We start from the raw sequence: 72089 nt of genomic DNA on the forward strand, positions 1-72089 counted from the left end.
TTATATATTTTACCGACCGACCTTATTTCATGGATATTTCCCAGTAATTTATTTAAACATTTTTTTTCTTTTTTTAATTAAAATAATTTTATATTATCAATCATTTATTAAATAATACTAATTAAAAAACTATATTTTAAAACCCCTGACTTTTTTTTATCTCAGAATGTTACAGGACAAAGTGGTTTAATTTATTTTGCTTGCCTGGTATTGTAGTTTTAAAGCAGTGATATGTGTGGCGTACCCCTAAGACGAAAATGATAAGTTGTATCCCATATAACATAATGTGTGTGTGTGTGTGTGTGTGTGTGCGCGCGTGTCCATGCGTGCGTGATAGAGATAGATAGAGAGAAAGAGAGTACGTGTGTGTGTGAGTGAGTTTGTGTGTGTGTGTGTGTGTGTGTGTGTGGGTGTGTATGTGCGCGCGCGCGTCCACTTGTGTATATAGTCAAAAATCAAATTATTTACACTACTTATTTGTCCCCAAGTATTACTTTGCATACCCCCCGGAACTGAGTACGCGTACTCCACTTTCGAGACCACTGCTTTAAAGCTGTGCTGAAGAAGGAAATTATGGTAATAAGTCAAAAAATGTGGTATGGGTTATTTCACATTTCTTTACGTTTCATCACCCAGGAACCCCAGAAAACCTAATTAACTGTTGTGGGGAGGGGGGTAATGTTCATACGTATATAAGTGCGTCTGTTGGCGTGTCGGAAGCTTAATAATTTTTGAATGGATAAATAGAGTTTGATGAAATTTTGTATAGAGATTCGTATGTTAGAGAATTTATTGGTAGAAGTTTTGGATCAACACCTCCGATGTGGTGTGGGTGGGCGGGGGCGGGGTTGAGGGTTCATTTTTAAAATTTTGTAAACATAATGACACCGCTTTATAATAATTTCAGTACTTACGTGAGCGCAAGTATTTGTAAAATATATGCCATATTTTAAAAATTTTGCCGCAAAAATCGAAAAAAAAAAAATTTTATTTATCGCATATTTTTACTTTCCCGTCTAGATAGCTTTAGAATGGAAAGTATTGTAATCGTTTTAATTTCGGCATATGCGGTTTTCACCGGATCTTAACGTTTTGACACCAAACGAACCCGAAAAACCGAATAGAAATTTTTACGGATGTTGATGTACATGTGTTAGGTGTCGGCCGCTAAATAACCTTATATTTACAGAACTACTGGACCGATTTTGACCAAACTTGGTCAGATTAATTCTATACATGGGGGATTTATGCCGTTGAATTTTCAACTTAAAACGTCAAAGAGGTGGGGCTATAGAGAAAAATCACCCTCAGTACTTCGATATCGCCTAATTACAGTCATATTTTTCTTAGGAGCGTTTGTTTACGATTAAAAAATTAAAACGATTTGGGAAATCGCATCTTACCTCAAAAAATGTTATTGTAGTCGTACGCTATGTTCTGACGCCATATGTGAGCGGCAGAATGAAATAAACGAATAATATTTAAAGTTTTGTAATTAAATATATTTAAAAATTTACTTGTTCTGGCCGGGAGAACTCGATCACCCGGTTGATACGGTGTCTGGTGCGTAAAGCCTCACGGCTACGCCGACCGTACAAGCTAAATTTGTTGTAAGTCGTGAAATTATATTAGTTGGTACCGCCATATCCGCGCGAATTAAATACGCTATGGGCACGCGGTTTCGTTAGAACAATTAAATTAAATAAACGAAGAAATATTATATTTTAATAAAACGATAAATATATTTTAATTAAATATAATTAACAAGCTATATATCCACCTTACCGGCAAATAAGTGTTAAATCTTCGAGATCTTTCGGTCTTTTTTGTAACCATCATCAGGAGTTAAAAAAAATTTATCTCCGGTCCCGGAGATAAAAAAAATTGGAATAACCAATTTTTATTTAAATTTATACTACTGAATGATACAATTTAATTTTGATAGATACGATCATCACGAGTTCTATTTCACAGTACGAGTAGAATGATTTATTTATAAAATTCTTTACTACTTAATGCTTTAATGTTTCACTTAAATTTCCACGTAACCGGTAGACTATCAAGATACGAGTATTATTTATTAAGATTTATCAAAGCCTTCGTTGTATTAATCTTTTATTTTTAAGATACTTTTTACGGTTATATGTAGAACTTTTTTCAAAAATTTGATTTACAATACGGTAAATTCGTATTACGTGTTTGTTTTACGTATAAATATGCCCGGTTACGCGTATATTCACACGCACGCACACAACGCGCGCGCACATTTAACACAAAATATATATAAATCTTTGATACCGTATTCAAACTTTTTTATGCATAGCTTAGTTGTTATATAAAATCAAATAAATTATTTTTTTAAATTTATATTTTAAAAAATATAATGGAAGTATTTCATCACGTACATATACGATTCAGGATAAAATATTAATCCGGTGATTAAAAAAAAAAATGAATAAATATTAATAAAAAAATTCATCTGTAAATCTCATTTATCTATTATTATTTTTTTGTGTGATTTATTGACTGTACTCTGCATACAAATGGCTTATAATTTAATCTACATATGAAAACTTATTTTTTTTAAAGCTATTTTGATCGCGTAATCGAAAAATTGTGTGTGTAATTGATATTTCATGCAAAGGAATTGTATTAAAAAAAAAAAAAAACATGAAATAAAAAAAAACAACAAAAAATTGCATATTTTTCCTGGGGTTTATTTTTAATTTTATTTTACTAATGTGTACGTTTCAACCTATTTAACTAGTGAACAATAAGCAATCCCCCCACGGTAAAATGAGATGAGGATATCTATGATATGTAAATGAAGTATAGTCTGGTACAGACTCAGGCCGACCGTTACTAAGACGAGCGGGTAATTGAATCTTACCACCGAAGTACGGTTGACACAATTCCTGACCGGCCGTTTGGTCTTTCGTTCGTACCTGTCTGGACGAAGAAGAGCTGAAGACCCCTTCTGCCCCTACTGTCGGGAGTTAGACACGCCGGAGCACGTGATATTCCAGTGCCCGCGGTATGACGAGGAACGCCGCGACTGTACTGCCGTAACTGGGCATCTCGAGATGGGGGACCATCGTTGGAACGATGTTACGAAGTTCGACACTGTGACGGGTTTTATAATATCGTGAAGCGAGAAAGGGTTAGCGACGGCTACGTACAAAGCTGCCCTTTGCCCGTTCTTACACGGGTAGGCGGTAGTGATGAAGGGCAGGTACTCTCGTCCGCTGAGCTAAAAGACTGAATCCCGGCGGGGCGGTCCCTTTGAGGGTGTCCCTGTTAGAGGCAAAGCGCAAAGGTCCAAGTCCTGGTTGCTGGATGATGGTGGCCGGGAACGGCATAGCCGGGCCTGGCGTTTCCCTCATCTGGCGGATAGAGGCAAAGGCATCTCCCGGAACCGTGTTGATCCTTAATTGGGGGTCTGGTTTCGGGAGGCAGGGTTAAAAAAACTACCAAAGTACACCGGTATCCAATTTTTAGTATAAAATCCGTATTAAAGTAATAAACGTTTATAGGATTCATACGTCAGGGTCTTCGACTTCAAAAAACAACTGATTTACGACAACTAGTTAACCTCTAGGTCAGTCCGGCGGGCAGGGTTTATTTGAATTTTATTTATTTATGAGGAGATAAATCATATATATTTTGAATAAATATTTTTCATTCGAGAATAACTGAAAAAGCAGACAACAAAGTTGTTATACTTTGCTGGCAATGATTATTTATTCTTAATAATGGAAAAATAATTATATATAAAGAAAAAAATTATTAAAAAATCGATATTTTTCTAATTTTTTTCTCCCGAACCCCAAAATGATCTCCAAGAATTTTTTTTTAATTTTTCCTACATATTTTGTTAAATGGAAGGAACTAAAAACCATCCTACTGAAAAATATACAAGCGATAAAAATTACCAAATTTTTTTTGTGGGTGGGGTTGAATTATCAAGAAATTTTATTTCATCAAAACATAACAAATTTTGTTTAAAATTATAAATTAATTTAAAAAGAAAACGTAATTCATATTTTATTAATTTGTAACCTGACGATACTTAAATAATTTGTAAATTTTATAAAAGAAAATATTTTCAAAATCTTTTACCTGCTGAAATATTTTAGGCAGATTTCATAAGAAAGCTATATACTGTAATGGGTACCATGATTCGACTTCCGAAAAATTTCGACATATATTCGCGTTTCACATCCCCCAGACCCCAAAACTACCGTCAGTTCAAAGGTTTATATATATATATATTTCACTTTCTTGTGTCAAATCACTTTGACAATTTCAATTTTGCGCCAATCACTTTGGCGCAAAAAATTCGGCCATCATTCATTCTTCTCTTCTACTCGAATCATTGCCTACTATAAATGTAGCTTTTATCATTTAATAATATAATTTTATTCATATCAAGATTTGTCTTTGTCTAATCTTCTGATCTTCATCTAATTTAGATCCTGTAACAGGCCTTAAGAATCTCATAAAGTTCGAAGTATTTGGCTATTTGCAGACATTAGTATCCGTGTTTTACTTTTAGATAGTTCGTCGTAACTTTAAAAAACTTTAAGAACTTATCTCAAATTATTTTAATTTAAATTTTAGGTTTTGTTTAACGGTTACATTCGTTTTCTTGAACCGCTCAATTTTAAGTCTTTTCTAACGTGTAATATTTACAGCTTATCTACTAATAAACGGTACTGAAACTAGAGCCACGATGTGGATGATTCAACCATCGTTATAACTTACAATCTCCCGTATGTTTTTAAATAAATTCAAGGAAAAACATTTTAATAATAAAGCAGAAAGGGAAGAATTCATGTAAAAGATCATAAATTAGAAATAGATTAAATTTATTATGAAAAGAGAGAAGTAGACTAGTGTATGCAAAATGGCAATGTAATACTACAAGCTTACACGGTAATATACATAAGGATACACATAAATATGAGATGAATTTTCATAAAACACTTTGTTCTAGTTCCATTGTATTGTAATAATTAATTAATAATGTGCTATTTAATTAAAGTCAAATAATGAAACTAGTCGACATTGCCTTCTTTAAATCGGTGCTATCACAGTAAATAAATCAATATATAAATAATGTATGTATCAAAAATTCACTGCTATCTCCGGTGAGGATTCTATAGCTAAAAATAAAACACGTACGAGGTCTGTAAATAAAGCAATGAGACCGGTTCAGAAAAACGTTTTATTTACAATCCTATTATAAATGGACTCGAAACCTTTGAAATAGTTCTCTTGGGAAGTCACGCAACGCTTCAAACGGTTTTCCCACTTTTCACAGCGGTGTTGGAACTCAGAAACTTGAATATCCTTCAAATGGTCGGTTGCATTTTTTTTTAAATGTTTTCTACTGTTCTAAAATGGTGACCCCTTCGATGTATTTTTTTAAAGTAGCAGGGACTCAAGTCAGGTGAATATGGTAGTTGGGAAACTACAGAAATGTTTTTCTTTGCCAAAAACTCATCAATGGAGAGTGCAGTGTGACAAGGTGCATTGCCATGATGCAGCATGGCGATGCACAGTTGTCTTTGATGGCTGATCTAACGCGGGCAACTCTTTTCCAGTCTTTCAAGAATTTCTCGGTAAAAATACTGATTTACAGTCTGTCCTGTAGGCAAAAAGTCCTTATGGACAATGCCATTACTATCGAAGAAACAAATAAGCATGGTTTTGATTTTTTGTTTGCTCATTTTTGCTTTTTTGGGACGTGGTGAGTTCAAACTCACCACGCCAGAGCAAGGAGTGAACTCCTTGCTCTGGCGTACATTAAGCAAATGTACTCGTAATATGACTGGCGGTATTGGGAACAAGCAAGTCTAGTACAGTATTAGTTCGGGTATTTCCGCGTGTTTTCGTTGACATTCGTCCGTCGTCTAACTCTAGCACTGTTACAAGAATTAACGTGTTTATTCCAGTAGCTGTTTGAAATTTACGTTCGACTGGTATAAATATATGTTATGAAGGTAAGATTAATTTATATGACATGCTAACTAACCGCTAGACAAAAAATTTGTTTCATGTAATTAAAAAAAGCCGATAATTAATTTTAATTAACCGATTAAGTTATGTAATTCATTTTTAGTTGATTATTTTAAGCGCTATTTGTATCTTTATGATAAAATATTCTCTTATATTTTAAAACATTAACCAAAGTTACCGTTCAAAAGTATATATATATATTAGACACATTAACTGCCGTAATTCTGCGCCATTTTTTTTTTCAAACTGATACATAAAATATAACGAACCAAAATCTCGGTCGAGTTCGTTAATGGACAAAATCAGACCAAGGGGAGCTTTTTCGAAAAAAAACAAAATATCGCTGTAACTTTCTTATTATGTAAAATATCGAATTCGTTTAAATACCTATTCTATGGATAAAGCCCTAAAACTTATCTAAATAAAGTTTTTTGATATCACCAACCATCGGCCCACGTAGTGGAAAAAAATGGGGTTTCAAAGACAAAAAAAATCATACATCCCATTAATAGGCACAGTATCGAATCGGTCTAAAAGTCGGCGTTAGTCTTCTAAATATTACCTAAAACTTTTATCTGAAAAAATTTTTGATATGACCAACCCTTATGATAAGGGATGACCAAAATATTGCTGGAATTGTAAGAAGCTGGGGCTTGTCGTACGCTAAACATGTGAAATTTTTTTAACATGCAACCATTGTCGTAATGAGTATTTTTGAAGTTTTTCTAACTTTAAGGTGGAAATCGTTTTTATCTTTTTTTTTTTGTATTTTCTAAATAAAGAAAAATGTAATCCTATACCTTTTTTACTTTCCCGTCTAGATAGTTCTATAACTGTACAAGGAAAAGTATTTTAATCGGTCCAATTTGGGTATATCCGGTTTTTATCGAATCTTGACGTTTTGACACCTAAGGAACCAAAAAATAAAAGGTGCGCGCGCGCCGTTTACCTTTACCCCGTTTACCTTTTTCCCCGTTTTGCCCGCGCGTAAATCGGTCCATTAGTTTTTTGGTCATTGGCGGACACACATACGAACATGCCTTTTATGTATATATATATATATATATATATATATATATATATATATAGAATAAAAAAGTCTCTTTGTATATTTATTTGTTTCGTAAATAACTCGGCACCGGCCTCACCTAGCGCGTATAGTTTTTGCAAAAATATTTCTTTTCACGTAACTAATTTTCATATTCTGAATATGAACCAAATCGGACCATAAATACAATTTTTCGAAATATCTCGACGCCAGTGCCATCTAACCGGGGTCCAAACTAATTCAGATACCTTCCCTGGCATGCGTCCAACCATTCCCCAAAGTTTTATCGCTATCGGATGAACTAGTTAGGAAGGCATAAGAGATATACAGCCAGACATTCATATATATATCAACTTTTGAACTGACGGTGGTTTTAGTGTCTGGGGAATGTGAAACGCGATGATATGTCTATATTTTCCTAAATTCGTATCGTGGTACCCGTTACAACAGAACGATACTTGACAAAAAACAATACTGTATTATAATTTTAAATTAAAACAAGTATTTAAATGTTGTGAAAGTATCTAAAAACAAAATTATCAATTATTAAAAATAAATTAATATATAGATAATTAAATATATCTGTTTCCTAAATTTTATATTTGATTAATATAAAGAGTGTTTTAAAAATACAAAAGTATAGCGTAAAAACTCGATGATTCAACCAGAAATCTAGAACGCCGGTAGAATAAATAAATCGAATGTTCTGATCGATACGTAATAATACGCTATATAGATTACGCCATTATAAGAACATACTGGATGATTCAAAAAGGATTTCTCAAATTTAAAAGCATATAAAAATTTAGTTAGATAACTTCCAGATTCGGTTGAGGTCTCATTTCATACAAAAACATATGGTTCAACATGACTTCCATTTGATTTACGCCTGGACAATCTGTTCTTGACTTGGTAGTGTCAAATTGCACAGTAAAGGAAGACTTTGACGTTTAATTCATTCTGATCATTGCCTTCCATTTTTTAGGTAAATTTCATAACAAAGCTACTATTGTAATGGGTACCGTGATTTGACTTCCGAAAAATTTGCAATATCTTCGTGTTTCACATCCTCCAGACCCCAAAACCACCGTCAGTTCAAATGTTTATAAGAATATATATATTTCACTTTCTTGTGGACATAATAACTGTCGTAATTTTGCGCCAATCACTTTCAAATCGATACATAGAATATAACTACCCAAAATCTTGGTCGAGTTCGTTAACGGGCAAAATCGGAACATGGGAATGGAAATGGGGGGACGTTTTCGAAAAAACAAAATATCGCTATAACTTTCTTATTACGTAAAATATCGAATTCGCTTAAAGTTTCTACTGTTCTTTGGATAAGGATTACATTCTCGAGAAAAAAACAAAAATATGTACGCCAGGTAAAGTTATGTAAACAACAAAAAAGTCCTAAATAAAATAATTCTGACTACTCTAATTGTACAAAAATCTACCTAGAATAATTATGAAAAACTACAAAAAATATTTGTTTTTTTTTTCTTTTCTTACAAGCACATTTTCATGATACAGTAAGTTAGCGATGTGAAATTTAATATTATTTCTATATTTGATGTAGTCGGGTGCCTGTGTAGGCTATATGAGGTGGTAACTCCGGAGTACAAGATAACGCATAAAAGTAATATTAAATTTCATATCGCTGACTATACTAATTTTTTTTTTTGTCTTCAGTCATTTGACTGGTTTGATGCAGCTCTCCAAGATTCCCTATCTACTGCTAGTCGTTTCATTTCAGTATACCCTCTACATCCTACATCCCTAACAATTTCTTTTACATATTCCAAACGTGGCCTGCCTACACAATTTTTCCCTTCTACCTGTCCTTTCAATATTAAAGCGACTATTCCAGGATGCCTTAGTATGTGGCCTATAAGTCTGTCTCTTCTTTTAACTATATTTTTCCAAACGCTTCTTTCTTCATCTATTTGCCGCAATACCTCTTCATTTGTCACTTTATCCACCCGTCTGATTTTTAACATTCTCCTATAGCACCGCATTTCAAAAGCTTCTAATCTTTTCTTCTCGGATACTCCGATCGTCCAAGTTTCACTTCCATTTAAAGCGACACTCCAAACGTACACTTTCAAAAATCTTTTCCTGACATTTAAATTAATTTTTGATGTAAACAAATTATATTTCTTACTGAAGACTCGTTTAGCTTGTGCTATTCGGCATTTTATATCGCTCCTGCTTCGTCCATCTTTAGTAATTCTACTTCCCAAATAACAAAATTCTTCTACCTCCATAATCTTTTCTCCTCCTATTTTCACATTCAGCGGTCCATCTTTGTTATTTCTACTACATTTCATTACTTTTGTTTTGTTCTTGTTTATTTTCATGCGATAGTTCTTGCGTAGGACTTCATCTATGCCGTTCATTGTTTCTTCTAAATTCTTTTTACTCTCGGCTAGAATTACTATATCATCGGCAAATCGTAGAATCTTTATCTTTTCACCTTGTACTGTTACTCCGAATCTAAATTGTTCTTTAACATCATTAACTGGTAGTTCCATGTAAAGATTAAAAAGTAACGGAGATAGGGAACACCCTTGTCGGACTCCCTTTCTTATTACGGCTTCTTTCTTATGTTCTTCGATTATTACTGTTGCTGTTTGGTTCTTGTACATGTTAGCAATTGTTCTTCTATCTCTGTATTTGAACCCTAATTTTTTTATACTAATGAATTGAAAAAAATGCCGTTAAAATAAAGAAAAACTCGCTCGACTATTTTTTGTTATTCTAGGTAGATGTGTACAATCAGGAGTAGTCTGTTTTTTTTTTAATAATTTTTATCTTGCAGTATAAAAACCAATTACATATTTTAGGGTAATATTGTTTTAGGTATAACTATGTATGGATTATGATTTTAAATACTCATCAAGAAAGCACTGATAAAACTATAGTAAAAGTAACGGAGAAAGTGATTATGATGGATAATGAAAAATGTTATTAAAAAGATATTTGCACAAACTTAAACTTTATAACTAACAAACTGTTAAAATATATCATCAAATAAAAATATCAATATTATGTCGAATATTTTGCAGGTTTAACTGTACATCTTTTCCTTTTTCCTGTTTAGCCTCCGGTAACTACCGTTTAGATAATTCTTCAGAGGATGAATGAGGATGATATGTATGAGTGTAAACGAAGTGTAGTCTTGTACATTCTCAGTTTGAACATTCCTGTGATGTGTGGTTAATTGAAACCCAACCACCAAAGAACACCGGTATCCACGATCTAGTATTCAAATCCGTGTAAAAATAACTGGCTTTACTAGGACTTGAACGCTGTAACTCTCGACTTCCAAATCCGCTGATTTGGGAAGACGCGTTAACCACTAGACCTTCTTCTTTTTCCTGTTTAGCCTCCGGTAACTACCGTTTAGATAATTCTTCAGAGGATGAATGAGGATGATATGTATGAGTGTAAACGAAGTGTAGTCTTGTACATTCTCAGTTCGACCATTCCTGAGATGTGTGGTTAATTGAAACCCAACCACCAAAGAACACCGGTATCCACGATCTAGTATTCAAATCCATGTAAAAATATGGACCACTAGACCTAGGTGGGTTTAACTGTACATCTAATTATCATGTAACACGCGCGCGCGCAGAGAGATAGAGACACACACATACACACAGTTATTTCTTAACGATAAATATTTTTTTTTTAAAAACAAACTTTTTATTTTATTATACGTATAAAAAAATTATTTCAATATAAATATTCTTCCAGAATTATATTATATTAGCCAATGTTAAGTGTAAATGCTAACAGTGATTTTTTAATTAAAACTGAATAAAATAACATACGTAACAAAGAGTTCAACCAGGAATACATACCACTAATAATGCTTACATATGCTACATACTGAATCCTAACATGCGTGTGTGTGTGTGCGCGTGCGTGTATGTAAAATTTTACATAAAAGGATATTGATAACATTTTAAAAATTACTTCTGCAGGAATATTGATAGTTATGCCCCAAAAGGGTTTGTATCTTATTTTTGATATATTTACGTACAAAAAATTTTTTAAATTGTTAAACAACGGGTTTCTTTTAAAACGAAATTGCTCTAAAAACTAGAAAATATTTGTAATTTGTAAAAATTTTCAACATTAGTAAAAATTTTGCGCTCACAAAATATTACTTAGTTTTATCATTTTAATTTACGTTCGTTCGCATTTTTACCTTTATTAATCCTCGCAGAACACCTTTTCCAATTCTTCAGTAAAATTTTATGAGCCACAATGGATTTCTTTTTACAAATATTGAAAATTACTTTGATTATATTACAGTTACTGAAAAATTATTTCCTACTTTTTAGAGAAATTTTTTTTAATTTATTTATTTTTACTTTTTGATCTCCCGCCTTCGCTTGTTCGTTCAAATGCTATCGATTCATTCACATCGGTTTATAATTTTTTCTCATTCTTTCTTACTCTAGTAGCGGGCGCGTAATAAATAAAATAAAAAATCAACTTTCGCCCGCTAAAAATCAACTCGTCAAATCTCGCCCGTTTTGCCTTTTCGCTTTCATTTGCTCGCTTTTTATGCTATTTCTCCAACCGTATTTTACGGTGTGTTGCAGTTTTTTTTTTGTTTTGTACTCTAGTTTCATCTTTTTGTTCCAATGAGAATCTACACTACACGAAGAAAAATGATTTTGTTATAGTAACAGAATTCATTTACTTACGACAACAAATCGGTTTGTCGTCGTAACAAAATCAGATAACTTACAGTAAAAAATCAGTAACGATAGTTAATAGTAACAAATCCATTTTCTAATCGTAACAAAATCGTTTCGCTGCCACAACACACCCTTAGTTACCGAAACATATGATTTGTTACCCGTAAGTAAACAAATAAATATGTTTTTACAAATGTTCGACGTGTTTGTTTTAGAACGATATTAAATACGGTATATTATATTATCATTCATGCCAAACGTGTATGATTTTTTTTAATAGTTTTCTTATGTTCGAAATCCTGTTTAGATGACACACGTGAAATGCAAAACACGTGTTTTGCATACACGTGAAATTTCAGCTTGATTGGATAACGGGAAGTTTATCAGATTTCAGTTACTAAATTTCATCTAAACAGGATTTCGAACATAAGAAAACTATTAAAAAAAATAACTGTAATTGAGCGTTATTTCTACGCTCTTTCGTACGGGTAAAAATGTACTTTGCACGATTCATAGCGTTATCCGACAAACACCACAAGAAAATGACCAATTTTCTTTAATCTAAACGCTGAAATTGCATACAGAATTACAGTTCTTCTCTCTGGAATATGTATATATACGTTGTTTCTACATGAGCATAAAGCAAGCGACTTTATTTGAAAACTGAAGGTGTTTGAATCTAAAGGGCAAGTCTAAAGGAATGTACGTCGAACATTCAAAGGTATATTTACCGATAATCCAAATAGTATCGCAAAAGATAGAGAGAGACCTTTTTTTGTAGAAAATTTAATTTCACAAACTGTAAATGGTGTCAGAATTCGATCGATCAACGGTTTGACCGTAGTAAATTTAAATATAGGAAAGGAACATAATCCGGTTGTTACCGCAAGCAATTTAAACGATTACCGTCATGAAACGATGGAATATTTCGTTACGGTAATAGTCGTAAATTCTTTTCGGTTATAAAACCTATGTTAGTACAAAATTTCACCTCAATCGGCCGTGTAGATTTTGCGTGAAAGAATAACAGCCTCATAAAAATTATTATATATTTACACAGATTGTATCACAAAATTTTCCCGGGCCATTTCATAACCTTTTCTACTTGTGAAAATAATCTACTCGTTTAAATTTCATTCGTCCTAAAATACTTCGTTTGCGATTTACGGCTAATGAAAGAGACGTGAAAAAGTTTTCTTTGTTTGATTCAACTTACTCTATACCATTTTGTTTAGAATTAAATCCTCTACAAGTTTTGTTTAAAAGTTATTTAACAAAGTTATTGTACGTCTAACATTAAAAACAGGGTTTTTACCCCGATTTATTAATTTCACACTAGATTTCTACTACTACTGCAGATACGGTTCTAGGATATATTTTTTTTAGATTTTTCCGATCAAAAACAAAACGATTCACTAATTTTGTCCCTTAATTAACGTTTTAAAAATTTCAGTGACATTATTTCACCGGGATAGCTGAAATCCGACGTAACTCGCAAACGAAGCATTTTAGGACAAATTTTTATTATGAATTTTCTCCATTATCTTCGCGAGTAGGTTGTGAAAGTCCCGGAACAAATTCGTGATACACTGTGTATATATAATAAATAATTGTATATGTAATAGATAATACATTACCGGGAAGATAAAATTTTAATTGAAATTCAATGAGATTCGATTGAATCAGTTCTTTTTTCTACAACTGATGAATGATTCACCGTACAAGTTTACAAAGGAATGTAAAAATGGAAATTTTTAGCATAAGCAAAATGTTACACCTCACTGATATTCGAATCCGGGACCTCCAGATGAAACGCCGAGACGCTACCACACCGCCACGGTGATCGGAAGAGTGGTAAGCTTAATATAATTTATTAAATCAGTATATTTTTAAAATCTGAGTTCGATTTCTAAACGGTTTTATAATTAAATTTTTTTAATATTATTCTATTTTCTTTTTTAAATAAACCTTTATTTAGTTTATTAACTTTTGATAATAAATAAAAATATTTATGTATAAAATTAAATTTTTAATTATGTTTAACTGTTTATTTTAACATTTATTTTATTATTTTAGTTGTTTTAAATAGATTTTTAATGTATATGTGAGGGTGCGCGTACGTGTTACGTAATTGATAATAAAAAAACTGTAAACAACCGTAACATTAATCTATATTGTACGAGTTAAGAAGACGTTTCTACACCGAGATCACCGATTGTACGCGGAGATGGACGAACATGTATACAGCCTAACTCACTCGATCCAGTCGCTTAGCGTTACAGGCGATAAACGAAATTAAAATTTACGTTTCATCATTGTGTGTTGTTTTATTTAAACAAAATTAACGTCTTTATTTTAACATCATGGTATGGGCTTTTTAATATAGACTTAATAATGTAAATATACTTAATATAGAATGTAGTGTATTACCATTTTTATTATATTTTAAAAAATAGTATTGAATAACTTGTTTCAACCCTGCTTGTAGTGTGTGTTTGTGTGTGTTTGTGTGTGTGCGTGTGTTTGTGTGGGCGCGCGGGCGCGCGTCCTAATCCTTTATTGCTTTTATATTAATCCTTTATAATCATCAAATTATTGTTGATTTTATTTGCATTTTTGTGCGAGTTTGCGTGCGGGCGCGCACATCTATGTATGTGTATGTATTTAATTTATTCTTTTAACTGATTGTTAAACGAATGGATTTTGACTTTTTTTGTCATAAGTCAAGCCGATCTTAACACACTAGTTATGATATATTTTTCAGTCTACCGGTTGTGAATTATAAAAAATAAAAATTATTTTTTTCTTATCACACTTTGGAGGTACTGAACCGACTTAAAAAAAAATTCGGTTTTTCTATATAACGTAGACGTACGTAAATAAATGATTTACCATAATTAAATAATAAAATAAAAATGAAAAAAATTTCCAGAACATTACCAATATAACTATGAATATAATTTAACCATACTTAACCTACGCTCGCTTCGCTCGCTAACTTTGACTAGCGAAGGTTAAGTTTGGTTATGCTTTTAAATTTATTTATTATATATATATATATTTATTTGTTTATCTCATAACCGAACACGGATATTGCCCTTTTTGTTATCTTCAACTGCTCATTCACGTTATCTACGAACTTTCGGGCAAATCGTGTCTCTTCTTTCGTCTTCGTGTTGACCTCCAATATAACGTATTGCAATCTGGGAAAAATTGAGGTCGGGGGAATAATTGCTCAGAATTACCAAATGATATATAATATAACTAATGTAATTTCACAACTTACATAGAAAAAATTTCCCCGTTAGACCGAGTTACTTTTTACACTTTAAATATTATTCATTTATTTAATTCTACCGCTCACCTGTGACGTCACAACATAGCAGTAAATTAGAGCAATTTTTGTGGTGGGCATGCGATTTAAAAAAATGTTTTTTTGCAAATATTATTCTTTTTTAATCGTTAACAAATGCGCCTAAGTAAATATGTCCTTAATTAGGCGAAATCTCGAGACTGAGGGTGACCTTGCTTCACTTCACAGCCTCATCTCTTTGAACTTTTAAGTTGAAAATTTAATGGCATGTGCCTCATATGAAGAAGTAATCAGACCAAGTTTGGTCTAAATCGGTCCAATAGTTCTGGAGATATAAGGTGATTTATATGCAAACACCGAACACATGTTTATACGAACATTAACAACAGGACAATTTCCATTCGGTTTTTTTTGGTTCCTTAGGCGTCAAAACGTCAAGATCCGGTGAAAACCGCATATGCCGAAATCGGACCGATTTCAATACTTTCTAGAGCTGTAGCGCTATCGACACGGGAAAGTTAAAGGTAATTTAGTAACTCTTCTTTGCGTTTGTACTGTTAGACATTGTGTGACGTATAATAAATCAACTATTCTAATTAAAAAGGTGCACTAATAAATTTATTTATAGGAAAATCGCTCTATTTATGAAAAAGATGCAAAATTTAAATTTAACTATCTCTGGTTCCTGTATATTTTATGTCCACATTTAATAATAAATTTGGTAATTATATAAGTTACGGTCTCGCCACTGATTTTGATGAAATTTGGAATGTAACTTATGTAAAAGAAAGTTATTCGTTACTATTAAAATTATTAGTGGGAAACGCCTTCCATCGAGTTACCTTCCTTGCAAGTTACGCAGCACCCTTACCGAAATTTCGAAATATTACAAGTGTAAATAAACTTTATTTTGGGACTGAATAAATCGGTTTCGATGAAATTAAATTCACTTAAGGTTAAATTAATTTAGGTTTAGTTTACGATGTGGGTTTTGGTAAATGTACAATATACATTATTTGCGGAGTAAAACGCTTGGTTTAAATGAAATTTAATCGAGTATAGTTAGTTTAAAACAAGGTTAATGTTAGGTTTACGAGTAAGTCGGTTGAAATTTTCCGTAGTTTATCCGATTAATTCGCATTTCAAGATTTCTGTTCGACTCGACTTTAAGCAAATCTAACCTTATTCTTAACTAAATTTATACGAAACAAAATTTTAGTCGACAATTATTGTACGTTACTGTGAAAGCTCGATATCTGACAAATATGGATTTTCTCCGGTACATATCGGCTCACACCAAATACATCTGTGAAATATCAAAATATTTACTTATTCAGACCTTCCCCAGAATATGTGACAACACAGATAAGTTCTGGGGTAGAGGGTTGAAACGTAAACTAAAAATTAAAAAAAAGTCACTCGATACCAATGCTTACGGTAAATAGATTACAAGAAATGCTCGTAAAAAAGGAAGTTTAAATTTTCGCCATATGTAACCTACGTTTGCTAATCTCGTCTAATTAACGTTAAATTTACAAATTAAATATGTTATTCTCCCACACTGGAGGCGATTAATCAAATTCACCGCATTTATAAACAATCTAATCAAATTTTCAGAATTTTATAAATGAAAAGGTCCAGTCGCTATCAGCGTACCCTGAATGCGGTGAGTCAAATTAATCGCCTCCAGTGTTTGAGAATAACATGTATAATTTGTATATTCGATTTAAAATACAAATTTATTCCGATAATACTTTTACAAATAAATACACGAAGTTCCATTCTGTGGAATACCTAAAGTTAGATTTTTTTATCATCCGGGAACACACCTTTAGGTATCGCTTCAGAGGATGAGATGAATGACAATTTTTGTATAGCGTGTGAAAATACCATGTCTGACCGGGATTCGAACCCGAGTCCTCCGGATGAAAGGTCGAGACGCTACCACTCGCGCCACAGAGGACCGCTTAAAAGCTCCATTGCCGCAGGTAATTCTATCCTACTAAACGGCATTTGTATGTGTGTGTGTGTGTGTGTGTCCCCTTAGCTTAGCACGGGAATGTACTGTTCACTAGCTAAACTCCTGATTCGTTAGTACATGTCTAGCGGTGATTAGATGTATACTTGTTATATTATTATTTATCGATATACCTTATTAATATACGTTATATTTAAAACTATTTAAAACGACCTTCGGGGAATATTTAATACCTTTTAACCGCATCTGAATTTCGGTAAGAAAATCGTAAATATCTCGAAATCGGTTGGTCCTAGCGCTCTGAAAGATTTTTTCGAACCCCCCAGGAAGTAAATCTATCCGCTCCCAGCGGTACCCATCGGATGATAATATTTTCAAGCGCCCCCGGGGCGCCGTTCGGAAATCGGTGAGGGGGTGTGATGAGTTTCCACCGTAGTATTTCGGCAACCGCTCGTCCGATTTTCACGATTCAAACGGCGTACGTATCGTCAGCCGGTTGAACGCTAACTGTTAAACGTATCGGATACACTGTTGTTCCGCTGTATCTTAGTTATACGGAAATTAAATAGTTTACCCTGTGTTCAGATTGCAGTCGGTAAAACGTACCGATACGATCTTTCGCTAAATACGCTCAAACATGTGTGCTCTAGCGCAGCTGTAACGTATAAACTTATGAAGATAAAATGTAGAAAATAAAAAATATATTAAAAACACTTTTTAAAAACCTCCTTAAATTAAACACGCTTAACGGTAAAAAAAAATTAGGACTGTATCTAAGAATGGATTTGACAACAAATACTTTTGTTGTTACTGTATTAGAGGAAAATTCCGATTCGTTAGTATCTTTCTAGAGTTAAATTTCTAATTTAACTTTCGTTATATCGGTTTTCATCATTCAAAAAAAATATTTTCGCACAAGAGGTAATCGATTTTGGACACCTAATAATCCCATTCCGAGACGCTAACATGATATAAATTTTAGGTCCTAAATAGATAAATGATTTCGAAACTGTTCTTTAAATACAGCCGGGATTTGTGAATCTTCTGCATCCGTACTTCTTGTATTATACACATTATTTTATGACTTTTACAACTATTGAAAAATACTCTTAATAATTTTTATATGTATAGATTCTTACGGGTAAAACATTCAGTTTTTTTTGGAAACATCAAGAGATAGGTTGAAACTGCTTTTGAATTCCATTATTCTAATTATTATTTTTTGTGGTATTTCCACAGTTAAGTGAGATTTATAAGCGATTTAATCAGCGCATTATATACATACAACCCGACCATTTTTAATTGCAATAATTGTTTTTAACGTTAACTGAACGAGGTTAGCGAGCAAAGTGAGTGTAATTATTTTTTTTTTAGGACTTGGTTTTTTAGCAGGATTTCTCGTAATCTATTAGCCTTAGAGATTGGTTTCGGGTAATTTTTTTTTTTTAATTTTAATTTCTAGTTATCGTTTCGACCCCCGCCACAGCTTATCTGTGTTTATCGACATATACCGGTGAAGTTCCGAATGTATAATACGAAATAGTAAACATTTAGATCTTTCACCGACGTATTTGTTGTGCGTCTTCATTCACTGAAGAAATGTCGATCGACATTCTCTAATTTCGATCTTTCACGTTTATATGTTTATTACACGCGTATAGTGCAATATAAAGATTTTTTGGTGCGGGTACTGCATAAATTAGGAGGGATTTAATTCGGGTGAAAGGGGTTTCTGACAAAAAAAAGTTGTTTTATAACTCATAACTTACGTCTTTATATTTCAAATTTTATAAAAGTCAGAGACAAGTCCGTAACAACTGTAACTACCGTTACGTTTGTCATGCAATTCTAATCCGGTATGAAAATAAACCCGTTATTTAAGAGCTTAAGAGCTATTCAGTTAAACTGCAATATAGACTGCCTTTTCTATCTTCAACGGTTTTTGTTTTGCTTCGCCTGACGATATTACCGTACAGATTAAAATTAAAGTACGGAAACGGATTCATATTATAAAACCGTGGAATACTAGGAGGTAGAAACAAAGACGGATCTATGTAGTAAGAAAATTTCTATTTACGATGCGTTTGAAATCTTTTGACAGCCATCTTGGATCCGCCATATTGAAACAATTTTTTTTTTAAATAGGAAACGATACACGATTTTAATTTAATGTTTTACAGAAAATACAGTGTCGAAAACCATTTCTCTTCAACGCCTCGTTTTTTATTTATGAACAATAAAAGTTGGAAAAACGGAAAAATCGCGATAGAAGTAAAACGAGTTAAAATCCCCCGTTGTAACTTTTTTATTACATATTACCTTCAGAATTACATCCGATAACAAACTGTAAACAGTTCATGTCGGAATTAATGGCCCAAACCCTAATAACAACAGCCTTCTCAATAATTATAATAAAAAATAATAATTTGGAATACTACTAAAAATTAAACGGCTACATAAAGCGAGGCTACATAATTTACTTAAATTATCACAATATTTAATTTTAAAATTTAGTTAAATGTTTTCAGTTCTAAATTATTTAATACAGCAAACTTTGAAAAAAATTTAACAATTTTGAAATTAAAAAATTTGTTACAGATTTATAAGGTAAATCAGTTGTTATTTTACAACATTACGAATTATTAATTTCTCATATATATATATATATATATATGTATATATATAGTATCCCCATACGGCTTCGTCCCCACTATATGCTTACTTGCGTTTCCCGACGCAGTCAATTTTTCTAATTTTATGTATGTTTTTTAATCAATTTATCGGAAGGCGTGTACTACTCTTCGTATCGAACATACAGTAATACTAACAAGGGCTGTGTTAGTTCAGCCGTCATGTTGTACAACGTCGCATTCCTTACAAAATCAGAATTTAAAAAAATGCCGATAACAGTTTTTAGATATTTGAAGGGTATTTGCAAGCCCAGAAATTTCTACTGAATATCTGTTTTTTTTTTTTGTTATATATATTATAGCACTGTTTGAAATTCGTTATTGTATGCATTATGAATGTAAAATAAAATAAGATTATAGTATTTTGTATTTATTGTATTAAATGGAAAAGCGCGTTTTACCTGGTTTTATTGTTAACACGATTTTTCCTTCATCGCAAATTTGATTGCTTATAACTCGACAACGAAGGAATTAACAGAAAAACGGGTTTCACCATTGTTTTTCTTGTAAAATTTTAAATCGAAATCATCCGTCATACGTCCACCTTCCTATTTAAAAGAAAATAAGTGATTCAACATAGCGGATAAAATTTTAAAACCAACAATAATGCTGATTTTTTAAAAATGTGGAACTCCATTTCTTCCCGTTTCCAAATACTTCTCAGATACACAGCAAAAAGCTGTTCCCGTACTTAAATATCACCCGGTGTGTATAAAAGAACATGTCCTGAATGGCTGATTCATCAACGTCCAGCAATAATACTGAAAAATGGATGAAAATTTGAGTACATGTTCTTGCGCTGTTCCATTTCAATAAAATGGATTTTTTAACATTCCGAATATAAAAGAGTGAAAACAAGTAACAATGAAACTTAGTATTTTTTTTTTTTTTTTTTTTTTTTTTTTTAATTTGTCGGTAACAAATGAAGATATCAACTTGATTTTTGAAATTTCATTTAAAGATTTAAAAACAAGTTTCTACATTTTTTTGAAAGTCAGCCTTGAAAATTATAAGAAAAGTAAAAAAAAGAAATATTTGATCAATCCTTGCAAATTTTCCCCGTTTTCGATTATATTAATTGAGATACCTAATCACTAGATTGGGGCTTGCAAATACTCCTTCATATTTTTTTTCTCTTCAGTCATTTGACTGGTTTGATGCAGCTCTCCAAGATTCCCTATCTAGTGCTAGTCGTTTCATTTCAGTATACCCTCTACATCCTACATCCCTAACAATTTCTTTTACATATTCCAAACGTGGCCTGCCTACACAATTTTTTCCTTCTACCTGTCCTTCCAATATTAAAGCGACTATTCCAGGATGCCTTAGTATGTGGCCTATAAGTCTGTCTCTTCTTTTAACTATATTTTTCCAAATGCTTCTTTCTTCATCTATTTGCCGCAACACCTCTTCATTTGTCACTTTATCCACCCGTCTGATTTTTAACATTCTCCTATAGCACCGCATTGCAAAAGCTTCTAATCTTTTCTTCTCAGATACTCCGATCGTCCGAGTTTCACTTCCATACAAAGCGACACTCCAAACATATACTTTCAAAAATCTTTTCCTGACGTTTAAATTAATTTTTGATGTAAACAAATTATATTTCTTACTGAAGGCTCGTTTCGCTTGTGCTATTCGGCATTTTATATCGCTCCTGCTTCGTCCATCTTTAGTAATTCTACTTCCCAAATAACAAAATTCTTCTACCTCCGTAATCTTTTCTCCTCCTATTTTCACATTCAGCGGTCAATCTTTGTTATTTCTACTACATTTCATTACTTTTGTTTATTTTCATGCGATAGTTCCTTCATATATATATATATCGAAAATACAGTTTTCGGGATTTCTTAAGGGGTGCGACGGCTTACAGTATATTTGAGAATATTAATAAAATTGTTTGGGTTATTATTACGATTATGTTCCAAAATATGTCTGGTAAAATTAGATCGTTGCTAGTTGGTGTATTCTTTATGACTGCTATGATACAATAGAAGTAAACTATTTTTTTAAATTTTAATCCTCGATTAGATTTTAACCTTAAATATGAACTAAATATAATTCATATGAACATAAGAAGCATAAGAAAAAGAACTAAATATAATTCATATGAACATACGAAAAAATTTTGATGAAATTTTTTTTTACTTAAGTAATAATAAAGTTATGTTTCAGATTATTATATCGACCGAACTTGGATCGGTGATGACATTGAATTTAATTTCAGTTTAGGTTATAACGTATTTATTATTCAAAATAATAAACTCGCAAAGAGTGACTGGTATATGTTTATTTGTAGATAAAAATATTAAACACGAAATAGTGTAACTAGAGTTAGAAAATGCAACACATCGGGTCGGTCTAGTAGTGAAAGCGTCTTCCCAAATCAGCTGATTTGGAAGCCGAGAGTTCCAGGTTCAAGTCCTAGTAAAGTGACTTATTTTCATACGGATTTGAATACGAGATCGTGGATACCGGTGTTCTTTGGCGGTCGGGTTTTTAATTAACCACACATCTCAGGAACGGTTGAACTGAGACTGTACAAAACTACATTTCATTTACACTCGTACATATCATCTTCTGAATACCTGAACGGTAATTCCCGGAGGACAAACAGGAAAAAAGAAAGAAAGAAAAGAGTTAAAAAATGGGAATTCAGTCGGTATTAATTTTAGAATTAATAACGGGAACCGTAAACTGATTGCCGATTATCGATCGCCTTTCCAGAACATACGTTCTTGCCTGACTAGCTTAGATGCTTATCTACAAAATATAAAGACGGATGATAACGTAGTTTTAATAGGGGGATACGAATTTGAATATTATTGATAATAATAAGCTAATAAATGAATTTCATTTCTTAGTATTGTGCAATTATATGAATTTAAATCATGTGTAAACAAATCTATACGATTACAAAACAGTCTTGATGACGTAATGCTGTCGACCAGCTGCATAGACAATATTTTCTTTAATAGCGGTTCCGTTGGAAGAGTGACGTGATCGGGGCGACCGTGAAGACTGCCATCATTGACCATTACTATACTTTTTTTCATACGACACTTACAAACTTCAACAACTGTAATCTTTTAGACGTAATCTATATAATGTATTATTGTGTCTCGATCAGAATGAAGGTTTATCTATAATAATTAGTTTTATAATGTGAGATTTGCCGGTTCAAATACTACCTGCTGCGAGAGGTTAAAATTTGTAAACCAAATCGAAAACTCTCCAACTAACTCATAAAGGGTACATTGATGGTGGTAGTTTAAGATCAGGCATGTTTCTTTACTAAAAATAGTTCTTTGTGTACCGTTGACTATCAAATTAGGCTAATTTTAACGTCTAAATTTTACCGTGATCGCTTGCTTGTTTCTATTTTTTCTCGAGAACAATTGGTCGGTGTTTTTGTGCCCTCAAGTGTTTCTTTATTAATAAAATATTACTTTTTAAAGGACCTGCCAGAAAATTTTCAATAATATTTTGAGCATTTTTGTCAGGGTATCTTAAAATCTAAGAAAGTTTTGTTTGTTACGTTCTGTAACCAAACGGTAGACGGTGACATGATTTTAAACTTTTTTAGTTATTAAAAAAAAAGCGTAAGTATCTCTAATATTTCATACCACGAGTACTAGAAGAGTAGCACGTGACTTTCCCGTTCCTTACTCGTTGAGCCGAATACAGAATCGGACACCATTTTTGTCATTCGATCAACTTTTGTAATAATTTCACCAAAAATTAATGTTTAAATCAGTCGAAGTACGACCGAATGCTTTTTTTAAAATGTAACATTTATTACGACATTACAAAAAAGTGTAAGATTTGTAAAAAAAAAAACTTCATTCGCGAACCAGGTTGTATGTTCGAGGGTTAAAAAACCCCATGAAACCGCTTTCGTGCTTTTAACACAATAGTTTAGTCTTTATTTATTAACTGTTCTATAATGTATATCCAACGAGTTAATTGTTAAACAAATATTTTGTTTAAAGGAGGAGAACGCCGTTCGAAGTGTAAGACCCTTTTTTTTCTATAAGATAATTTTTTTAGATTTCTTTGAGAAGAGGAAATGAGGTAAACGCTAGTTTTAAGTTAAAAAAATTTTGTAAAAAATTAATTTTCTTAATTTATGTCCTTTGAAATGTTCTTTAAATTTATTTTCAAAGTATTATATGAAAAAAGTTTCGGTTCGGTTCAAAATTTCCAAAAAAATATTTGCAATCGCATTTCTTGAAATTATATTTGTACAAATAAAGAAAATCAATTCAAGGTGATAGGCTGAAGTAGAAAAGGATTTATTCTAAGCGATATATTTTTGTTTAAAGAAAGATAAAAATTAGTTTTATTGCACCCGATGAGGTGTGTGTTATTATTATTTATGTTTTTTTTTTTAAGTTCAAACTCACTTTTAGGTTTACTAATGTAGATGTAAATACTGCGTATATCTTTGTGCAGTAAAATTGTAATTTAAATCTACTGTTAAAACATAATTTTGAAAATTATCAAAATTCTGATTTTGTTTAAAAAAATAAAACATCGATTATTATTATTAATATTTTAATTATTTTAAATGAACTATCAGAATGTAATGAAATTTACTATACGTTCCTGTTATCGGGTTACAAATAATAAATATATATATTCGTTAACCTCTTTGATGTAGTGAAGGTTTTTCCTCTATTATTCTCCGTTTAGTAGGTGACACGTCAGGTTGGCACCTCAAAGTTTTTTTGTGTGAAACTTTTCTGCCGTAAGTAATTTTTACACGTGTACGTTGAATGAAATGCAATAAAAAAAGCATTGAATTTATTTCAAACGCTAAATTCCAAGTCCTTAATGTTATATGAATTTTCTTATAGTTATTTGATTTACTTGATTTAACTTTATGGTTTTGTACTTACTATTATTTCGCCTCTCAAGCGATGATGAAAATAGATTTATATGATGAAAATATATTTTGGGTTACCTTGACCGGGCAGTGGAGTTTATTATTAAAGAACTTTGGATCCGACTAATTTTTGAATTCGGCTGACCGATTTCACTTATTACTTTTGTATGGAAAAAATTGGTCACCAGAAAATTAAAAAATAACATTCTACGAGTCGGAGCGTGGAATGTTAGAAGCTTAAAAAAGGTTGGTAGGCTAGAAAATTTAAAAAGGGAAATGGATAGGGTGAATGTGGATATAGTAGGAATTAGTGAGGTTCGGTGGGAAGAGGAAGGCGACTTTTGGTCAGGTGATTTTAGAGTAATTAACTCAGCGTCAAATAATGGGCAGGCAGGAGTAGGTTTCGTGATGAACAAGAAGATAGGGAGGAGAGTGGAGTATTTCAAAACGCATAGCGATAGAATCATTGTAATAAGGATAAAATCAAAACCTAAACCGACAACGATTGTTAACGTTTATATGCCTACAAGCGCCCATGATGATGATGAGGTAGAGTGTGTATACGAAGAGATTGATGAAGCAATTAAACACGTAAAAGGAGATGAAAATTTAATAATAGTTGGAGATTGGAATGCAAGCATTGGAAAAGGCAAGGAAGGAAATATAGTGGGTGAATACGGGCTGGGCAAAAGGAATGAAAGAGGGGACCGACTTATAGAGTTTTGCACGAAGTATAATTTAGTAATTGCCAACACCCAATTTAAAAATCATAATAGAAGAATATACACTTGGAAAAAGCCAGGCGATACTGCAAGGTATCAGATAGATTATATCATGGTTAAGCAAAGATTTAGAAATCAACTCGTTGACTGCAAAACTTACCCTGGAGCAGACATTGATAGCGACCATAATTTGGTGATAATGAAATGTAGATTGGGGTTTAAAAACCTGAAGAAAAGGTGTCAGATGAATCGGTGAAATTTAGAGAAGCTTGAGGAAGAGGAGGTAAAGAAGATTTTTGAGGAGGACATCGCAAGAGGTTTGAGTAAAAAAGATAAGGTAGAAAATGTAGAAGAAGAATGGGAGAATGTTAAAAAGGAAATTCTTAAATCAGCAGAAGCAAACTTAGGCGGAATAAAGAGAACTGGTAGAAAACCTTGGGTTTCAGACGATATATTGCAGCTGATGGATGAACGTAGAAAATATAAGAATGCTAGTGATGAAGAAAGTAAAAGGAACTATCGGCAATTAAGAAATGCTATAAACAGGAAGTGCAAACTGGTGAAAGAAGAGTGGATTAAAGAAAAGTGTTCAGAAGTGGAAAGAGAAATGAACATTGGTAAAATAGACGGAGCATACAGGAAAGTTAAGGAAAATTTTGGGGTACATAAATTAAAATGTAATAATGTGTTAAACAAAGATGGTACACCAATATATAATACGAAAGGTAAAGTCGATAGATGGGTGGAATATATTGAAGAGTTATACGGAGGAAATGAATTAGAAAATGGTGTTATAGAGGAAGAAGAGGAAGTTGAGGAGGATGAAATGGGAGAAACAATACTGAGATCTGAATTTAAGAGAGCATTAAAAGATTTAAATGGCAGAAAGGCTCCTGGAATAGACGGAATACCTGTAGAATTACTGCGCAGTGCAGGTGAGGAAGCGATTGATAGATTATACAAACTGGTGTGTAATATTTATGAAAATGGGGAATTTCCATCAGACTTCAAAAAAAGTGTTATAGTTATGATACCAAAGAAAGCAGGGGCAGATAAATGTGAACAATACAGAACAATTAGTTTAACTAGTCATGCATCAAAAATCTTAACTAGAATTTTATACAGAAGAATTGAGAGGAGAGTGGAAGAAGTGTTAGGAGAAGACCAATTTGGTTTCAGGAAAAGTATAGGGACAAGGGAAGCAATTTTAGGCCTCAGATTAATAGTAGAAGGAAGATTAAAGAAAAACAAACCAACATACTTGGCGTTTATAGACCTAGAAAAGGCTTTCGATAACGTAGACTGGAATAAAATGTTCAGCATTTTAAAAAAATTAGGGTTCAAATACAGAGATAGAAGAACAATTGCTAACATGTACAGGAACCAAACAGCAACAATAACAATTGAAGAACATAAGAAAGAAGCCCTAATAAGAAAGGGAGTCCGACAAGGATGTTCCCTATCGCCGTTACTTTTTAATCTTTACATGGAACTAGCAGTTAATGATGTTAAAGAACAATTTAGATTCGGAGTAACAGTACAAGGTGAAAAGATAAAGATGCTACGATTTGCTGATGATATAGTAATTCTAGCCGAGAGTAAAAAGGATTTAGAAGAAACAATGAACGGCATAGATGAAGTCCTACGCAAAAACTATTGCATGAAAATAAACAAGAACAAAACAAAAGTAATGAAATGTAGTAGAAATAACAAAGATGGACCACTGAATGTGAAAATAGGAGGAGAAAAGATTATGGAGGTAGAAGAATTTTGTTATTTGGGAAGTAAAATTACTAAAGATGGACGAAGCAGGAGCGATATAAAATGCCGAATAGCACAAGCTAAACGAGCCTTCAGTAAGAAATATAATTTGTTTACATCAAAAATGAATTTAAATGTCAGGAAAAGATTTTTGAAAGTGTATGTTTGGAGTGTCGCTTTATATGGAAGTGAAACTTGGACAATCGGAGTATCTGAGAAGAAAAGATTAGAAGCTTTTGAAATGTGGTGCTATAGGAGAATGTTAAAAATCAGATGGGTGGATAAAGTGACAAATGAAGAGGTATTGCGGCAAATAGATGAAGAAAGAAGCATTTGGAAAAATATAGTTAAAAGAACAGACAGACTTATAGGCCACATACTAAGGCATCCTGGAATAGTCGCTTTAATATTGGAAGGACAGGTAGAAGGGAAAAATTGTGTAGGCAGGCCACGTTTGGAGTATGTAAAACAAATTGTTGGGGATGTAGGATGTAGAGGGTATACTGAAATGAAACGACTAGCACTAGATAGGGAATCTTGGAGAGCTGCATCAAACCAGTCAAATGACTGAAGACAAAAAAAAAAAAAAAAATGGAAAAAATTACGTTACCATTTTTGCGTAATTAGCAGATTATTTTGTTAATTGAGGAATTTAACTGTGCAACAAAGTTTGTTTATATTATATTTTTACGATTTCGCTGATCTTTTAGTACGGTTATCTGAATTCTCACGCGGTGCTAGTTTCTTTCAACGCCGTAATGTGGACATCTACTTCGTCGAATCAAAATCGTAATGCATTTTAAATCCAAGATAGTTCCAAATACTGCCTTACGTATTAAATAAATACTATATACTGTATGTTATGTACTGTACTGGAATTTTTCTATTTTGTTAGTTTTTATATAATGAAGGTAGAATGTGATACGTACTAAATTTATCAAACGCTATTTTTACTGAATTCCCAATAGATTTTAATTTAATAAATAATTCAAAGGATAATTAGCCAAACCTGTTTTATTACAACGAAATTCAGTTGTCATATACCTCGCATAGTTTACTCTTGGTTTACGAATTCTGTATGCGATTGTTTTAAATTTTATTTTATTCCAAAACCGTACCGAAAATTAACTACTAGTGAGCGAAATTACTTTCATATGTTCAGGATGAGAGACTTAAAACCGAACCGACCCGGTTCGAACTGTAATTATTAGTGTCACTTTTAACATTGCTGCTACTACGAACTCCACTATTAATTGTTTATTTTATTACTCTCGTCTAGCGACGGGCATAATCGAATTGAGATTAATCGGACGGCTCATTTGAAATATGAATGTTACTTATTTTTTTCACAAGTACAAACATCGAATAAGATTAATTACTGTTGAATAATACTCTAATGTTTTGACTGTCTACGGCTTATTGGCGCCGCAATAATGCCACCCGAAAAATTATTTTCTGCAAATGCTGCGGTTTCATTTTAATTATCTCATTCTCAATCGGTAGTTAATATTTTGATAACTGTTTTTTGTTAATATATCTTGCGTGTTAATTCGTACAATGTTATTTATTACCGTTTACTAAATTTACTTTTTATTCTTTGGTGATGGTATTTTTACGAAAAGAATTCACGTTCAAATTTTATTTGATTATTATCATCCCTCGTCGCGGGTTCGCCCGTACTATATGCGTAAAGAACTTCAAACATTTGGAATAGATTTTTAGTAATTACGTGTGGACTGTTGATCTCAAGATTTATCGCTATTCACAATTACTTGTTAAAAGTAAAATGTTAAGATAAAATTCAAATTCCAAATTCTCAGATTCAAATGTTTAATAATTATATCAACATAAGTCCTGCTCAGCTTTGTTTTCCTTCGGACGCCAGTTTGTGATATTCAACAAAAAAAAAAAATTTCTCATTTCTCAGGAGCGGGTAAACCTACATTAATTAAATTTAGAAAATCTAATTTTTTATTTTACAAAATAAAAATTTTGAAAACTTCACCTTCAAAATGGCGGTCATCATAATTTTAATTCGTCAATATCTTTGTAATTGTTTGATAACATTTTTACTAATTACAAAATTTATTAAGCATTTTATTTTGAACAAAATGACACCTCACTTTTAAAATTTCGTTGACAAACAATCAAGTTGTAGCAGACAACCCGGGGCAGTACGCTTTTGGACCGTAATGGAGGCTGATAATTATTTTTTTCTGTTTCTATTTCCTCCTTTAAATGTAATATAAATTAATGATAGTAAATTAATAAAAATTATCAACTTTTAATATTTTAAAAGCCCTCGTATCCCTTCTAAGTTATATGCTTGGAAATGTAAAAATTTTTAAAACATTTAATCAAAGACACAAAATTATATTCGTATAGATAATGTAGTTTTAAATAGTTCTTTCCTTTAGTTGTGCAGTCTAAACATTTTATTTGCTTTGCTTATGCGCGTGCGTGTGTATGTATTGAGATATATGGACGCACGAGTAGAACGCACAGACAAAAGACCAAGAGAATAAAAGAAACGTAATAGATTTGTTAGTTGTTCATAATAATTCGTTCATATCGCACAGCTGCGCACTTACTAGCTCACTCATTATCATCTCTCTCTTTCTAAACACGTACATTTGTCATACAACATGAGTTACAAAACTGTTTTTTAATATACTGGACAGCTGTCGTTATTTGTCTATTAATAATGATTTATGTCTTTGGTTCTCTGCGGTGTCACTTTGTTTTTTAACGGTAATGTATTATACTACTGTAGTCTGCAGTTGCTTCATATCTTTCTTTTCTAATGTACTTAAATCAGCTATTCTTTCTATAAATACAATAACATTTCTTCAAAGATATCTTCACTTATTTGAATTATTAAAAAATCAACAATCATTTCTTTTTTTCTTAAAAATATTTTTTTAATTTGAATATTTTTTATATTTGAATTTATTAAATAAATCCCTTGTACCAGTTTAGTTTAGTTAAACTTTCTTTTTCATTCCTTTCTTTCCAAAAATAATACGATTCTAAATTATAATTTTCAATTATTATTAAATAATCAGATGTTTCACCATCTCTATTACGTGCACACACATGTAATAATGCCTGTGAAATTACATATAGTCTACTCATTTTTATAAGTACATAAAATTTTATTTCACTAATAACTTTTGATTTTTTTCGTATTTTTTTATTATTATTGAAAATAATTATTTATTGTAAAATTCTTTTTACAATCACGGGTTAATAATTATTAATAGATCAATATATTTAATTAAATAAAAAAAAAAAAAAATGTTAAACTGGAAAAGGAGATGTCTGATTCGAACCGATATGCCTTCCCCTTATAGATCCAGATATTTCATAAATTAAATTTTCATTTAGGTTCAACTCTAGAACCGATGGAAAAAGTCTCACTCGTGATATATCATTGAAAAGCTCTCGATGAACGCTTATTACTGCAGTTAAGAAAAAGTCCAAAATCAAATTTGTTTTTGATTTTGGTTTTTTGGATTCCTTAGATGTCAAAACCTGAAGATCGGCTGAAAACCACATATGCCCGAATCGGACCGATTACAATACTTTCCCTTGTAGAGCTACAGCTCTGCTATAGCACTACGTAGATGGGAAAGTGAAAACGCTAATATTATGCAATATGTGAGCGCATGAATATTTCCTACCGAGTTAAAGCAGTGTGTATAATCAGTTGTTTCAAAATAGAAAGGTAAAAATTAACATGTAACGTTGCACTGTTTGTCCCCGTCTCTTTTTACAAATGTAATGCATGTAAAGATAACAAAGCACAAGAGATACCGGTTAGAGCAGCCTTCTCTGAGAGCAGTGATGTTTATTAAAAAGCCAGTCCGTGTGTCGAGCGTAGTAAAAAGTCCATTGTCAGCTAAATATTAGTTGATTTTTTCTACGTACTCGGCATGCTGATATGTTTGACTCGATGAAGAAGGCCATAGGAAATATATCATTTTTTGGTAAATCTGGCACGGGATTTTTATTGTTCTTGAGGATGGCTCTACTATTTTTAGAAGTAACTGGGATTCATTTCAGGTCATCTACAACTTTATGCCCTTATGAAATTTAATCATACATAAGAACGCATTGTCATATTTGCTGTACAATATTAAATCAAATATTATGGATGTAATAATACATATATGTACTGTCAGAAAAATAAAATAATGTAAAAATATTAATATTGGAAATTTCAATAATTGATATCGTATGAAATAACATGTCATTTACAATCAGTGTTAGTAATATTCATTAAGTTTTTTAGAAAAAAATGAAAACGCACATTTTGAATATTGACTTGGTTGAATCTAAAGATGTTTTCAAAAATGTAGTTATTGGTCATTCAGTAAAGTTTAAGTCAAATTTTGTATATATACTGAGCATCAGGAATGCTGAATACAATAATCGATGTGATGTAACATTTTTTTACATGAAATTACAGGCAGTACATGCAAGCAACATAGAAACCTGGCTAAAATGTGTTATTAAGCGTGTAAATAATACATCTTAATAGTATGAAACAATTCTGAGGCGGGTATCTTAGACCAGGTGAACAAAAATTCTGTTTCCCTATTTACTAATTAGAAAAAAGTTAATAAAGAAAGGTTTTATTATGTCCAATTCACATCGGAAGAAGTGTTAAGAGTGTTGTCCTTTTGTTCTTACGAGTTCATGCAGCGTTTAACCGATGAAGTGCATATCTTTTATTTTTAATAAAGTTTCATTCTGATTTATAAAGTCAGAACAAATATTTAAAAGCTTGAAATTGTTCAGGTCATTTGTATTTAAAGGAAATACCGTGTTTTTTTTGTTTAAAAAAAAAATTAAAAATTGCAGGCGTCAAATTACACGAATGCGGTTGTTATTCAGTTTTTCCTTTGGTGGCTTAAACATTCATAAAACTTTTGATCGAGTTATTGTCTAGTTTAACCCTATCTTGTTAAAAAATCAGGATAACACAGATAAAGGCACCGGGGACTGATCAACTTGACCCGGATATTTTCTATCATCTGTTGCTATTTTCTATCAGAGTCGTTTGGCAGGCTGTTCTCGGGGTGCCTAAGCTGGGGTTGCTTTTCGAATTTTTGGAAGGTGGCTTTGGTGAGGGTGCTCTTAAAATCAGGAAAGGATCCGAGTGAGATCAGCAGTTATCGACCCGTCAGCCAAGTTGCTTGAAAGGCTGGTTGTGGAACGGCTCTGGAAAGCATCGATATGAACTCGCTTCTTAATCGAGGCCAGTACGGCTTCGTTAAAAGGGTTAGAACCAAGGATTGCATCTTAAATGCTCTTGCCGAAGTGGAAAGCGCCGACTGTAAATATGTTTTGGCAATTTTTACTGACAGAGGCAGCATTTCCATCCTTATGTTGGAATTCTCTTTCTTTTTCCTGTTTAGCCTCCGGTAACTACCGTTTTTAGATAATACTTCAGAGGATGAATGAGAATCATATGTATGAGTGTAAATGAAGTGTGGTTTTGTACATTCTCAGTTCGACCATACCCGAGATGTGTGGTTAATTGAAACCCTACCACCAAAGAACACCGGTATGTGTTGGAGTTCAGTCCTCTATCAGTTGGAACGACGCAATGTTCCCGTAGCCCTGTAGGCCGTAGTGCGTGACTATTTGTATAAGCGTACGGCTCTGTTTAGAGATACATACCTGGCTGTAGAAACGTCCGTCACCAGGGGAAGTCCGCAGGGTTCTGTTCTCGTTCACCTGCAGTGCAACCTGGTATTTGACGGATTTCTGAGACTGACATTCGCAGAAAGGGTCACGGCCCAGGCGACCCTCACATTAAGTATAAAGGCTGTGTGATCAGCCGAGTTAGAGTTCATAAGTACGTAAGTGTCTCTGATGCACAAGCATAGGAGGATTGCTGGGAAGAATTACGGGCTATCGGGCCGTCATTTGTACACGGTGTACTGAGGTGTCGTCGAAAGTATGGTCTTTTATGCTGCGTCCGTTTGGGCCCATAGGTTGGACAGAAACAGAGCACTTATTCAGAATTTAATTAATAATAATTGTTTATTTAATCGGGTCGGTTCCAATCCGACTTCATCTCTTTTTTTAATTTAAATACATTGATTTATAAACAATTATTAACCTCTGATTGTAAAACAATTTTTACAATAAATAATAATTAAATAAAATAAAGAATATGAAAAAATATCCGAATTTATTAATGAAATAAAATTTTATTTACCTTTCATTCTAAAAAAAATGTGATATGTAATTTAATAGGCGTACAATTAAGTCATGCGGTGTCCACAGTATTTTTTTTTCTTTTTGTCTTCGTAACTTTGGAGACAATATTGGTGATGGTAGAATCGATCAAAGTTTAAAAATATCAAATTCTGGAATTTTTAAAAAAGTTTCTAGTTTATTTAAATCTTTATTAATAATATTACAATAAAAAATCATCATGATTCACCCCCACCCATAAAAAAGAAACCTTAGATAACTTTTTGTTGTACATTTTTCAGTGAAATTTTCTTATTTCTTCCATTTAATATACTAAATGAAAATAAACCTAAACATTTTCTTGGGATGTGATTTTGGGGGTAGGAAAGCAGAAAAAGTAATAAAATAACGAATTTTTTAAACTTTTTTCTTGAATCATTATTTTTTCACTATATAGAAATAATTAACCGGTGTCAGGAAAATATTAAAACAGCCTGACACCGGCCAAAAGCCGCAACTTCAAATACATTTTTAAGAACAACAATCAAAATATACCAAGTTTACGTAGGAAACCTCAGGAGTGAAGCGGTTTCCTGTTTCCTTCTTCGTTAAAGCTGAACGAACAGCTTCTGCTATATACCTGCGTTAAACTAAAATGCAGGTGATTATCAGCTCTACAAATGACATCTCTCCGAATGATTGCGGATGTAATGAACATCATTACTATCAGAAAAAGTATTATCTGAATGATGGTTCTTGTACCTCGTATGTTTTAAATGTGTTCAATGCCAAAAAAAATATACTTTAGTAGATTATAAAAATATTTAAAATTTAAAACGTTCTGTAATTTACTGCATTTACAACTAAAAATAATGAAATCCAATAAATCCACGATTGGAAAGGATTTTTCTTGGTTATAAAATTATATTTTCTTTTTTAATATTTATTTTATTTAAATAAGTGTTCGGATATAACAAAAAATAGAAATTAGTTTGTAAAAAAATATTCAAAATCTATTTGTTTATTCCACAATTTCTTTTTTCCTTATAGCTTTACAAAAGGAAACAATGTTTCCCAATGTTAACGAAGATTCATTCCAGCGTAATAGAATTTACAGTTATTATTCATTCAAAAGCGATACCGGCAACAATTTATTACGCGTCTAATCTTTGTGATCATTAATAAAAATTAGATTATGCTGAATAAAATAATCGTAATTAAATAAAAATATATTTATATACATCAGTAATAAGCGTTGTAAATGCAAAGATAGAAATTTAAATTTTAAAAAAATGAATTTATAAAATGATACCCTGTAACCGGCCGCTACTTCACTTTTCTTATTTTAAGTTTGGTATTATAAAAAAAGATTTTAACTCAAGACTCGATGACATGAAGATTCAATCTCGTCAACCGTTAAGAGTAACGTTTAGCGTTCTAGAAACTTTTGCGAGAAAGAAAAATTAAAAGAAAAAATTTTAATTTTAAAGTTTTTTAAACAGTGTTTCCGTACTTTTATTTAACGATAGTTTTCTGCATTGCTGTTACAATAAGTTTCCAATAATTGTTTTCTAACTTAAATTAATTTTATTTTCAGTCGCCTAGCGCAAAGGCGTATTTCTCTTTTCTTATAACGAGCCAAATTGGTTTTTATTCTAATTTCAATATAAATTTTCCGTAGGAATCTGTAACCGGTTTTATTTTCTTTAAAGAATAATTTCGCACCGTCTTGACAAAATTAATTTTACGTTTAATATTTCCAATCTTAGAGATTAGTTTGCTTAACGCGATCTCGTTAACGCTAAAATTACGTTTATTTATTTATTTTTTTCAGTGTCTGTATTCTTTTGTTTTACGAAAAGTGTAAGCAGTTGTTTTTTGATTATTATTCTGTCCTTACAATCTTTTTAAAATGAAGATTGTTTGTAGAAAAAAAATTTGGTCGATTTCCTTTCTACGTTCACGTATTAATGACTATTTTAGTAATACTGTTGAACTCATCTGTATTTTAACTTCCCGACTAAAATTCTGTCGATGCTGAAACAGCATAGCTATAAACAAATAGTATAACGATTTGGGTTTTGGGGCTTTTGTAGATGCTGAAGTTTGTAAGCGCTATTAGATAAAAAAACTCAAAATAGAAATTTTTGGAATTGTATGTTCGTAGCATACCTGTATTTTTATTAATTAATTCAGACAGACTCGACATAAACACTTGGAAAACGACTCAAAATGTTCTTTATGAGGTATTGATAGGATTAAATTTTTGAAAAACAAAGTCGAGGGAGGGCTAGTTTTCGTTATTTTGAATTTTTATATAGCGATTGTAGAAAATTGATATTTAGTAGAATGAAAGTACGTATTAAATAAGTTTTAAATCGATCGGTTTAACGGTAGGAATATTCAACATAATTTCTAATCGGATTTTGCCTCCTACCTAGTAAACGAAAACCAGTTTACCAAAAAACAATTGAAAGTTGCTACACAAATAGTCGGTTGACTATAAATCGGTTGATTTTTCGTCTCCATTGGACAAGGGAGAATCAAACAATCCATTTTTTTCGAATTATTTATTAATATCGCATCAGATTGAACCAACCGATTGAAAAAAAATAATATTCCAATAATAAACTTATTAAAACCCCGTAACATGGGGGCGCTGAGTAAAACTGAGATAGCTAAAATATAATTTTTTTTATACTTTTATTTTTGAAAATTGAAAGTCCAATTGTGTCTAGTATTAATGCGGGCAGAACGGATACTTTTTAAAAATGTAACCTTAGGCGCTCCGATTTATGAATTTAATAACTTTTTCAACGTTTTTTTATAATTTTTGATACGATTTTTTGAGATGACGGACATCAACCTCTTTGGTCATTTTTCTCTGTGAGAATGGAAATTTGAAGAGTATGAGTAACGCCATGTCTGAGAGGGGTTCGAATCCAGGACCTCCAGATGAAAGGCTGAGACGCTACCTACCACTCCGCCACGGAGATGTGCATTTATCTGTTTTATTTATTCTGAAACTTATTTTATACAGATTATATTCTAGAAAAGGTATAATTTTTATGATAAATAAACGATTTAGTATTCATTAACAAAAATATTACGTTTACTTATAATATTTTCTAGTCGATTTTTATAATAATTTTATCATATAGCCATATATATTATTTATCCTATTTAATCGTGTAATTTTTTTTAACCGGGACATAATTTAATCTTAGAAATTAAAAAAAAAAATCCGCTTTCCAGCACGCCGGAAGGCTGAGGTATATTTCACCGGTAAACAGGTAAAAAAGATTTCCACCTTAAAGTTAAGAAAAACTTTAAATTTACTCAATACAACAACGGTTGCATGTGAACAAACGTTTCACATGTTTAGCATACGACAAACCCATCTTCTTAATATTCCAGGAAAGGTTTAGCCATCCCTTGCCGTAAGGGTTGGTCATATCAAAAATTGTTTCAGACAAAGGTTTTAGGTAATGTTTAGAGAACTAACGACCACTTTAAACCGATTCGATACTGTGCCTATTAAGGGAGGTATGATTTTTTTGTCTTCAGAACCCCATTTTTTCCATCCCCTGGGTCAATGGTTGGAGATATCAAAAAAGTTTACTTAGATAAGTTTTAGGTTCTTATCCAAAGAACAGTAGAAACTTTAAATGAATTTGATGTTTTACTTAATAAGAAAGTCATAGCGATATTTTTTTTTTTCGAAAAAGCCCCTCCATTTACACTCCCGTGATCAGATTTTGTTCATTAACGAACTCGACCGATATTTTGAGTCGTTATATTTTATGTATCAATTTGAAATTGATTGGCGCAAAATTACGGCAATTATCGTCTCCACAAAAAGTGAAATATATATATATATAAATACAATACGAAAGGTAAAGTCGATAGATGGGTGGAATATATTGAAGAGTTATACGGAGGAAATGAATTAGAAAATGGTTTTATAGAGGAAGAAGAGGAAGTTGAGGAGGATGAAATGGGAGAAACAATACTGAGATCTGAATTTAAGAGAGCATTAAAAGATTTAAATGGCAGAAAGGCTCCTGGAATAGACGGAATACCTGTAGAATTACTGTGCAGTGCAGGGGAGGAGGCGATTGATAGATTATACAAACTGGTGTGTAATATTTATGAAAAAGGGGAATTTCCGTCAGACTTCAAAAAAAGTGTTATCGTAATGATACCAAAGAAATCAGGGGCAGATAAATGTGAAGAATACAGAACAATTAGTTTAACTAGTCATGCATCAAAAATCTTAACTAAAATTCTATACAGAAGAATTGAGAGGAGAGTGGAAGAAGTGTTAGGAGAAGACCAATTTGGTTTCAGGAAAAGTATAGGGACAAGGGAAGCAATTTTAGGCCTCAGATTAATAGTAGAAGGAAGATTAAAGAAAAACAAACCAACATACTTGGCGTTTATAGACCTAGAAAAGGCATTCGATAACGTAGACTGGAATAAAATGTTCAGCATTTAAAAAAAATTAGGGTTCAAATACAGAGATAGAAGAACAATTGCTAACATGTACAGGAACCAAACAGCAACAGTAACAATTGAAGAACATAAGAAAGAAGCCATAATAAGAAAGGGAGTCCGACAAGGATGTTCTCTATCTCCGTTACTTTTTAATCTTTACATGGAACTAGCAGTTAATGATGTTAAAGAACAATTTAGATTCGGAGTAACAGTACAAGGTGAAAAGATAAAGATGCTACGATTTGCTGATGATATAGTAATTCTAGCCGAGAATAAAAAGGATTTAGAAGAAACAATGAACGGCATAGAAGAAGTCCTACGCAAGAACTATCGCATGAAAATAAACAAGAACAAAACAAAAGTAATGAAATGTAGTAGAAATAACAAAGATGGACCACTGAATGTGAAAATAGGAGGAGAAAAGATTATGGAGGTAGAAGAATTTTGTTATTTGGGAAGTAGAATTACTAAAGATGGACGAAGCAGGAGCGATATAAAATGCCGAATAGCACAAGCTAAACGAGCCTTCAGTAAAAAATATAATTTGTTTACATCAAAAATTAATTTAAATGTCAGGAAAAGATTTTTGAAAGTGTATGTTTGGAGTGTCGCTTTATATGGAAGTGAAACTTGGACAATCGGAGTATCTGAGAAGAAAAGGTTAGAAGCTTTTGAAATGTGGTGCTATAGGAGAATGTTAAAAATCAGATGGGTGGATAAAGTGACAAATGAGGAGGTATTGCGGCAAATAGATGAAGAAAGAAGCATTTGGAAAAATATAGTTAAAAGAAGAGACAGACTTATAGGCCACATACTAAGGCATCCTGGAATAGTCGCTTTAATTTTGGAAGGACAGGTAGAAGGGAAAAATTGTGTAGGCAGGCCACGTTTGGAATATGTAAAACAAATTGTTAGTGATGTAGGATGTAGAGGGTATACTGAAATGAAACGACTAGCACTAGATAGGGAATCTTGGAGAGCTGCATCAAACCAGTCAGATGACTGAAGACAAAAAAAAAATGATGTTTTTAGTGTTCAACTATTTTACATAAAACATGAATAGACTACTTACGTATTTTTAATAGATCACCAAGATCAAGAAGGGTTTCTATGAAAGCTTTCTCTTTTGCAATACTATTAAAAAATTTTACTGAAAAATAAAACATTTTTTTTTCTACAAATGTAAGTAATATTGTACTTACTTATGATCGTAGAACGGTGCACTTGTCTCGTACGAAAACATATAAAATATTAAATAATTTAACTGTAATCTGGTGAAAATTTCATTCTCATCATTTCAAATTCCTCTGTAAAGTTAATGAACAACAAAACCTGAAATCATGGCAAACACAGCTGTAAATAAAAAAAAAAAAGAAAAGTATATTAAACCCCTTAGCATAAGAGCAGCAAAAGTTAATCATCTTTTATCAGAATAAATTATATCTTAATATTGTGAAATTTAATAATAGATATCGATCACCTTAATTCATTCTTCCTGACTTCGTCAGGAAGATTATTTATTATTTTATTTTATCATTACAAAAAAAAGTTGTACATTTGGTTTAAATAAACAGAGAATTATATTTACTCTTCCTCATAAAAAATAAAACAAATTGCTTTCTTCACCATTATGTAATGTTAAAAAATATTACCATGAATTCCACTACAGAAAAATGGTTTTAATACCGTTGTTTTTTGTGCAATTCAAATAATTTCTCTCCTATTTGATTTTACATCAAATTTACTTCTATAAATCATTTTAATAGATACACCCCCCTCTTCTAAGTGGTTATATAAAATAAACAATCAAAAAATTCAAATAAAATTAAAAAAACGCAATAATGTTCAATTTAAACAAAAATTTTAACTTTTTAACCAAAATTAAATTGAAGGTCAGGGTATTTAGTAACGCAAATTTAAAGAAAACCTGATTAATGAATTATAAAGCCTAAAGTACCTTACCTAATATCTGTTTTTCTTTAGTTTTCTTCTGAATCATCCTCAGGAACAACTCTTTTCATTCCCCAACAGTAATCGGGAAGCATCTTTAGACCATTTTCCCTGGAAGCACGTTTCCATCTCTGACACATCCTAAGAAAAGTGTTCATTGTGCTTATCAGTCACGTTGCTAAAGTTAAGTGGAAAAAATGTCAAACGTCAATGTAAGATATGTCATTTTCTTTTACATATTTCTATTTGAAGTCGTGCTTTCTTGATTAAAATTATTTCCTCTGTTAATTTTATTTCTTCATTTTTTGTAAAATCTTGTTTTTTGTAATAGTTGTCCTTATGTTTGTCCCAATTTTTATTTATTTTTATCATTCTTTTTTTTGGTCTTTATTATCCCATTTTTTCTTTGTTTACTGTACCTCAACTTACATTTAGACACAACTATATTGTGGTAAGAATCAGTGTCTATTCCTGGATGTAATTTACATTCCATCATTTAATTTGGAAATCTCTCCTAATAATTATAATAGTCTAGGAGATGGATTTCACAAATATATGTAAAACTTCTTTTATAAATTTCAAAAAGAAATCCTCTTGAGTGCCAGTTTATACACACAGGGGGGTGTTGGGAGTCTTACACATATCACCAGTAGCAGCGACCCAATGGCCCCTAACCACCTCCATGCGTAGGCTATCTCTATCCTGCCCACCCTGCATGCTTTGGCAGAACACATTATCCACGATAATGTAGCCTCTGTTCACAGTGGAACTTCTTCCTGTCTATATCTATTCACGTGTGGAGCAACTGGTCTAGTAGAGGTCTGGGGTTCGATCTACAACACCACAATAAGAGGAGGAGGTCGCTGTCTACATCCAATATCAGCAACACTATAGATCAGGTCATTGTCGGCCCCAAGCCGATGGGTTGGGGAGTCCTGCACACCTTGACAGTAGTGACGACCCCAAGGGAGCCCCCAACCACCTTCTTGTACAGGCTGTCCCCTCACCATCCGGCATATGAAGGCTAGCCCTCGTGCAATAATTCCTGTGCCATCTTGGTTTTGAAGATACCCTCTACCAAGGCAGCCACTTCTCACCATGATATTTCGCCGGTCAACGTCATCTTCAGGAGATTATCTTCGTCAAGCCTACCAACAGCAGCGAAGCACCAGGATCTCTTGCTATCACCAGTTTATACTTAGTTAAAAATTCTGAAGGTGTAGTTCTTTAAGTTTTTAATCTAGCTCACATACTATCTTGACTATTTTTCCTTCACTTTATTATAAAATAAATACGTGTAATAAACCTCTATCAATTGGATAATGCGTAATTTCCCTCTATATGTGAAATCTGGTTTATTTAATTCTATTGGTAAGCTGTAATCAAATCTCACTCATGTTTTACAGTGGTAGTTCAACGTACATTTGAATGAATTTTTGCATTTTATTGTACGATCAAATGAAAATTATTCTTTGATCCATTTTTGTCTAAACATCAACTCCAAGGTGGTGTTTGATGCCTGCAGGGTAATTAGACAGTTAAATAGTCTGAAGGTAAGCTGAGAGCAAGTCTGGTTCTAGGAGGGAATACCAGGTCTGAGGTACTGCTTGGTGATGGGATAGAGATGAATGAGCAGTGTAGTTTTGTCATGGTTATAGATTCCACAAAGGGAGAAGACTGCAAAGCTCGAGTGTTATTGAGCATTGCTTAAGATTAACGCGGTGACAAAGCTTTACTTGGCAATCAATGCAGTCGGTAATGCAGTGGGTAAATGCCTTCTCAGAAGGTTGCCAAGTATGTCACAAGGAGAGCTGATCAGAGATACTCTTTCTGGCTGGTGGTAGATAGAGCTGCTAAGCAAACAGCTACGGGTGGAGACAAGGGTAGTGTTCAACAAACGGATATGGTGCCAACCCAAAATAGGACTCTAGTGGTTAGAGCAGAGGGACATTCTTATGCGGTTTATCTTTACTAATTTTATATTACTAATTCCATCAAAACATTTTTGTATAATTTGTCTATCTTCTTGAATAATTTCATTGATCTATGATTTCGCAATTATAACTGAAACTTTGATCGATCATCCATTCCCCCTATGTTAATTATCAAATCAATTTATTTTTAAACTTTCAGCCAATTTTAACTTTAAATATTTTTATTAAAATTTTGGCCACTTTCGAACTGTTAAACTCACTTGTAATAATTTTCACGATTAATTACTGTATTACTTAATAAGGTGGTAATAAATTTTAGGTGTTTTTTAACCCTTTAAAACATTAATCTTATCATCAAATTTTTTATTCAAAAATGCACTTTTCAAGAAGATTTATTGAATAATTATGATAGTTATATAAACAAGAGTATTTATTATTCACAGTTTTAACTGTTTACACAGATGCTCCGAACTAATGATTTTATGATTTTGAAAGTAACACAGATCTATTTTCTTTTTTTCTTTTTGCAATTGTACTGACCGAGGACTGGACCCACTTTTGAAGCATTAGTCAGTCCCCACCCAGTGAGAGGTCGCCACCTATGCAAAACGGCCATACTGACATTATCGGTCACACAATTGCAATTAGTTGCTCAGTGCAATTTCATACACTGAAATAATCTTACGCGCCACAATATATATATATGTGTGTGTGTGTGTTTGTGTGTGTATGTAGACTACTTACATACTCCTGAAAGTAATTTCTTACATATAAAGACCGACTAACTACTACGACAAACACATAATATGCAAAAATAAAACAATAAAATTCACAACAATACAACATAAGCCCTGACCTGAGTACTCACCTACATAATACATGAATGAAAACATGATTAATAAAATACACAAAATACATGCATAAATACCAAAGATGCAACATCATGCATATACATAAAAATCAATACACTTAATACATACAGAAACTAATCTTGCTCGACTACATATATACAATACTATAAATAATAATGAAATACACAACAATAAAACACAAGCCCCAACCAAAAAAGAGCACTACATCAACTAGACTCATGCAAAGTACTGCTACTCGCTGTCGTGTGCCTATCCTCCACACACAATAGCCTCAACAATGGCAGTTTTATCCCGCCATGCTAGCTCCAAGGCAAGCATCTTAGGGATTACATTCCCGACCCTTAACTCCCCAAACTCATCCACTACTGGGTGCGACACCCTAGCATAACATGTTCTGAGGAGTGAACGATCCCCACAATACTGGCATAGGGGAGAAGCCTTCTTCCCACTTCATCTCAGTTAAACAGAGGCACTGTACCTTCCAGAGCTACTTGAGATACTTGGGATTGCTGTGAAGCTACTTGAACTTCACTGCAATCCCTGCTCAGGTGCCGTCCCATGCACAGTTATAACACTGCTTACGGTGGTCGACCACAACGAAAACAGTGCTCCTCCGATGTTCTACGGGAGACCTTACAGCAGATCCAGCAGATTTTAACTCTGTGTTTGTCCAGCAAAGCCCCACAACGGCCACTGCATAAGAACGACCCTCTGCTCTAACCACTAGAGTCCTACTTTGGGTCGGCACCATATCCACTCATTGAACACTACCCTTGTCTCCACCCATGGCTGTTTGCTTAGCAGCACTATCCGCCATCAGCCGGAAAGAGTACCTCCGATTGGCTCTCCTTGCGACATACTCGACAACCTTCCGAAGTCACTTACCCATCGCATTACCATTGCCAAGTCAAGCTTTGTCACCGTGTTAATCTTAAGCAATGCTCAATAACACTCAAGCTTTGCGGAGTCTTCCCTCTTGGTGGAATCTACTACCACGATGAAACTACGCCGTTCATTCATTTCCATCCCATCACCAAGCAATAACTCAGGCCTGGTATTCTCCGCTAGAACCAGACTTGCTCTCAGTTTACCTTCAGACTCTTAACTGTCTAAGTACCTTGCAGGTACCAAACACCACCTTAGTGTACCCGCTACTATTTCCATTAAGATCCAACACATGGACCGCATCACTCCCCAGAGCACTGGTGGCATTGGGTTCACTCACGCAAGTAAACCACTCCTCCTGCCAGAATCTCTTGCATAGAACAACTACTTCCTCCTCGTTGACTCTCTCGATGACCAACACTCTGCTGGAGCTTCAGGACAATGTCTTTAATCTCCTTCTTAGTTTTGGTGTTCTCTTTTACAAGCAGGGTCAGTTTCCTGACTTCTTTATCAACCACCCTGACTGCCTTCAACACCTCAGTGTCAGATCCATACCCCATAAGATCCACCATCTTCTTCCCCAGGCGCCGACTCCCGAATTCAACTGGACCATCCTCCTTAGCAGGTGCCTATGCAGCCTGCCTATAAATGGAAGACCTAGACAGGCTTATACGTGGCCTAAAGCCGTTGTCCTGTAACATTTCACAGCAAAATATCCATTGGTCACATGCAAACAATCATGATCATGCTGAAGAACTGGCCAATATATTCCACCTGACCTCAACTAAGAACACATCTATTTAGATATACTTTTACTAAAGATGTTTGTCTCTACGTACTGAAAGATTCTTTATTATAATACATTATATTTCTTACTTTTATTTATAATATTTATACAAAGTGTGATGTCAATAACAAAAAATATTAATGTTTGGGTGTTTCTTCTTAAGTTTTCTTTGTCTACAAGATTCTTTTTTTTCTCATGGGATCATTGTTCTGCAGTACATATCATATATTGCACTTCACAATCAATAGCATATTTTATCAAATTACAAAAGAATTCTTTGATTAGTATAAATAAACTTCATTGAGATATACTGAATTGATTGTATAAAATATTATAATCCAGTTAATTAAAATTCTGCAAAAAAAAGAAAAATTTCTTAGTATATTATGAATTTAAAAAAAAATTAATTACTGTAATAAACAATCTATGTAGAATTCAAAGTTCATTATTAATTATTATTATTATTAATCGTGCATTTCATTATTATGTATTCTTCATGTATTTTGGGAAAGAGCAAAATACAAAATTAATTTTTGTCGTTACCAGGGGAATCCAACAACCTGGTAGATTTTCCAAGATGGAGGAGTTTACTACAGAGTGGTTATGTCTGAAAGGAGGTAGTGTTTGTCATATTATCTGCTCATACTGACTTACAGTTAAAGTACACGGGTGATTGCAGGTAAAAAAGAAGGAAAAATCCAGTTATTGAAAATGTAATAATAAGTAAAATAAGATAAATAATGGTAGATTAAGCATTCAATCAACCACAAGGATCTGAAGACTAGCACTGGAATGGAAAATCTGAATGAAAAAATGAACAAGGCTGACAGTCGGTTTATGCATGTAATGAAGATTGAGAAGGAGCATAACTGAAAGAATCTGTATAAGAGGAAATACAAGCCTGAATGAAGATCACAGAGGTGATAGCACAGAAACCGGTTTATATTATGCCTCACGGTCTATTTTATTAAAATATAAATGTTATAATATGATCATTTACACGACGTATTTTACATTTTTATAAAGTAATTAAAATTTTCCACCAAAACTCTCCAAACTGTCATTACCTCTCCTATGACACCCCACCTTATAAAACAATCAGATGTTTAGTGGAGTCTTTAAGATGTTTCAAAAATTACCAAGTCTAAAATGAATTCAAAGTTTTACAAGTACTGTGTAGTGCCTCAGTGTGAAAGTACTCCCATTAAAACTCCAAACAAATTGTTTATTTAACTGTATATATGTTAATTTATTTAGTAAGATCCAAATTGTGAACAAAATCCTTCATCTCTGGGTGGCTATAGATTCTAATCTTCAAAGGACGGTAAAGAAATTATATCAACTTTTTCTATATGCTAGCTGGATGAAATTTTATTGTCTAGTAACACAGATTGAAGTCTTAAAATAGGAGTATTGTGTCCATGAAGCACAGGTCTTAATGTCAATGGTAGATTAATGAACTGAATAGCATCTTTTTTTTAACTACAGATATTTTGCAAACAAAAAATTGAAATTATTTTGTTTTTCACACTATACCATTTGAATACCAATCAGCATAGATGAATGAATCCCTTTGTATTACTGTACTTTGTATTAAATTTTCTGCACAAGATATACAGTAGAGATGCAAAGCCCATGGTTTTTTTTTTTTTATTTCGTAAGTTCATTTTAAAATATGCCAATCAAATTTTGCTACACCTCATTAACAACCACTTATACTGTCTGGTATAAGTTTGTTACACTATCCAAAGTATTTGCTCAGCCTTCTGTTCAGATTAGCAATTTTTAATATCATGCAAACAAAACTCATGTAACAGAATGCAAACCAAGACCGGTTACTTATAAGAGGGGATCCAGTGAATTTACTAAATAACAGTTAACTTACCAGGTTAGCAGTGCTGTTGGTGGAAAGCAGCCCATCTTTAATAGCCCACTGAGGTGGTCTAGTGGTTAACTCATCATCGCAAATCAGCTGATTTTGAAGTTAAGAGTTCTAAGGTTCAAATCGTAGTAAAGGGAGTTACTTTTATACAGATTTGAAAACTAGATTGTGGATACCGGTGTTCTTTAGCGGTTGGGTCTCAATTAACCACACATCTCAGGAATGGTCAACCTGATGCTGTACAAGACTACACTTCATTTACATTGGCACATATCATCCTCATTCATCCCCTGAAGTAATACTTATGGCGGTTCCGAAAGCCAAACAGAAAAAGAGAGAGTCCATTTTTAGTATGACATAAAATAAAACTTGTACTAGATTATGGCAAATGCAGATCTAAGATGCTTACATAATTAATATAATGTTCTATGGTGAATACAGCAACTCTTTTACTACTACAAGTAGGGTAACAACAACAACATCTAAAATATAGTATTGTGCAAAATCTTTACAAATAATTATTGAAAAAATTCAATTTAAAACTAGAGCCATTGATTCATCTTCAGACACATAAAATGTTCCATATAGTAAAAATCTTCACAAGTTTGTGTTATTTATAATAAATAAGACTAATTAATTATACTTGTTTATTTTTAATAAAACTGTTTAAACTCAGATGCAGCAGTCTGTGAAATGTTTTACCATTTATGATGTCAAAAATTAAAATTGTCTTACAAAAAGACACCCCTTCAGTTATTTTGTAAAAGAAATCTGATCATGAGGTTTGACATTGTTTTTCTATAATCTAATTAAATTTAAAATTATACTCACTCATGTCATCTAGATGTTGATTGTGTTAATCTAAATCTGATCATCATTTTGACTTTTGAAATTAGCTTTTTCATCTTATTTTTTGTTATACATTCATCACATGTACAATTTTCAAAGCGTTACTTTAGTATGTTGTTCCAGCATTAAGTAGTTCAAATATCGCAATTTTCTGTATCTGAAACAAACTTGAAACAATCTGGAGAAAAATTAGTATAAAAATAATAAAATAGATTAACAAGTTATTAATATTTTAATTCTTTTGAAATCCATTTTTCATTTTTTATTCTTCATCACACCATTTTTCTCAACATCGATTAGTTCAAATATGACATAATCTATACCTGAAACAAATATTCTGAAACAAAATTAGTAAAAATATCAAGGCGATTGATAAAAATACAGTTTGGTGAACTTGAAATATACATACATAATAAATAAAACAATACTTCAGAAAATTCCATTCAGATTAACATGGCTTAACAACATGTACTTAATCTAATCTTAACTAAATAAAAAAACAATTTTAAAATAATGTCTTACTTTATAATTGGGCCTACTGTGGGTGGGGTATGGAACGCGAGCGTGACTTAAAATAATTAATTCTAACTTAAAATATATAATGAACCTGTAAAAAAACACAACACACATAACATGATTAAAAAACAATTACAACCTACTGAGGGGCCTACTGGAGAAACGCGATTTTTCCTTAATTCTAGCATGCAAATTTACTCTAACATGCACATATTTGTAAAACAAAACAAGAATATATAATTACCTGAAAAAGAAACTTAATTCTACTGGAAAAGGAGCACCAGTTACGAAGTAAGTAGTCCTCCCTTTAATCGTTATTATAAAACTAAATAGTTAAGCCACATTAACGCTGTTCACTCTTAACCTATGTAAGTAATCGTTGTCGTACCTGCAACAAAAGATAAAATACACGATGTTAGTATTATATATGTACCGTTAGTAACAAAAATTTATTTATTCAGTATCATTAAGAAAAAACATACTATCTAATCGATAGCTATTCTATAGCGATGTTATAATTCAATTTTATTATTTAAAAGAGCGACTTAAAAGAGCTTGTGTATCTATTTATTTATTGATCTAAGAAAACAAGACCGTTTATCCAAAATACTTAATTAAAAGGAACATTGTTAATCGTTATAATAGAATTAATAGTTAAAACTGTAACTTAACGGTTCAAGAAACTAATTTTCTACATTTTCTAATAAAAAGAAATAAAATAGCATTCTTTATCACGTCATTTTATGTTTATTGTTTTGAATCGAACAGAATAGAATTTGTGTTTTAATATTTAATTATGTTTATTAATAACTTTTTATTCGTGTTTTGATTAATAATAAATTAAAAGAACATTTTTCATTACTAAAAGATTAATTAATTAATTTGGTTCTTTATATTCGGAGAACTTTTTTTTATAAATACTTTTAATAATAGTGATAAACGTAGAGTATTTTTATAATTGTTAAAAAAATTTATTAAAAAGTAAAAATATTTAATTATTTATTTATACTGATAAATATTATTAATTTAATAATACATTTACAATTATCAGTTGCAGCTTGTAACTAAAATTAGTGGGGGTGCTGCTCCAGAAAATTTATTTCTGGGCCTTTTCAAGGTAGGGTTAAAGTTTTCTGTAAAATAAAAAAAAACAGGAAAAAAAACAATGAATCGTAGAATAGCTGGAATCAGGATAATAACCTGATTCTACATTTTATCAAATTCAAGAATATGATTTGTGCGCTTAAAAACCGTATTCGGTTGAACCGAATAAATAATAGAATGTCAATACAGATAATATTTTTTAGCATCATTAGATAATAATTTAATAAAATGTCCGTTTAAAAAGATTATGGTCCAACGGTGCTTAATTTTAATTTCTAGGTACACAGAAACAAATACGTAATTAGGTTTTACTAACTACCTTCTTTTTCACCTTTCCAGTGTGTTTTTGTACAGATTTGGCGATCAAAGAGTCCTTGCTTTCCGCCATCTTCTGATCGCTACAGAAAAAACAACTAAACCGCTTTCATATTCCTTCCTTTGACTAAACAAGAAAAGGGAACAAGTAATGTTCCATACACACGTGGAGTAAAAAAAAAACTACCTTCCACCAGACGCCAGGGTCAACACTGCGGCAGCAACAATGCTCTCTCTTCCTCACAGCCTTGTGTGCATGAACACAACAGCCAAAACTATGCTGCTGGAACTGTGAAGCGCACAGTTCCGTACAAAGATTTTTGAATTTTTTTCATTAACTGCGGGTGGGGCATGGCTACTGACATTAAGCTTAGGAGTATATATTGTACAAGTATAAAGAATGAATTAAAGAAAAAGGGACATTATATTAAATGTTATTAATAATATCAAGTGGAAATAGGGGATGCCGCAGTTCCACAGTGCCTATACGCAAGCCGCCACTGATTTATATTATAATATATTAATATTAACCTTTCTGTTTTGCTTAAAAAAGTATTTTCAATACGTAAATTAAACTTTTAAAAACTTGTACACAACATCACATTCATTAGTATACGTTGGATTACATAAGAATGAAAAAATCTATCGATTATACTAACAGTAACAACACCACACCTGTTATGTAAACTGTACATTATAACGGTTAAATATTTAGAATGACTGTTAAATAGATAACATAAGATTTTTTTTAAATTCCATATTAAAAATATTTACATAATGTAACAAAAATTTATAAAACTAATTTAAATATTATAGTCATTACTCCAAAAATTTCTTAAGCTATAGATGCAAATTAAAATTTCAAGCAGCAGTTTATTCACAACAGCCTTGATATGAAAGCTGTCTATGTAAACTGGTGCATTACCTCAACTGAAATAGTCAGTATATGCAATAATCCTTGGTGTGTTTTTTTTTTTTTTAATTAATTATTTCAACAATAATTATTTTTTTGCATACACCTTTTTTCAGCATATGGAATAATCATGTATTTATCTCTTATATATTATTTAAACAATAATTAATCTTTCTGCATATACCTTTGTTTTCAGTATATGCCATAATCCCTAATATGCACTTTTCTATTAATTATTTAAACAATAATTAATCTTTCTGCATATACCTTTGTTTTCAGTATATGCCATAATCCCTAATATGCACTTTTCTATTAATTATTTAAACAATAATTAATCTTTCTGCATATACCTTTGTTTTCAGTATATGCCATAATCCCTAATATGCATTTTTCTATTAATTATTTAAACAATAATTAATCTTTCTGCATACACCTTTTTTTCAGTATATGTCATAATGCCTAATGCATGGACTTTTCTATTAATTATTTAAACAATAATTAATCTTTCTGCATACACATTTTTTTCAGTATATGTCATAATCCCTAATATGCACTTTTCTATTAATTATTTAAACAATAATTAATCTTTCTGCATATACCTTTGTTTTCAGTATATGCCATAATCCCTAATATGCACTTTTCTATTAATTATTTAAACAATAATTAATCTTTCTGCATACACCTTTTTTTCAGTATATGTCATAATGCCTAATGCATGCACTTTTCTATTAATTATTTAAACAATAATTAATCTTTCTGCATACACCTTTTCTTCAGTATATGTCATAATCCCTAATATGCACTTTTCTATTAATTATTTAAACAATAATTAATCTTTCTGCATACATCTTTTTTTCAGTATATGTCATAATGCCTAATGCATGCACTTTTCTATTAATTATTTAAACAATAATTAATCTTTCTGCATACACCTTTTTTTCAGTATGTCATAATCCCTAATATGCACTTTTCTATTAATTATTTAAACAATAATTAATCTTTCTGCATATACCTTTGTTTTCAGTATATGCCATAATCCCTAATATGCACTTTTCTATTAATTATTTAAACAATAATTAATCTTTCTGCATATACCTTTGTTTTCAGTATATGCCATAATGCCTAATGCATGCACTTTTCTATTAATTATTTAAACAATAATTAATCTTTCTGCATACACCTTTTTTTCAGTATATGTCATAATCCCTAATATGCACTTTTCTATTAATTATTTAAACAATAATTAATCTTTCTGCATACACCTTTTTTTCAGTATATGTCATAATGCCTAATGCATGCACTTTTCTATTAATTATTTAAACAATAATTAATCTTTCTGCATACACCTTTTTTTCAGTATGTCATAATCCCTAATATGCACTTTTCTATTAATTATTTAAACAATAATTAATCTTTCTGCATATACCTTTGTTTTCAGTATATGCCATAATCCCTAATATGCACTTTTCTATTAATTATTTAAACAATAATTAATCTTTCTGCATATACCTTTGTTTTCAGTATATGCCATCGGTCATCTGTTTTTGTTTATTAGATTATTTTAAAAAAATACGTTTATAACTTTTAAATAAATAATATTTGTAAATAAAACTAAATAATATATATTAATTAATGTCTTAATTACAATCAGTTAATAGTTTTAATTATTTACTTCTTTATACAATTAGGTACTATTTTAAATACAGATCTCTTTATTTAAATTTAAGTTGGCAAAATGAGAGACCGTTGTTTTTTTTATCGGTTTTACTTAACGTGTATAATTATTTGTAACATGATTTTTTTTTACAATAGAAAATTTAATAAATAAAGTTACAAATATAAATAACTAACAACATTAAATAAAAATATTTTCAAAATATACATCTTTAGAAGAAATCCTGTAATCGGTTTAGTCTGATAACCTCATATGTTTCGTGATAACCAAATCATATTTTTCGCGATTTCTAATTTACTTAAATCGTTTTGTCTACCTAACCTACACAAGATAGGTAAACTTACTTATATGAAAAACTATGTTCGTAAATGTATTTAATTCTTATTGTGTTATTTTAAATTGATTAGTTATAGTTAAGCTTATATCAAAAATTAATTAGATTACAAATAATCTTTTTAGTTTTAATGTAGTGAGGTTATATTACTTTTTTCTTCACTTGTGTGTAACTACTCGTGACAATGTTAAAAAAACGGCTGAAAAATTAATTTCATCGTGCGGTTGATACACGCAACCAAAAAATTACGGAATCAGAGATTTATAGGGGGGTAAAAATTAATCCACTTTCATGGAATGAATACAGTATGTGGTTTCCAATATGACAGAATTTTAGAAACGTCTTTCATTGAAACTGTTCGGAAATCGACGATTTTTTTAAATCGATTGTCGTAGATTTTTATATTAAAAAAATATCGTTACATCGTGTCTTCTTAACCTTCATTATATATGTTACCGCCCTCAGTAAAAATTTAAATTACTATTTTTTGAATTTATTCGTAAAGTTATTTTGTAATTTTGATCTGCAATACAAGATGTTTCTGTATTTTAGGTTAATATTATGCAACCTAATCTATTTGTCGGCCTCCGTGGCGCGAGTGGTAGCGTCTCGGCCTTTCATCCGGAGGTCCCAGGTTCGAACCCGGTCAGGCATGGCATTTTCACACGCGCTACAAATTGTTCATCTCATCCTTTGAAGCTATAACTTAACTGTGGACCTGGAGGTAAAAAAAGTTAATCTATTTACACGTTTCATTAGTATGTAACCTCTGATGTCATTTTTATAATACATTTAGCTTCAATTATTGTAATATACGTATAAAATAAAACAGATCGTTAAATTACGTGTTAATATTAATTTTATTATAGTAAACAGTATGAAAATAATAATTGCGAGAAGATATACTTGTCGGATAAAACGTTATGGGTTCGATTTCGGGTTACGATTGACATTATTATCAGAATTCATAACGTGAAAAAAAAGCAATTTAAAAAAAAAAATGCGCGTGATAGTGAGCGTTTAACTCGCGTGGTGCGAGTGATAGCGTCTCGGCCTTTCATCCAGAGGTCGCGAGTTCGAATCCCGGTCAGGCATGATATTTTCACACAATAAAATTGCTATTTCATCTCATTCTGTGAAGCGATACATAACGGTTGGCCCGGAGGAAAAGAAAAAAAAATGCGGATATTCTGGATGTTGTCATTGCGAGAAAAATAAATTTAAAAAAACCGATTATAAATGTATTAAAATTATTAAATTATTGTTATGTAATTAAAATTATTATTTTAATTCAATAATTTACTACTATTAAATATTCACTGTATTAGGTTGGAGGTTTAGTGGAAAATTTGATGTGAATTAAAATTTCAACCGTGACCGGGATACGAACCCGGGACCGGTAATTAGTTTATATGCGCTCAAGTATTACATAATATTTACTTACATAAACTTAAAAGAATCGTAATAGAAAGTGCATGCGATAGAAGATAAAAAGTCTGAAATTTTATAGGATGTGATTTTTAGTGACGATCTAACAAAATAATTAATTTAAAAATATAAAAAATAATATGTAATTTTAAGTTTGCTTTCACCGGTTTATTTTATTAATTTAATTAGTTTTTTTTTGTTGTTTTTTCTTAAGCGTTATGCGTAAATATAATTATTGAGAAAAATACTAATTCTAAGCCGAGAACTGAATCTGAGATCTTTAGTTTACTCTTATTTTCAATATATGAAACCTGGCTAAACCGGCTAAAATTGTGATCCGGTGTCAAGTCGAGAATAAAATCCGTATCTTTTAATATATCAATCGGTTTCTCTACTGCGTTACCGAGGTGACAAAATTGATTACAGAAATGAAATGAGACACGAAAAATTATAATTATATGTTACTTTGTAATCTCTAATTATAATTTTTTAATTAAATCCATACTAAATGTGTGTTTGCGTGTTCGTGTTTGCGAACACAAACATAAATATTAAACTTTCGTTGTTGGTCGGTTGGTTTATGATAGATAAAACAATGCAGTCTAGGAAGTGCACTTTAGAGGGCGGGTTTGTTTTCGTAATTTATTTTTGCTGTGGCGGTTGAAGGTTTGTTGTTTATCCGTTTGTTGCAGCGCTGGGAGCGCAGAGAAATTACGTGGTGACAGAACGAAGCTTATGAAATACACCGGTCAGTCTCGGGTTGTTTACGCAGTTCAAATTCGGTTATCGTTTCTGTGTTCACTGTTGTTTAACTGCTATTGTTACATCTTGTACATTATTTTAGATGATCCTTATTATTGACTGAGGTAAGTTTTTCTTATATTATTTTAGTATAGCTTAAAATAAGTGTTATTATTTTTGTTTGCCTGTTGTAGGTACTTATGCGGTTTGTTCCACCCCAAACGAAACTTTAATTGCTATGACGATGCAAAAAATGTGCTAACAATGAAAAATGCTTAACGGGCATTAAATTGAAACAGAAAGACCTGATTAACCAAATTTTATTTGAAAATTACAAACGTCAAACAAATCTTTAATTGTAAGGCTCCTCTGAAACGTGTTTACAAAAATAAAAAAGCGTTATAAGGATACCTTTTACGACACAGGTATATTCGCTCAAATATGACTGCAAAAGTTCTATGTGGGTACCAAAACGTTGCTTATGCATTTCTTTTGTCTTTCGCCATGTTGATTCTATGTGATAGGTGTATGCACCGGTTTGTCGTAGATTAAAGCTACTGCAAGGCAAATAACTGAGATCACCAATCGAATCATCCGTTGAAGTGAATGATTGTATTTCTTGAATACCTTTTAATTCATAGCCAATAACCTGCGACCCATTTTGTCATATTTGAAATACATCAGACTTCAGTGGTATTCGGATTACTATCAAACTGAATCCTAATTATTGTTAATACCCTATTTTTGTTTCCAGAATCATTAAAGGAGTCGCTATTATCTGTCTTCAAAAATGCATACACCTTTTTCACTTCATCACCTTCATCAGTAGAAGAATGTACTAAAGGGAAATGCAGCTGTTTTTCCAATTTTTTTCCCCATTTTCCCAAGTCTTTGCAATAAAACGTAAACTAAAGTTAATCAACTGCTGAAAGATTAATACATTATTTGATCTTGAAGTCCAATTAACTGACTGCATGATTCGGGCTGTTTTTTCTAGCATCAAGTAGTTCTTTAATTGATGTAGTTCTATTTTAAATTCATTAGAAGTGAACGCTATCTCATTTAGAGTTTACAGCTACGTATGAGGTGTTATTGTTTTTAATGGTATTTTTTATCACTTGTAAATCAACAGTCTTGTTTATGATTACAGGCTTATTTTGAAAAGCTAACCTAACTTTCTAACATAACCTAGAACAATGACTTGCAATAACTTAATATGATTACGAATTCTAACTAATTTTATTTATCCTTATTATTAGTTTTGTAAAAATTATTTCAATTATATATAATTAAGACCCCTGGTAGTAAGACATACAAATAAGAAAGTGTAAGGTTACGGTTAAAAAAAAATTATATCGATATGATATAAAGATTCTGTGTCTACAAAAGTTTATGTTAATACTACCAGTAAATAATTAAAATTAGATGGATCAAATCTTTTAATAGCTTAAAAAGCTTCTCATCAGCCTAAAGAGGTGTTAGGTTGGAATGTTTACTTTATTAACATTTTAATAATTAAATACGATAGTAATAACCTTATCTTTTATCCAAAGCAGTTCAGTTAAGAACTAAATTCATCATAATTTGACGTCTATTCAAGACTAATTATATACATAAACAGCTAGGTTAGACACTGCATTAATTCAAAACATAAATGCAATAGTGGTGGACATAACACAACCCCTGTTTAGGACAAAAGTGATAGAATAGTTATATCCCTAATGCGAACTGGACTTAGGAAAGGAATATTATATATTGCTTTGAACCAAACAAACCTAACATATCATAGGATAGTTCGGTTTATCTTACTGAATGGACAGAAGATATTTTTATGCTTTCTACTTTGTTATGTACTTTTTAACATACAAAAAGTAATTTGCTTCCAAATAGGGCCAATGAACATATTATCATGAAAAATAGACCTAGATATCCTCGTTCAGAGGTACAGATATATCAAATGATGAAGAAACTAAAACACATAATATTAAACATTTTTTATTTTTAAACAAACAATTTTTACAAAATGTAAAATGCTAAAAATTTTATTGTGCGACTGTGAACAGTTTTAAAATTCTATTTTAAATTCATTAGAAGTGAACGCTATCTCATTTAGAGTTTACAGCTACGTATGAGGTGTTATTGTTTTTAATGGTATTTTTTATCACTTGTAAATCAACAGTCTTGTTTATGATTACAGGCTTATTTTGAAAAGCTAACCTAACTTTCTAACATAACCTAGAACAATGACTTGCAATAACTTAATATGATTACGAATTCTAACTAATTTTATTTATCCTTATTATTAGTTTTGTAAAAATTATTTCAATTATATATAATTAAGACCCCTGGTAGTAAGACATACAAATAAGAAAGTGTAAGGTTACGGTTAAAAAAAAATTATATCGATATGATATAAAGATTCTGTGTCTACAAAAGTTTATGTTAATACTACCAGTAAATAATTAAAATTAGATGGATCAAATCTTTTAATAGCTTAAAAAGCTTCTCATCAGCCTAAAGAGGTGTTAGGTTGGAATGTTTACTTTATTAACATTTTAATAATTAAATACGATAGTAATAACCTTATCTTTTATCCAAAGCAGTTCAGTTAAGAACTAAATTCATCATAATTTGACGTCTATTCAAGACTAATTATATACATAAACAGCTAGGTTAGACACTGCATTAATTCAAAACATAAATGCAATAGTGGTGGACATAACACAACCCCTGTTTAGGACAAAAGTGATAGAATAGTTATATCCCTAATGCGAACTGGACTTAGGAAAGGAATATTATATATTGCTTTGAACCAAACAAACCTAACATATCATAGGATAGTTCGGTTTATCTTACTGAATGGACAGAAGATATTTTTATGCTTTCTACTTTGTTATGTACTTTTTAACATACAAAAAGTAATTTGCTTCCAAATAGGGCCAATGAACATATTATCATGAAAAATAGACCTAGATATCCTCGTTCAGAGGTACAGATATATCAAATTATGAAGAAACTAAAACACATAATATTAAACATTTTTTATTTTTAAACAAACAATTTTTACAAAATGTAAAATGCTAAAAATTTTATTGTGCGACTGTGAACAGTTTTAAAATTCTATTTTAAATTCATTAGAAGTGAACGCTATCTCATTTAGAGTTTACAGCTACGTATGAGGTGTTATTGTTTTTAATGGTATTTTTTATCACTTGTAAATCAACAGTCTTGTTTATGATTACAGGCTTATTTTGAAAAGCTAACCTAACTTTCTAACATAACCTAGAACAATGACTTGCAATAACTTAATATGATTACGAATTCTAACTAATTTTATTTATCGTTATTATTAGTTTTGTAAAAATTATTTCAATTATATATAATTAAGACCCCTGGTAGTAAGACAAACAAATAAGAAAGTGTAAGGTTACGGTTAAAAAAAAATTATATCGATATGATATAAATATTCTGTGTCTACAAAAATTTATGTTAATACTACCAGTAAATAATTAAAATTAGATGGATCAAATCTTTTAATAGCTTAAAAAGCTTCTCATCAGCCTGAAGAGGTGTTAAGTTAGAATGTTTACTTTATTAACATTTTAATAATTAAAGACGATAGTAATAACCTTATCTTTTATCCAAAGCAGTTCAGTTAAGAACTAAATTCATCATAATTTGACGTCTATTCATGACTAATTATATACATAAACAGCTAGGTTAGACACTGCATTAATTCAAAACATAAATGCAATAGTGGTGGACATAACACAACCCCTGTTTAGGACAAAAGTGATACAATAGTTATATCCCTAATGCGAACTGGACTTAGGAAAGGAATATTATATATTGCTATGAACCAAACAAACCTAACATATCATAGGATAGTTCGGTTTATCTTACTGAATGGACATAAGATATTTTTATGCTTTCTACTTTGTTAAGTACTTTTTAACATACAAAAAGTACTTTGCTTCCAAATAGGGCCAATGAACATATTATCATGAAAAATAGACCTAGATATCCTCGTTCAGAGGTACAGATATATCAAATGATGAAGAAACTAAAACACATAATATTAAACATTTTTTATTTTTAAACAAACAATTTTTACAAAATGTAAGATGCTAAAAATTTTATTGTGCGACTGTGAACAGTTTTAAAATTCTATTTTAAATTCATTAGAAGTGAACGCTATCTCATTTAGAGTTTACAGCTACGTATGAGGTGTTATTGTTTTTAATGGTATTTTTTATCACTTGTAAATCAACAGTCTTGTTTATGATTACAGGCTTATTTTGAAAAGCTAACCTAACTTTCTAACATAACCTAGAACAATGACTTGCAATAACTTAATATGATTACGAATTCTAACTAATTTTATTTATCGTTATTATTAGTTTTGTAAAAATTATTTCAATTATATATAATTAAGACCCCTGGTAGTAAGACAAACAAATAAGAAAGTGTAAGGTTACGGTTAAAAAAAAATTATATCGATATGATATAAATATTCTGTGTCTACAAAAGTTTATGTTAATACTACCAGTAAATAATTAAAATTAGATGGATCAAATCTTTTAATAGCTTAAAAAGCGTCTCATCAGCCTGAAGAGGTGTTAGGTTAGAATGTTTACTTTATTAACATTTTAATAATTAAAGACGATAGTAATAACCTTATCTTTTATCCAAAGCAGTTCAGTTAAGAACTAAATTCATCATAATTTGACGTCTATTCATGACTAATTATATACATAAACAGCTAGGTAAGACACTGCATTAATTCAAAACATAATTGCAATAGTGGTGGACATAACACAACCCCTGTTTAGGACAAAAGTGATACAATAGTTATATCCCTAATGCGAACTGGACTTAGGAAAGGAATATTATATATTGCTATGAACCAAACAAACCTAACATATCAAAGGATAGTTCGGTTTATCTTACTGAATGGACATAAGATATTTTTATGTTTTCTACTTTGTTAAGTACTTTTTAACATACAAAAAGTACTTTGCTTCCAAATAGGGCCAATGAACATATTATCATGAAAAATAGACCTAGATATCCTCGTTCAGAGGTACAGATATATCAAATGATGAAGAAACTAAAACACATAATATTAAACATTTTTTATTTTTAAACAAACAATTTTTACAAAATGTAAGATGCTAAAAATTTTATTGTGCGACTGTGAACAGTTTTAAAATTATATAAAACAACAATGGGCTTAGGCCTGAAAGTGCTTTCATATAATAAAAGATTAAAGGTAAGAATGTTTCTCTAATTCTGAGCTTCACGGAAGCTGAAATATAATATATTGCATATATAGATACGAGGGTAAGTCAATTATTATCCGCAACGTAGTTATAAATTTTATTGCAATACAAATAGGAAACTTACATGTACATAATTTTTCAACGTCCTTTTGCATTCCAGTGCACTTGGTCCATCGTTGCACAAGCTTTCTGATGCCCTCGTAAAAGAAGGTTTTCGGTTGAGTTGCAGCCCAGGAATGCCCTGCTTTTTTCACTGTTTCGTCCAAGGTAAATCGACGGCCCATTAATGCCTCTTTGAGTGGACCAAACAAGTGGTAGTCAGAAGGGGCAAAATCAGGACCATACAGAGGATGAACCAGTATTTTAAAGTTTAGTTTCTGGATCGCTTCAGCAGTGTGTGCAGCAGTATGTGAACGGGCATTGTCGTGCAACAACACAGCACCTTTTGACAAGCTTCATGTATTTTGGGAGAGAGGAAAATATAAAATTAATTTTTGACGTTGCCAGGGGAATTAAACAACCTGATAGATTTTCCAAGTTAATGTGGGATAAGGCAATTAAGATAAATTTCGTTGAACTTTTAATGGAGAGATAAAATTTGAATCTAAATATAAATCCTGATCATTTTCTGAAATTAACTGATAAATTTATGTAACTAATACATACGGGTATGTTCACACCTTACTTTTGCACTTAATCTTTATCGCTACTGATTTATTGCATTTACCTTGTTCTTTATATCTAACATTTTAGCTTTAGTATTCTGTAACATCTGAAGAAGGTACTGTGTATCTAAATACTGTTACGTCTAAATAAAACAAGAGAAAATTAAAAATATATTTCTTTTCGTTTTCCAGTTTTTTATTATGGATTTTCACCAAGTAAAATCATCATCTGTCAATGATTTCCTCACATTTGGTTTTCAACCAAAAGTACGTTACACTAAAGATAAATGAAACTTAGAACTGACAGTAGGAGCGCATCAGCCAGGAAAGTACAAGTCGCAGGCATTAGGAACTGGATACTTAATAATAAAGGTAAGATAGAAAAACTCAATAGTGAAACTGGAATATTTTAAGTCCAAAAAGCAAATATCACCCTACAAGCAAGAAACTATTTTGAAATGGAAAATACTTTTATTCCTTTAAATTTCTTGATGAAACTACCACATTGTTTTTTTTAATTTTATGTACAAAAATGACAATTTTTGTTTTTCTAGTAATTATTTGTATCACAATATTATATTTTTACTAATAATGGACTTAAAATAATTTGGCTCAATTAACTTCAATTTGTTTTTTGGCTTGGGAGTAAAACCAAAGCATGAAAAAGTGTTTTATTTTTTAGGTATTTCTATTTCAATATAATCTTTCACATGCTGGTTATAAAATTTTATTTTTTTAAAGATGCATAAACAAAAAGTAATGGAGTAATTGAAAGTTATGATTATTTAAATTATGGTATGCAGGTTTTCTCTAGAAAGTAAGATTAGTAAAAAGAATATAAATAAATACAAAATATTATTTAAATTGAACAAGATAATAAAATAAATTGCAAAGAGCAATAATAAGAAAACAAAATATTACGTCAAATTTTTTTTGTTGAATAATGTATAATTTTCATTGTGAGAATTTTCTTAAAAAAGGTAGCCTACTAGTCTTATTGAAACAAGCGATTTTCTATATGATTTATTGTAAACTCGTTAATTTTAACAATATCCACAACAAAATAATAATACTGTGTTTAGTAATAATCTTATGTCCATTCACAATCTGAATAATCGTGATTAATATTCTCAGATGTTGGTATACTTCTGAAATATAGATATTCTTCATCTATCCATTTTAGATCAGTATATAAATCTTCATACTTTTGTTTACTTATGGGCATTTTATCTCTCACAATTGACAGGAAATCAAGAAAAATTAAATTTTTTCCTTGTATTTCTTCTCAGGTCAGCTTTTTGAAAATATTTCTCAAATGAAGTCTTGTAGAAATATACACCATGTTTACTCTTAGCTGCCTGGATCCACATCATGTCTGTATTCGAGCGTCTTGCTCTGTTAAATTATTAAAAATAAAATGTATAATACTTTTTATTTAAATACAGTATTTTATATTTATTTTATTAAATTAAAAGTTTTATCCTTGTGTAATAAAGAATTAAAATCTTTAAAATCAGCAACAGCCATTCTTTCAATGTGGATATTCTTTCCACCTTCTTTAAAAATTTTCCCCAATCAGAGCATGTTATTTCCTGTGTTTTAATTGTTTTTTTCTTCTTTTTGATTATGCTGTGATTGTATTAACATTTGCACGAGTGTGCCCAGGCAACAATATTTGTGGTTGATAACTTGTAAATTTGTAAATTTTTCTATTAATTGCATGTACATTATAATCATATCGTGTTTTTTATTTTGGCTCGAACAATTATTTATCAGACCAGATATTAAGTTCATTTATATCATCTTGCAAATATTTCCCTGCTCATTTTAAGAAGCACGATGATATTTCATTAATTCTACACCCTGTAGTGGTTTCATCATAATCATGCAATAAGAATCTGTTGTTTTTGGATCATCATTGTGAAATTTAATGTCCATAACTTTCTTGAGATAAATTGATTTTAATAATTAAAGACGATAGTAATAACCTTATCTTTTATCCAAAGCAGTTCAGTTAAGAACTAAATTCATCATAATTTGACGTCTATTCATGACTAATTATATACATAAACAGCTAGGTTAGACACTGCATTAATTCAAAACATAAATGCAATAGTGGTGGACGTAACACAACCCCTGTTTAGGACAAAAGTGATAGAATAGTTATATCCCTAATGCGAACTGGACTTAGGAAAGGAATATTATATATTGCTTTGAACCAAACAAACCTAACATATCATAGGATAGTTCGGTTTATCTTACTGAATGGACATAAGATATTTTTATGCTTTCTACTTTCAGTTAAGTACTTTTTAACATACAAAAAGTACTTTGCTTCCAAATAGGGCCAATGAACATATTATCATGAAAAATAGACCTAGATATCCTCGTTCAGAGGTACAGATATATCAAATGATGAAGAAACTAAAACACATAATATTAAACCTTTTTTATTTTTAAACAAACAATTTTTACAAAATGTAAAATGCTAAAAATTTTATTGTGCGACTGTGAACAGTTTTAAAATTATATAGAAAAACAATGGGGTTAGGCCTGAAAGTGCTTTCATATAATAAAAGATTAAAGGTAAGAATGTTTCTGTAATTCTTTAGCTTCACGGAAGCTGAAATATAATATATTGTATATATAGATACGAGGGTAAGTCAATTATTATCCGCAACGTAGTTATAAATTTTATTGCAATACAAATAGGAAACTTACATGTACATAATTTTTCAACGTCCTTTTGCATTCCAGTGCACTTGGTCCATCGTTGCACAAGCTTTCTGATGCCCTCGTAAAAGAAGGTTTTCGGTTGAGTTGCAGCCCAGGAATGCCCTGCTTTTTTCACTGTTTCGTCCAAGGTAAATCGACGGCCCATTAATGCCTCTTTGAGTGGACCAAACAAGTGGTAGTCAGAAGGGGCAAAATCAGGACCATACAGAGGATGAACCAGTATTTTAAAGTTTAGTTTCTGGATCGCTTCAGCAGTGTGTGCAGCAGTATGTGAACGGGCATTGTCGTGCAACAACACAGCACCTTTTGACAAGCTTCATGTATTTTGGGAGAGAGGAAAATATAAAATTAATTTTTGACGTTGCCAGGGGAATTAAACAACCTGATAGATTTTCCAAGTTAATGTGGGATAAGGCAATTAAGATAAATTTCGTTGAACTTTTAATGGAGAGATAAAATTTGAATCTAAATATAAATCCTGATCATTTTCTGAAATTAACTGATAAATTTATGTAACTAATACATACGGGTATGTTCACACCTTACTTTTGCACTTAATCTTTATCGCTACTGATTTATTGCATTTACCTTGTTCTTTATATCTAACATTTTAGCTTTAGTATTCTGTATCATCTGAAGAAGGTACTGTGTATCTAAATACTGTTACGTCTAAATAAAACAAGAGAAAATTAAAAATATATTTCTTTTCGTTTTCCAGTTTTTTATTATGGATTTTCACCAAGTAAAATCATCATCTGTCAATGATTTCCTCACATTTGGTTTTCAACCAAAAGTACGTTACACTAAAGATAAATGAAACTTAGAACTGACAGTAGGAGCGCATCAGCCAGGAAAGTACAAGTCGCAGGCATTAGGAACTGGATACTTAATAATAAAGGTAAGATAGAAAAACTCAATAGTGAAACTGGAATATTTTAAGTCCAAAAAGCAAATATCACCCTACAAGCAAGAAACTATTTTGAAATGGAAAATACTTTTATTCCTTTAAATTTCTTGATGAAACTACCACATTGTTTTTTTTAATTTTATGTACAAAAATGACAATTTTTGTTTTTCTAGTAATTATTTGTATCACAATATTATATTTTTACTAATAATGGACTTAAAATAATTTGGCTCAATTAACTTCAATTTGTTTTTTGGCTTGGGAGTAAAACCAAAGCATCAAAAAGTGTTTTATTTTTTAGGTATTTCTATTTCAATATAATCTTTCACGTGCTGGTTATAAAATTTTATTTTTTTAAAGATGCATAAACAAAAAGTAATGGAGTAATTGAAAGTTATGATTATTTAAATTATGGTATGCAGGTTTTCTCTAGAAAGTAAGATTAGTAAAAAGAATATAAATAAATACAAAATATTATTTAAATTGAACAAGATAATAAAATAAATTGCAAAGAGCAATAATAAGAAAACAAAATATTACGTCAAATTTTTTTTGTTGAATAATGTATAATTTTCATTGTGAGAATTTTCTTAAAAAAGGTAGCCTACTAGTCTTATTGAAACAAGCGATTTTCTATATGATTTATTGTAAACTCGTTAATTTTAACAATATCCACAACAAAATAATAATACTGTGTTTAGTAATAATCTTATGTCCATTCACAATCTGAATAATCGTGATTAATATTCTCAGATGTTGGTATACTTCTGAAATATAGATATTCTTCATCTATCCATTTTAGATCAGTATATAAATCTTCATACTTTTGTTTACTTATGGGCATTTTATCTCTCACAATTGACAGGAAATCAAGAAAAATTAAATTTTTTCCTTGTATTTCTTCTCAGGTCAGCTTTTTGAAAATATTTCTCAAATGAAGTCTTGTAGAAATATACACCATGTTTACTCTTAGCTGCCTGGATCCACATCATGTCTGTATTCGAGCGTCTTGCTCTGTTAAATTATTAAAAATAAAATGTATAATACTTTTTATTTAAATACAGTATTTTATATTTATTTTATTAAATTAAAAGTTTTATCCTTGTGTAATAAAGAATTAAAATCTTTAAAATCAGCAACAGCCATTCTTTCAATGTGGATATTCTTTCCACCTTCTTTAAAAATTTTCCCCAATCAGAGCATGTTATTTCCTGTGTTTTAATTGTTTTTTTCTTCTTTTTGATTATGCTGTGATTGTATTAACATTTGCACGAGTGTGCCCAGGCAACAATATTTGTGGTTGATAACTTGTAAATTTGTAAATTTTTCTATTAATTGCATGTACATTATAATCATATCGTGTTTTTTATTTTGGCTCGAACAATTATTTATCAGACCAGATATTAAGTTCATTTATATCATCTTGCAAATATTTCCCTGCTCATTTTAAGAAGCACGATGATATTTCATTAATTCTACACCCTGTAGTGGTTTCATCATAATCATGCAATAAGAATCTGTTGTTTTTGGATCATCATTGTGAAATTTAATGTCCATAACTTTCTTGAGATAAATTGATTTTAATAATTAAAGACGATAGTAATAACCTTATCTTTTATCCAAAGCAGTTCAGTTAAGAACTAAATTCATCATAATTTGACGTCTATTCATGACTAATTATATACATAAACAGCTAGGTTAGACACTGCATTAATTCAAAACATAAATGCAATAGTGGTGGACGTAACACAACCCCTGTTTAGGACAAAAGTGATAGAATAGTTATATCCCTAATGCGAACTGGACTTAGGAAAGGAATATTATATATTGCTTTGAACCAAACAAACCTAACATATCATAGGATAGTTCGGTTTATCTTACTGAATGGACATAAGATATTTTTATGCTTTCTACTTTCAGTTAAGTACTTTTTAACATACAAAAAGTACTTTGCTTCCAAATAGGGCCAATGAACATATTATCATGAAAAATAGACCTAGATATCCTCGTTCAGAGGTACAGATATATCAAATGATGAAGAAACTAAAACACATAATATTAAACCTTTTTTATTTTTAAACAAACAATTTTTACAAAATGTAAAATGCTAAAAATTTTATTGTGCGACTGTGAACAGTTTTAAAATTATATAGAAAAACAATGGGGTTAGGCCTGAAAGTGCTTTCATATAATAAAAGATTAAAGGTAAGAATGTTTCTGTAATTCTTTAGCTTCACGGAAGCTGAAATATAATATATTGTATATATAGATACGAGGGTAAGTCAATTATTATCCGCAACGTAGTTATAAATTTTATTGCAATACAAATAGGAAACTTACATGTACATAATTTTTCAACGTCCTTTTGCATTCCAGTGCACTTGGTCCATCGTTGCACAAGCTTTCTGATGCCCTCGTAAAAGAAGGTTTTCGGTTGAGTTGCAGCCCAGGAATGCCCTGCTTTTTTCACTGTTTCGTCCAAGGTAAATCGACGGCCCATTAATGCCTCTTTGAGTGGACCAAACAAGTGGTAGTCAGAAGGGGCAAAATCAGCACCATACAGAGGATGAACCAGTATTTTAAAGTTTAGTTTCTGGATCGCTTCAGCAGTGTGTGCAGCAGTATGTGAACGGGCATTGTCGTGCAACAACACAGCACCTTTTGACAAGCTTCATGTATTTTGGGAGAGAGGAAAATATAAAATTAATTTTTGACGTTGCCAGGGGAATTAAACAACCTGATAGATTTTCCAAGTTAATGTGGGATAAGGCAATTAAGATAAATTTCGTTGAACTTTTAATGGAGAGATAAAATTTGAATCTAAATATAAATCCTGATCATTTTCTGAAATTAACTGATAAATTTATGTAACTAATACATACGGGTATGTTCACACCTTACTTTTGCACTTAATCTTTATCGCTACTGATTTATTGCATTTACCTTGTTCTTTATATCTAACATTTTAGCTTTAGTATTCTGTATCATCTGAAGAAGGTACTGTGTATCTAAATACTGTTACGTCTAAATAAAACAAGAGAAAATTAAAAATATATTTCTTTTCGTTTTCCAGTTTTTTATTATGGATTTTCACCAAGTAAAATCATCATCTGTCAATGATTTCCTCACATTTGGTTTTCAACCAAAAGTACGTTACACTAAAGATAAATGAAACTTAGAACTGACAGTAGGAGCGCATCAGCCAGGAAAGTACAAGTCGCAGGCATTAGGAACTGGATACTTAATAATAAAGGTAAGATAGAAAAACTCAATAGTGAAACTGGAATATTTTAAGTCCAAAAAGCAAATATCACCCTACAAGCAAGAAACTATTTTGAAATGGAAAATACTTTTATTCCTTTAAATTTCTTGATGAAACTACCACATTGTTTTTTTTAATTTTATGTACAAAAATGACAATTTTTGTTTTTCTAGTAATTATTTGTATCACAATATTATATTTTTACTAATAATGGACTTAAAATAATTTGGCTCAATTAACTTCAATTTGTTTTTTGGCTTGGGAGTAAAACCAAAGCATCAAAAAGTGTTTTATTTTTTAGGTATTTCTATTTCAATATAATCTTTCACGTGCTGGTTATAAAATTTTATTTTTTTAAAGATGCATAAACAAAAAGTAATGGAGTAATTGAAAGTTATGATTATTTAAATTATGGTATGCAGGTTTTCTCTAGAAAGTAAGATTAGTAAAAAGAATATAAATAAATACAAAATATTATTTAAATTGAACAAGATAATAAAATAAATTGCAAAGAGCAATAATAAGAAAACAAAATATTACGTCAAATTTTTTTTGTTGAATAATGTATAATTTTCATTGTGAGAATTTTCTTAAAAAAGGTAGCCTACTAGTCTTATTGAAACAAGCGATTTTCTATATGATTTATTGTAAACTCGTTAATTTTAACAATATCCACAACAAAATAATAATACTGTGTTTAGTAATAATCTTATGTCCATTCACAATCTGAATAATCGTGATTAATATTCTCAGATGTTGGTATACTTCTGAAATATAGATATTCTTCATCTATCCATTTTAGATCAGTATATAAATCTTCATACTTTTGTTTACTTATGGGCATTTTATCTCTCACAATTGACAGGAAATCAAGAAAAATTAAATTTTTTCCTTGTATTTCTTCTCAGGTCAGCTTTTTGAAAATATTTCTCAAATGAAGTCTTGTAGAAATATACACCATGTTTACTCTTAGCTGCCTGGATCCACATCATGTCTGTATTCGAGCGTCTTGCTCTGTTAAATTATTAAAAATAAAATGTATAATACTTTTTATTTAAATACAGTATTTTATATTTATTTTATTAAATTAAAAGTTTTATCCTTGTGTAATAAAGAATTAAAATCTTTAAAATCAGCAACAGCCATTCTTTCAATGTGGATATTCTTTCCACCTTCTTTAAAAATTTTCCCCAATCAGAGCATGTTATTTCCTGGGTTTTAATTGTTTTTTTCTTCTTTTTGATTATGCTGTGATTGTATTAACATTTGCACGAGTGTGCCCAGGCAACAATATTTGTGGTTGATAACTTGTAAATTTGTAAATTTTTCTATTAATTGCATGTACATTATAATCATATCGTGTTTTTTATTTTGGCTCGAACAATTACTTATCAGACCAGATATTAAGTTCATTTATATCATCTTGCAAATATTTCCCTGCTCATTTTAAGAAGCACGATGATATTTCATTAATTCTACACCCTGTAGTGGTTTCATCATAATCATGCAATAAGAATCTGTTGTTTTTGGATCATCATTGTGAAATTTAATGTCCATAACTTTCTTGAGATAAATTGATTTTAATAATTAAAGACGATAGTAATAACCTTATCTTTTATCCAAAGCAGTTCAGTTAAGAACTAAATTCATCATAATTTGACGTCTATTCATGACTAATTATATACATAAACAGCTAGGTTAGACACTGCATTAATTCAAAACATAAATGCAATAGTGGTGGACGTAACACAACCCCTGTTTAGGACAAAAGTGATAGAATAGTTATATCCCTAATGCGAACTGGACTTAGGAAAGGAATATTATATATTGCTTTGAACCAAACAAACCTAACATATCATAGGATAGTTCGGTTTATCTTACTGAATGGACATAAGATATTTTTATGCTTTCTACTTTCAGTTAAGTACTTTTTAACATACAAAAAGTACTTTGCTTCCAAATAGGGCCAATGAACATATTATCATGAAAAATAGACCTAGATATCCTCGTTCAGAGGTACAGATATATCAAATGATGAAGAAACTAAAACACATAATATTAAACCTTTTTTATTTTTAAACAAACAATTTTTACAAAATGTAAAATGCTAAAAATTTTATTGTGCGACTGTGAACAGTTTTAAAATTCTATTTTAAATTCATTAGAAGTGAACGCTATCTCATTTAGAGTTTACAGCTATGTATGAGGTGTTATTGTTTTTAATGGTATTTTTTATCACTTGTAAATCAACAGTCTTGTTGATGATTACAGGCTTATTTTGAAAAGCTAACCCAACTTTCTAACATAACGTAGAACAATGACTTGCAATAACTTAATATGATTACGAATTCTAACTAATTTTATTTATACTTATTATTAGTTTTGTAAAAATTATTTCAATTATATATAATTAAGACCCCTGGTAGTAAGACATACAAATAAGAAAGTGTAAGGTTACGGTTAAAAAAAAATTATATCGATATGATATAAATATTCTGTGTCTACAAAAGTTTATGTTAATACTACCAGTAAATAATTAAAATTAGATGGATCAAATTTTTTAATAACTTAAAAAGCTTCTCATCAGCCTGAAGAGGTGTTAGGTTAGAATGTTTACTTTATTAACATTTGATTAATTAAAGACGATAGTAATAATCTTATCTTTTTTCCAAAGCAGTTCAGTTAAGAACTAAATTCATCATAATTTGACGTCTATTCATGACTAATTATATACATAAACAGCTAGGTTAGACACTGCATTAATTCAAAACATAAATGCAATAGTGGTGGACGTAACACAACCCCTGTTTAGGACAAAAGTGATAGAATAGTTATATCCCTAATGCGAACTGGACTTAGGAAAGGAATATTATATATTGCTTTGAACCAAACAAACCTAACATATCATAGGATAGTTCGGTTTATCTTACTGAATGGACATAAGATATTTTTATGCTTTCTACTTTCAGTTAAGTACTTTTTAACATACAAAAAGTACTTTGCTTCCAAATAGGGCCAATGAACATATTATCATGAAAAATAGACCTAGATATCCTCGTTCAGAGGTACAGATATATCAAATGATGAAGAAACTAAAACACATAATATTAAACCTTTTTTATTTTTAAACAAACAATTTTTACAAAATGTAAAATGCTAAAAATTTTATTGTGCGACTGTGAACAGTTTTAAAATTATATAGAAAAACAATGGGGTTAGGCCTGAAAGTGCTTTCATATAATAAAAGATTAAAGGTAAGAATGTTTCTGTAATTCTTTAGCTTCACGGAAGCTGAAATATAATATATTGTATATATAGATACGAGGGTAAGTCAATTATTATCCGCAACGTAGTTATAAATTTTATTGCAATACAAATAGGAAACTTACATGTACATAATTTTTCAACGTCCTTTTGCATTCCAGTGCACTTGGTCCATCGTTGCACAAGCTTTCTGATGCCCTCATAAAAGAAGGTTTTCGGTTGAGTTGCAGCCCAGGAATGCCCTGCTTTTTTCACTGTTTCGTCCAAGGTAAATCGACGGCCCATTAATGCCTCTTTGAGTGGACCAAACAAGTGGTAGTCAGAAGGGGCAAAATCAGGACCATACAGAGGATGAACCAGTATTTTAAAGTTTAGTTTCTGGATCGCTTCAGCAGTGTGTGCAGCAGTATGTGAACGGGCATGGTCGTGCAACAACACAACACCTTTCAACAAGCTTCATGTATTTTGGGAGAGAGGAAAATATAAAATTAATTTTTGACGTTGCCAGGGGAATTAAACAACCTGATAGATTTTCCAAGTTAATGTGGGATAAGGCAATTAAGATAAATTTCGTTGAACTTTTAATGGAGAGATAAAATTTGAATCTAAATATAAATCCTGATCATTTTCTGAAATTAACTGATAAATTTATGTAACTAATACATACGGGTATGTTCACACCTTACTTTTGCACTTAATCTTTATCGCTACTGATTTATTGCATTTACCTTGTTCTTTATATCTAACATTTTAGCTTTAGTATTCTGTAACATCTGAAGAAGGTACTGTGTATCTAAATACTGTTACGTCTAAATAAAACAAGAGAAAATTAAAAATATATTTCTTTTCGTTTTCCAGTTTTTTATTATGGATTTTCACCAAGTAAAATCATCATCTGTCAATGATTTCCTCACATTTGGTTTTCAACCAAAAGTACGTTACACTAAAGGTAAATGAATCTTAGAACTGACAGTAGGAGGGCATCAGCCAGGAAAGTACAAGTCGCAGGCATTAGGAACTGGATACTTAATAATAAAGGTAAGATAGAAAAACTCAATAGTGAAACTGGAATATTTTAAGTCCAAAAAGCAAATATCACCCTACAAGCAAGAAACTATTTTGAAATGGAAAATACTTTTATTCCTTTAAATTTCTTGATGAAACTACTACATTGTTTTTTTTAATTTTATGTACAAAAATGACAATTTTTGTTTTTCTAGTAATTATTTGTATCACAATATTATATTTTTACTAATAATGGACTTAAAATAATTTGGCTCAATTAACTTCAATTTGTTTTTTGGCTTGGGAGTAAAACCAAAGCATGAAAAAGTGTTTTATTTTTTAGGTATTTCTATTTCAATATAATCTTTCACATGCTGGTTATAAAATTTTATTTTTTTAAAGATGCATAAACAAAAAGTAATGGAGTAATTGAAAGTTATGATTATTTAAATTATGGTATGCAGGTTTTCTCTAGAAAGTAAGATTAGTAAAAAGAATATAAATAAATACAAAATATTATTTAAATTGAACAAGATAATAAAATAAATTGCAAAGAGCAATAATAAGAAAACAAAATATTACGTCAAATTTTTTTTGTTGAATAATGTATAATTTTCATTGTGAGAATTTTCTTAAAAAAGGTAGCCTACTAGTCTTATTGAAACAAGCGATTTTCTATATGATTTATTGTAAACTCGTTAATTTTAACAATATCCACAACAAAATAATAATACTGTGTTTAGTAATAATCTTATGTCCATTCACAATCTGAATAATCGTGATTAATATTCTCAGATGTTGGTATACTTCTGAAATATAGATATTCTTCATCTATCCATTTTAGATCAGTATATAAATCTTCATACTTTTGTTTACTTATGGGCATTTTATCTCTCACAATTGACAGGAAATCAAGAAAAATTAAATTTTTTCCTTG

Source organism: Lycorma delicatula, chromosome 9 (assembly GCF_047948215.1).
Source record: "Lycorma delicatula isolate Av1 chromosome 9, ASM4794821v1, whole genome shotgun sequence".
Taxonomy (NCBI): domain Eukaryota; kingdom Metazoa; phylum Arthropoda; class Insecta; order Hemiptera; family Fulgoridae; genus Lycorma; species Lycorma delicatula.